Source organism: Alexandromys fortis, unplaced genomic scaffold (assembly GCF_014885135.2).
Source record: "Alexandromys fortis isolate MF-2015 unplaced genomic scaffold, M_Fortis_MF-2015_v1.1 scaffold_165, whole genome shotgun sequence".
NCBI classification, from domain to species: domain Eukaryota; kingdom Metazoa; phylum Chordata; class Mammalia; order Rodentia; family Cricetidae; genus Alexandromys; species Alexandromys fortis.
Genome location: NW_026068038.1, coordinates 1,481,957 through 1,547,573, shown reverse-complemented (window position 1 = coordinate 1,547,573; position 65,617 = coordinate 1,481,957). Strand labels below are relative to the sequence as shown.

The following is a 65,617-nucleotide window of genomic DNA, read 5'->3' as shown; positions in this document are numbered from 1 at the left end:
GGGAGGGAGGGAGGGAGGGAAAAGAAGAAGGAGGAGGATCGAAAGAAAGAAAGAAAGAAAGAAAGAAAGAAAGAAAGAAAGAAAGAGGGGGCTGGAGAGATGGCTCAGTGGGTTAAGAGCACTGTCAGTTCTTCCAGAGGACCTGGGTTCAATTCCCAGCACCTACATGGCAGCTCACAACTGTCTGTAACTCCAGTTCCAGGGGATATGATACCTTTATACCAATACACATAAAATAAAGTTAAATAAGTTAAAAAACAAAGAAAGAAAGGAAGGAAGGAAGGAAAGAAAGAAAGAAAGAAAGAAAGAAAGAAAGAAAGAAAGAAAGAAAGAAAGAAAGCAAACCACGATACACACGCAGCTATATATAGAAAAGAACAGCAAGGTACATTGGGAGCACTAAGCACATTCCTGGACCATCCAGGTGACAGAGTAGAGGTTTCTTTCTTCAGTGCCTTTTGAAGGTCACATAATCACCAGAGACAGCAAAGGCCAAAAAAAGGACAGTCAATTCACAGATCCTCAGAGCCTACTGGAGCCAAATGTAAATAAACTATATACAAATGGTAGATCAGCCGTAAGGGACAGACAAGTGATAGCATAGAAAAACAAGAAGCCATCTGTGGTTGGCAACTCTCTCACTCCTTGTCCCTAAAACCCAGCCTTGCCATCTGTCTGCCTCTGCAATGGCTCTCAGTGCTAGCTGCAGAAGCTGCTGGGTCACCCATCAGGGCTTACGGCTCAGCATTAAAAGATTCTAGCTGCTCTCCTGAGGTCCTGGGTTCAGTTCCCAAGACCTCACAATCATCTGTCAATCCAGTTCTGGAGACTCCAATGACCTCTTCTGGCTTCTGTGGGCAATCCACAGACACGATGCACAGACCATGCATGCAACCAAAACACCCATACACTTTAAATAAAAATACGTCTTTAAAAAATTAAAAACAAAAAAATCAGTCAACTGGTCTCACCACCAGCTGACTCTGGCCTCTGGGGACAGGACACAGGCACCAGGAAGCCACCTCTGGTCAGAGCGGACGGCCCATGGCTCGAAGCTGTGATCTCATCTCTATGAACGCCTCAGAGAAAACTAGCAGAGACAAGAAACAGAACTCCAGGATTAGGTTCCTTGCTGGTTAAGTGACCCTTACAGAGATGTGATGCTGCCCTCCCCCGAGAGTGTCTCACCAGCCCCCCCCCCCCCGTCCCACCACCTGGGTCCTTGTGAAGTGTCTGTGTCCTCAGGCACCAGCACGGACCCTGGGCAGTGCCCACATGCGTAATCATCACTGCCTCCATCCTGTGCACAGTGCCAACGCCAAGTCCAAAAATGTGGGAAAGTTTATTTCTCCCAAACATTCCTGATTTGTAATGTGCTTTCTAAAAGCGTTCTCGCTGATCAAGCCCTTGCTATATTTAGCCGCAGCACTGAAAAGCCACGTTCTTTTTAAGGCGGGCCACAAGATGGACGGGTTTAGCAAAAGTCCTCTTCAGGTCCCTGTCATCACAGGAGAGGGGTCTGGGCTCTCCCTTGCCCCACGGAGAGCCTCAGTGCTAGAGCAGAAACAGAGGACTTTTGTTAACCAGAGAACTCATGTACCTGGACCTCAGGTCCCAGGAAGAGTCCTTGGAGTCCTCAAGCTGCCTAGACACAGCAAGGAAGTGCACAGGGCTTTCTTTCTGCTGTCCCTGGGAACCGTTCCCTCTGCCCCCACGCTCTTCCTGATGTCCCCTGCTGTCCTTCCCCACTGAGCCAGCAATTTCTTTTGCTTTGTATCTTGAGTTCACATGCTCAGGCCATCCCCAAGAGATAAACTAAATGCAGCAAAAGATGCCAAGGGGCTAGCCTGGGTCTGCTCAGGCTGGGGAGAGGATGGGCAGCCTGCAGAATTGCAGCTCCTTGACACAGTTGTCCCAGAGAGTGTTCCAAGACTCAGAGGTCTCCAGGAGAGGGTGAACTAGAGACCCTCACACATACCAGCCAACTTAACTGTGACTAACACAGGCACAGTGGACTTATGCCTATCTGGTGGGTCACTCCTTGTGACAGCTCTGTGGGGCAGAAGCAGTGGCAAATGTTTCCTGCATTGGGTGTGTGACAAAAGGCAAGAGCTAGAGAGTTTGGTGGCCTTGCCAAAGTCAAGGTGGAGCTGGGTCACTGACCTCCCTAGACACAGTCAATGCCTCCTTCCCATCCTGCCCAAACATCAAGTCCCAACGGATGAGAAGCTGGTGGGAAGCTGGTGGCAGGAGGGTGCAGAGGTGGGAACATGCCCGAAGAATGCGGTGGTGGGTGGTGGACGGTGGGCAGCTGCAGAGCAAGGATATGGGGGCCAGGCACCATTGGACATCATGAGGATATGAGTCACCACTGAAAGCCAGCCCAGTCCACCTGACCCATGAGCAACAGGGTGTGGTCTTGTCCCCTCCAAGAGGACTTGTGGGAGACACTGCCCTGCAGCCAAGACACTGGTAGATGACACCGCAATCTGTGGACACACATTCTGGAAGGACAGTGTCGAGTCTGTCTCATCCAGAGAGCCACTGACAAAGAGTGACCTTGTGCTTCGTGACAAACTAAGACAAGGCGAGCACAGTCAGACACAACCTTCCCAACTCAGCAGCCCCCTCTTGGGCTCTGAGGTGTAAGGGTGGAGACCGAAGGACCCAAGGTGTGACCCTGGGACCCGTGTCCAGTTCCAGATCTTGTACACCTAAGGAGCTCTGGATTAGAGCCTAAAGATGCTGTGTCTTCTCGGAGGCTTGCCCAGAAGGGACCTGGTCTCCAGGAAGTCAAGGTTCAACTGAGCATCATCTATCTCGAATGCCATAGCTGTGGTCAGGACAACGGCCACTAACTGGTCCAAGAAGGACCTTCCAGTTCATCATTCATGCTTCATTTGCCTCCCCACGCCCTTGCCTTCACCCCGCTCTGCCCAAGTGTGCAGCAAGTATATAGCTTATCTTCTATAAGCCATGTTACCTGGTCTTCCTTGCGGCTGGAACTGGGGCAGGTTATAGCCAATCAGAGGTATTGGTGGCATAAGGCAGGCAGGTCAAGGGGAATGGGGGAGGGGTGGGGTTGCTGGGGTGGTGCTGGAGGCTGGAGGGGAGGGGAAAGTGGATCATGTCCTCACCCTACTGATGCCTCTAGTGTCCTCACCGGACCCTCAGTCCCCACAAAATGATCCTAGACATTGATCTGAGTGCCTTTTAACTTCCTATAGGACCCTGATTCTCAAACTTGCTAGAAAAAGAGGCTTGAGACCAACGTTTACCCCTACAGCCTCCCCTTCCTCCTTCTCACCCAGTATTAACAAGGACACCCAACGATCAAAGACCCCAGTCCCCATAGTACACATAGCCAGCTCACCCCCAATCTGGCCTATGAGCCACATATCCATCTTGCCCAGGGTCACTGGCACTTGGATGCCATTTGAAGGGACAGGATTTTCCCCCTCCAGGTCTCAGCCCTTTCTGCAGCCCTTCCCAAGTCACTGTAAGCACCCTGGCATCTCCCTCGTCCTGAAGAACCTAGCCCTGGGACCTTGAGGCAGGAGTGGCATGGCAGACCACTTTTCGTTGCGCTATTTTTAAGCTACTTTGAGTGCATAGCAAATTAATTCTACTTTCCCCACAAGTTCCTGTTCTTTCTCTTTAGTAACAGGTGATTTTTATCATTGATCTTTTATACTCCGTGAAGCAATCATTATTTCCATTGATTCCCACGCGTAGGTTTCTGTGGTGGGAACCTGAGGCTGCTGGCACAGGGGCAGGCCAGCCCTGGCTCTAGCTATAATAGTCACCATCTGTGGCCCCTTCTTTAACTCACACATCAACAGTAACTAAACACTCCTTGGAATGGTGAGGACAACACACGGACCCAGGGTCCTTCTGAGAAGGGCTGGAGTTAGTAGCCACCCCCTGAATGCCCTGGTCAGGTCTAGTTCATGTCCTTGAATATGTGTCAGCTCCCTGGTATCCAAAACATCTGGTCTACAAAACTCTCTACTGATAAAAGTAGCAAAGGCGTCAGCGTTAGGGTGTCTTCTAAGACACAAAGTCTGGGTTAGCCTCATCGTGGTAATGCAGAAACATGGATAATCTGTCCTAGTCAGAACTATACAGAAAACGAAACTGTGGAAAGCTGCATACAGGCCTAGGGAGGTGGCTCAATGGGTAAATGCTTGTTGTAAAAATTTGAGGACCTGAGTTCGGATCCTCAGAACCCATAAAAAGCCAGGTGCTATAGAGTAGGAAACTCTGATCTCCTGGCTTCTGCAGAAAGATTTGAGGTGGTGTCAGGGGACTCCAGAAGCTGGTGGGTCAGCTAACCCTACACATACAAAAGCAAACAACAGACATGCTACTTCAAACAAGATGGAGACTGACACTGGAGCGTGTCCTTTGACCTCCACATGCATGTCATAGCACACATACAACCACACTCCCATAGATGAACATCACACACGCGCGCGAGTTTAAAAAAGGAAGTCCTGTGGAAAACCTCAGAATTCAGTACTCAATCCAAATACCACCTACATGCAAAAGTCTCTGAGTGCCCATGCACACTGCACAGATATGTAGAATTTACATGTGCACACACACACAGGCATGCGTGTTGGCATAAGTACACACGTTCATCATTAACGTAGCTGTCACTCGCCTCCATGTGTGAAAGAGAGGCAGGCTGGCAGGCAGGGACAGAGAGAGACAAAGACAGAGATCCAGTAAGAAACAGAGACAGGCGCACAAAGAGAGAGGAAGTGCCCGGCTATCAGAAGAGACGCAGGCTGCCTCCATCCCTTTGTTCTGTGAAGAGAGACAACCTTCTGATTGCGTGAGAGTGGAGCCATAGTCTCGCTCCTGCTTCCCACTAAACATAACCGGAGTGCTGTCTTAATTACTAACAGAGATCTACTTTTCCTTTGTTTTGTTTTGTTTTTTTGGGCAGGATCTCACTGTGTAACCCTAGGTGGCCTGGAACTCCTTTGTAGATCAGTAGACCAGGCTGGCCTTGAACTCAGAGATCACTCTGACTGCCTCTGCTTCCTGAGTGCTCGGATTACTGGTGTGCTCCACCATGCCTAGCCTGAAACCATTTCTTGGTCTAGCTGATCTATAACAACAGCAGCAGCAGCAACAACAACAACAATAATAATGTAGTAATAGTAATAATTATCATCCAACCGTATAGCCAGTTATACACATGGGACATTAGAGCAGAGGTTTGGCTAGTGAGGATCCAGCGCCCTTCCTTTTCCTCAGAAAAAGAAACCCACAGAGACTAACACAGACTGGATAGAAAACATCTTCGCAGCCCAATTCTCCAGCGATTTTGTGCCTGGTGAAAGCTGAAACTGGATGGAATCTTTCTGTGTAAACACACAAAGTAGATACATGCCCTTGCATCAGTCTGTCCCTGAACAACGATGTCCTTACAAATGCCTTTTGAATTATAACCCTAAAATACCACCTTCTAAGAACAGCAGTATTAAATCAGTTGTTTCTCCAAAAGTCGGTTGTCACAAATCAACAAACACACATGAGACAGCATGTCAAACACAAGAACGAAAAGAAAAACTAAAAGCACCCAGCACAGCAGAACTGCCCACTCTTTCTGCTATTCAACCCCCTCCAGGGCTCAGAGGAGTTTCTGGTCCCTCTCCTGCAGCTTGTCTTCACCCTCTGAAGTCAAGGCTGCCAAAGAGGCTGACCGGGTTCCCGGATATAATCCCGCTCTCTTGTTCCTACTCCACTGTTTGTTTATGTCCCCATAATCCACTGAACCAGCCAGTGAGAGGTTAATGAAAAAACAACCTTTATTCAGAGGCTGAGCACATGGGAAACATCCAATGGCAGCCTGCCTGCTGCGTTCTGTTCAGTCCCAGCCACCTGGATCCACGGTGAGGTCCCAGCAAAGGCCTTCAGCTAGAGCCGCTGAACATCCCTCCCCATCTCCGCACAGACCTGGTGGGACCCAGATTGGACTGTAAGACTGAATTGTTGTAAGAGATCCGACTCTCTTGACAACCAGACAGTATCCCTTCTGCCCAAAATGCTTTTCCCGCCACTGACCAGCAGGGGACTTGAGAGTTCTTAGGCATTTTTGCACAAGTCCTGAGACTTGTCTGTGGTTGTCTGTTTGGTTTCTGTTAGTAACAGGCTAGCCTGAAACTCACAGCAATCCTCTTGCCCCAGCCTCCCGAGTACTGAGATTACAGATGTGACGTGGCACACCTTGGTGGTTGTGAGACTTCGCTCTGGGCCTATGCCCCAAGAATCCTTCATTTTTGTACCTTTCTTACCCCCAGATAAAAGATAGTTCTTTAGTTCCTCAGGAAGTCAAACTTCAAGGACCCATCAGAGAGCTAAAACACAGGCACCATGAAGGTCTACCAGTTTCCCCCCAAGCTGGAAGCTGAACTGAACTGTAACCAGCTCAGTTGTCTTAGTCAGATCATTGTTGGTACCCTCCCAACATCTGGTCACCCCTATGTGTTTATTTAATGTCAGGATCTAGAGTCTCCTGGAGGGAACACTGACTTGGGGTGCCTCAGGCTGAGTCACCTGGAGGCTGTGCCATGGAGAGGCACTTCTGGCCCAGATCAGACAGGAGTGTGCTTGCTCCCCCAGCCTTTCTGATTACATGGTGTCTTCTACTATGTGAGTCTGGAAAACGGAGAGAGAAAGAGAGGGAAAAAAAGGAAGTTAGATCTTGAAAAACTACAGAAATAAAAATTCTGACCTTGAGGCATATTAACTCCACACATGCCCTCCTGTGTCCCCTGAAATCGTTTGGTCCCTTAAAAAGAAAAAGCACAAACTAACAGAGGGCCATGCTGCTGCGGAAGGCACTGGTGTGCCATGCTAAGCCATGAGTGCCGGCCAAATATGGGTGCTTTGAAAGAAGCCACTAGCCAAGTGAGAGGAGCCTGGTTCATAAGCCAAGAACAAAAGTTCTTTTAGTGTAGAGGAAGGTTGGTCTCTTCATATTGAGCGTTGCTGCTCTGCCTGCTTCTCTTAGCCTTAGTTGTAAATGGTAACCAGGCCTACATCTCTCCCACACCCTGGGAACCACGGATCATCCCCTGCATCCTGGATGCAAGCTCCCATCATCCAAAGAGGTCATAGCCAAGGCCTGGGTCACAAGGAATCCACTGAGCTGTCCACGGTCCAGTGGAATTTCCGTGTAGAAATGTATGCTATGCCTGTAAGTCCTGCCCTCGGGTTCAGCAGGAGACTCGGGTCCTAATGAGGACCTGTGGTGGGCAAAGAGGGTCAGGCTATTTTAAAAACACCAACGACCCAACGGGCCAACGGGCTTCTGCTGGTGATTGTTAGTGTTGAGTGGGCCGTGATCACATCCTCTTTTAAGTCTGCAAAGCTTCCCACCTCTGGTTAAGTCATCTTCAGAGAAGGCAGACCAACACGACCCCGCAGTGCACCGAGTTTGGCCGGAGTGGGTACGCTGTTCTAAACACACAGTCGCCAGGGCAGAGACCTAGGTTACTTCTTCACCCGTTCACCCGCAGGCAAGCGGTAGCCCGGTAGCCGCGGCCTTTGCTCGCTGGAGGTGGGGGTTCGCGGGGCGGGGAAGCAGCTGCTGATTCGCCTTACTGGAAGCGAAGCACGGCGGCCTCGGGGACCTGCAGAGGGAAATAGGAAAGGAAGGGGATTCCCAGCTGGGAAAAGCCACCCTGGACGTGTGGGTCGAACACTAGCGAAGCGTTGAAGGGAGGTGGTAGGCTGGAGGAGGAGGCCAGCAGCGAGGCGCCCAGCAAGCCCGGCACGGACTTTGGGACCCCCGAGGCCTCTGCCCCTGAGGCCGGCTTTGGCCTCCCGGCCAAGATGCTGTCGATGCTGAAGCTCTTAGACTTGGAACCCTTGGGGGAGCCGCTGGGGGCGGGGCGCAGAGGGGATCCCGGGCGGTGCCCAGTGCGCTCACGCTGGCCACCCGCCGCTGCCCCCGCGCCCTGGGCTGTGCGGTCCGCGTCGGGGTCCCAGGGCTCGGGGCGGGACCAGGGAAGGAGCGCGGGCCGCGCGGTGCCTCCCGTCGGGGACTGAGCACGATCCGGTGCGCGCGGAGGGCGTGCAGTAACCAGGCCCGGACACCCTGAATTGCAGCCCACTTCGGCCTCCGGCTGCTCCGCCCGGGTGCGCTTGGCCTCCGGGGAACCCGCAGCGGGTTTGGGCTTCCTTTTCCTGCGCCGGTAGTTGCCGTTCTCGAACATGTCCAGACAGCGAGGGTCCAGTGTCCAGTAGCTACCCTTGCCAGGCCGCCCCTTCTCACGCGGCACCTTCACGAAGCACTCGTTGAGCGACAGGTTGTGGCGGATGCTGTTCTGCCAACCCTGGCGGTTGTCGTGGTAGAAGGGGAAACGGTCCATGATGAACTGGTAGATGCCATTCAGTGTGACCCTCTGCTCGGGCGCGTCCTGGATCGCCATGGCGATGAGCGCGATGTAGCTGTAGGGCGGCTTCTGCGGGGGCTCGGCGCGGCCAGGGCCGGCCAGCGCAGCGGCTGGGGTGAAGGCCAGGGGCAGCCCGGGCCTCTCGGGGCTGTACACGTACAGCAACGGCGAGGCAGCAAGAGCGGCCAGCGGGGGACTGAAGAGGTGGCTCATGGTGACAGCAGCCTCTGCGCTCCGCCACCGGGGCAGCCTAGGGACTTCGCCCCGTTCCAGGGCCCTCCTGGGGAGCCTTCTGTGTGTCTGCCCTGCGATCTGCCGTTCTCTCCAGCTCTCTGCGCGCTCTGTCCCTTCTTCATGGCTTTAAAAATGTTAAATAATTGTTGTAAGTTTGCTATTATGTGTTGACTTAGCGCTGGAAAATAAATTGTCTATGATAAACAGTCCTTGTGTTCTCAGCCCACCCACATTAATTAAAATTTCATTGCTGAAAATCTCCCAGCTCTTCCCTCCACGTGTCTTTTTGATACCAGCCAATCGGTTTCGGGGCTATTCCTCATTTGTTTATAGAATTAGTCTGTTGATAAGTCCGCCCACCCAAGTTGAATCAAGCTGTGTTTATTTGGAAAAATTTCCGGGCACCCAATATATAAACGCACTGATCTGATGTTTGAAATACCACGTCCACCCCTTGACGCTGTAAGCACACAGTCAGCGAGGCAGGATGTGGAGGGACGGGTGGCTCTCCCGGAGCTGGGTCTGCTAGGCCAGGAAGGAGGGATGGGGATGGGGGTGGGGGAGCAAACGGGTACATTTTAAAGCTGGGCTGGGGGACCCTCCCACAAAAAGAACTTTTATTTCCTTCCCCTAAGCTCAATAGACAATTTAAAGATAGAGCTCTTCCCTGCATTTAGGGGAGATGGGAAGACACTAGACACACCTTTTGGAGGTGAGCACTCTTTAGGGGACTACTGTCCCAGAGACCCCAACTAACAGGGTGGGGAGACTTAGGGAAAAAGGAGTGGGCCCCAGGAGCCAGCCTTTTTTGCAGAGGAACAGCTCTGGGAAGCTATAGGTGGACAGAGTACCTGGTCCCTAGCTCCATTAAAGACTGCAAAACAACCCCCACCCTGGAAAGTGGGGGTAAGGGAAAAAGGTCTTTCTGGTCTGGTTAAGTTTGCTAGCAAGGCACACCATAAAGGGGGGTGGTGGCAGCTGGCGGGGAGCTGGTGTTCGTGAATGTGGGTCTTTAGCTCCATACTCTGTGCCTTCCTGTTTATAACAAGGAGGGGGGTTACAACAGCTTTACAAGTGTGCACAGCTGGCTGGTGATTACATTAAGCATTTGTGAAGCCTGCGTGCTGGTCCCCCCCACCCCACCCAGGGGTGTAAGCACGCCCCCGCCCCGTCTCATTTTACATTTAGCCACGTCAAACTTTGAATCCAAACTCCTGAATGATGCTCATTCCAAAGGGGGCATCTCCCCAATTGGCTCCCCTCCAGTGGGGTAGGGATGCAGGTTAGCCTGGCATGGCCCTCTCTATTCACGATGTTTTGCCTTCCAGGGTTTTTTGAAAGGAAGTGGAAACAGTGTGAAGAACTGGGCTGGTAGCTGCCCCCTGGGTAATTTTCTGAAGAATTACTGGGGAAATGTTTGGAGGTGCAACTTGGTAAAGAATGCTACCCATGGAGGATGAGACACACTGAGCCTCCAGGGAGGGTGCCTGGTTTAGAGCAGTGGCTGGTACTCAGATGCTCTCTGAACGTGGAGAAGCGGGGTGATGATCGTTCCACTCGGAATATAGCCTTCGGGTTTAAGATGTCCTAGCATCCTACCACCACAGATGAGCGAGGAAGAAAATTGAAAATGGAAGTTTTACCACAGGTTGGAAAAAACAACAACAAACAAACAAACAAACAAAACTGATTTTGATGAAAATGGGCCTGAGGGAGTGTCCAGCTAGCCTTTGCCCACTCAATCTCCCTCTGTGACAGCAGCGCTTCTAACGTGAGTCCTGAAAGCAGCCCTGGCTATCCGCCTTAGTGAGAGGGTGGGGGGTGGAGGGTCGGAGTGTGTTTCTCTCGGAACCCTGGCTTTCACCAGAATACCCTTTTAAATTCTGGGGTGAAAGGTGAGTGAGCAGCCTCAATTGTGCCACCCCCGTCTCTCGATTCTGAATTCCCTTAATAGACTCAAACCCAGAACTAAGTCAGTGTCACCGTGCCCTCACCTCCACAGCCCGCGCCAATCCCAGAGCTCTCCAGGACCCCGAGTCCAGCACGCACCCTCGACCCTCCCGATAGGCGCGCCCCGCTGTGCTGTCCGGGCGAGTCTTCTGAACCCTAAGGCAAATCTGAGCTTGAATTCCAACAATAATAAACACCGCCCACTTTAGGCGTGGGCTGGTCGCTGGAGGAGACACGCCCGGTAGGTGGGCGGGGCACGGCTAGGAAAGGGGGAAAAGTTTAGAAACCTCCCGCAATATTGCACCAGCAGTTTTGAGGCTCAGGGCTGGCGTTTGGCAGCGTCTGCAGGAGGCTGGAGCCGGAGCACCCGGTCCGGTACGGGTGCGGTCTGCGTCCTGGGCTCCCAGGTGACACTCGCAGCCTTAGCACGGGAGGGCCAGCTGTGGGAGGATCCTCGCTCAGGGGCACCTTCCCGCCTTTCCGGGGATTGCGGCGCAAAGGCCAGGAGTCTACAAGCCTAGGAGCGGATGCGCCCTCGTGCGGAAGCTCAGTCCTCTGAAGATCGACCTGGCCTGGTGGGGGAGCCTGGGAGAAGTGGGTGCCCCAGAGAAAGAGGGGTTCTAACCAGGTTCCTTGAGTGTTCAAATCCAGAAAAACAAAAACAACAACAATAACGAAAACAACCTTGTAAGTACCGGGCAGGCAGTTGGAGACAAGTTACCTTCCTCCCAGGAGAGCCCCATGCTCCTCCAGACGCCTGGGAGCAGAATGGGCAGTGGTTTCTGCGTGGGATGAGGACTGACAGCCACAATCCCAGTACTGGGACAAAGCGGATGTGAGCTCCTCCGGGAGGTTGTGGGGAGGAGACAGGCCTCCCAAAAAGCCAGCACCGCGAAGAATGAGAGCCAGGATTCTCTCCCAGGCACACCCAGAACAAAGTAGGCCTCCAAATGAAGGGCTATCTGCGTTGTTCTCCCAGTATCTGCAATTCTTTTCCTATTCAGGCGACAGTATCATAAGTAGCACTGGGCCTCTGATCTCACCTAATAGTATGTTTGGGTGGGGACTCGGGCTGGTCACTTAAAACCGCTGTGGATACAGAGTGGTGCTAGGGCCCACTTTTAATCCCAGCACTCTGGAGGCAAAAGCAAGCGGATCTCTGCGAGTTCGAGGTCAGCCTGGTATACAGAGCAAGTTGCAGGACAGCCAGGCCTACACAAAGAAAACCTCTCTCAAAACACCACTGTGGACAAATCCTCTTTACTAAAGTGAATTGAGCACGACGTGCACTGCAAGTGCTCACAGAGGCAACTCTAAGCTTAAAGTAGCCTCAGGCATCTTATCAGAGCTGCTGGGGGAGGCTGAGGCAGGAGGAACCCAAGTTCAAGGTCAATCTGGGCTGCACAGCAGGTTCAAAGCACAATTGGGCAATTTAGTGAGACCCTGTCTCAAAGCATAAAATATGAAATACAAAAAAAAAAAAAGCAAATAAGGGATGGTTGCATTCTTCAGTTGGTAGAAAGCTTGCCTGGCAATCAGGAAGCCCACATAAATCAGGCATGGTGGCCTGTGCCATTAATCCCCGCACCGAGGAGTAGAAGTAGGAGGCTCAAGTTCAAAGTCGTCTTCAGCTACGTGGTGAGTTTGAGGTCAGCCTGGGCTACGTGAAATCCTGTCTGAAAAAGGAGAAGCTGAGAGCTGGTTAACTACTGGTAGTTAAGAACACTATTGCCAGGTGGTGGAGGCACTCGCCTTTAATCCCAGCACTTGAGAGGCAGAGGCAGGTGGATCGCTGAGAGTTCGAGATCAGCCTGGTCTACAAGAGCTAGATCAGGACAGCTAGGGCTGTTACACAAAGAAATCCTGTCTTGAAAAAACTAAAAACAAATAAACATAATAAATAAATGAATAAAAGAGCACTTTTCTTCTGGGAGAAGAATGTATGGTTCTCGTGAACCATGTTTGGTTCTCGGCACCCACACAGGTTAACTAACAACCACCTTGTAATTCCAGCTCCAGGGGCAGAATACTTAAAAATAAAATAGTTTTTAAATAAAGGGTTTTGTAGGGACAGTGATGTGACACTTGCCCAGCATGTGTGAAATGCAGGATTCAGTTCCCAGTAATATCACACACACACACACACACACACACACACACACACACACTTGCGCTTGCGTGCGCACACACATTAAAGGAAGAAGAAATCTTTGTGTTATTCTCATAAGAAGCTGAGGCTCAGGAAGTTAACTGTCTCAGTTCTCATTTAGAGACCTGTCCAAAGATAGGGACACAATTGTATTACAGCCACCGCCCTGTATGAGGCACCCAGGACCCTTGCGGGAAGAACTTCCTTCTCAAGCCCTTGCTGCAGCAGTGAAAGGCAAGCTTGAAGGATCCACCCATTCTACAAAGCATGAAACTGAGGCCAAGTCACAGAGTATTCCCCAGTTACTGCCACTTGGGTAACCAGCAGAGTGGGAATCCCAAGTCACAGGTTGTCCTCAAAAGTGGATTCAGTGGGGCCCCGAATGCTCAGGTGTCCTCAGGAGAAAGATGAAAGATTGGAAAGTGTGCAGCCCCAGGGTTGGGAGTCTCAGGGTACCCCGAATCCTCATAAACTCAGAAGGCTTTATTTCTTCTCCCCTCCCTCTTTGAAAAGAGCCTAGCAGAGTCTTGCCCTGTTTCCCCTAGGGGGTGCAGATGGGGGTAGTGTCTGAAGAGAAGGGAGGCTGGGCCTGGTCAGCTGATGCTAAGTGGGGCCCAAAGAGCAGAGCAGGGTTTTCCAAATGACATACTTATTTATAGAGCACCTTGTTCCCAGAAAGGATGGGAAGGCTCCCAAGGAGGCCCTGGGGGCACGTCCACTACCCCACTCGCAGCCATCCAGATAGGCAAGATAGACACAGAAATGCCTTCTGAGAAAGTTCTCCCTAACAGTGAGGGTAGAGCTGGAACTGCCCCAAACATACACAATTAAAACTCTATTTCACAATCCTAAGAAATATCACCTAAGAACTGGCCTCAAAGTTTACAGGAATGGGATGAAGTTAGACCAATTATGGGGCCAGAATGATGTGGGGGGGGAGCTTTGACTGTAGATAGACTCCCTGGGAGGCAGGGTGTCTAGGGAATAGCAGAGTCAGGGCTGGAAGGCCACAGCTGTCTAATAGCCATCCAGTCTTATCACCTCAGTGGCAGACACTGAGATCCAAAAACACAAGGCCATACTCCATGGCAGAGCAGAGCAAGTCCAAGTCTCCCATTACCCAGCTCTGAGTCACCTAGGATGTCACTGCCCCTCCCTCCCTCCACCCCAGCTCTGCGTACTTAGGGCCCCAGGATGAATTCCCACATTTGGATGCTTAGAAAGCCAACAGCACCCAAAGAGACAGGCTCCACCGTCCAACAGTACCCATGGCACAGCTGTGCACATCTGTCTGCTGTCCTCCCTGCAGAGCGGGGATGTTGGCGAGTAAGAAGGCTGACGCAAGTTAAAAGTGCATGACACCTTCCCAGGCACTGTCCCCAATGAGGCTGGTGGGTGCCAGCCCCCTAGATACCCTGGAAGCATGCTACCCCTTCCTCGCGTGCCTGTGTCTGAAAGCAAACATTTCAAACGCCTTGGCAGTGGAGGGCAAGCAAGAAAGGCGGGCAGGGAATGCTTCCCGAAGTTTGGGAAAGCATTCCAAATATTCTGAGCTGGATGGCTGGGGGGTGGGGAGTGGCACTCTGAGGCTCGGACCCAGCAAGCTGTCTCCACCTGAACTGGAAATTGGCTGGACGTGCGGTGTCTCCTTCCCTAGCTGAGTCACCCGCTGACCCATCTTCAGGCTGCTGCTGGGGATCAGGAATGTAGAATGACAGATGACCCTGAAGGACGAGGCAGTTTTGGGGGAGCTCGAAGGCTGGGTGAGGCAATTTCCCACATTTTTATTCATACCTACCTGTTTTGGTTTACAACAAAGTCAGAGATTCCTGCCTCCACCTTTGGATTTGGGAGTGGAGATGAGTTGAAGAAGACACCGGTCACCAGACTTCATTTGCATAGTGCTGAGAACTTTCTTCTGTAACATGAAGTTCACCTGCCTTCCCCAGAGCCCAGACAGCGGGGCTGGAGGGCAGAGGACCCTGAAGGGTACGAGGCCAAGTGCTGGTATTCCCTGGATCCTTCGTTTATCAGCTCCTTCTAACATTTGATCTTCATTTAGTTCAGTACGAAGGAAGTAAGACCGGTCTATCTCCCAGGCGACAGTGTGTGGAGATGGGGGACACACTCTGGACCAAAGTCACTGTCAGTTTTTCATCTGCTGTGACAGGCCACCTGAGCCAGGCAGTGAGGCCTCTAGCTGCGGATCCAAGCTGGTTTGGAGAGAGGTGTGAACAGGGACCAAGCTGGGGGGCACTTCCCGAAAAACAGCAGGCGTGCCAGTGGCGGTGTAACTTCAGACTCAGAAGGCAGTGGCTGTACAGTGCTCCCTCCCGGCCACGGGGTCTGAGCTGGGAGTGTGAGGCATGGAGGGCTCTCTGCAGACCCCGATCTGTCAAAATTGAGCGCTGTTGATCAGTGCACCTGGTTAAGGCCGGCTGGTTCTTGGGAGCAAACCCACAGGAACGTCTCAGCCAGTGTTGAAGGGGCCTGCTTTCGTCTTTATCCGCCCTATCTGTGTGATCTGCCAAGCCGCACCGTTTTCTTGAGGCATGGTTAACAAACAAGGTTGTGTTTGGATGGACAGCAGAATCACCCTGGCAGAGAGCTGGACTACCTGGGGTAGGCACTCCAGGCCTTCCACCTCAGAACTCTTTGCCCCCTTTTCCTGGAATGTCCTGGACTTGCCAGGGACAGAGAGGAGGCCTAAGGAAGAGCAGAGTTAGGGGAAGTGAGCTAAAGACAATCTGCGTTCCCATAGAACGTTCTAGTGCAAGGAGTATCCAGCTCTCAGAGTGGCTGGTACGACCCCAATATTGGGGCCCGACCTTGCCTCCTTGTTGCTAGCAACATTGGGGAGCTTCCTGATCGATCTGGACTGATAAGTCCCTGGTAGTAAGGAGACTGCAGCGAAGGCTAGGCCAAACAGCTGTGAGCCTGAGAATTAGAAACCCAACCTTCCTAGCCTATCCTTCTCCACTGCCCAGAGGAAGTGACACCCCAGACCAACATTTCCCAGGGCCCTATTTTTCACTCTTGCTGCTCCAGGCCGCCTGGAAAAAGCCGGCAACACAAGCCAGCTACCTGTGTTCCAAGGAAAAATTTGGTATAGGGCCTGCTCTGGGGGCTTTCCCCAGGCTACCTACCCCAGAAGGGTTCTCTTTAAGAGCTCCCCCATTCCCAACCACCTCCTTTCTTTCCCTCTGGGTCAGTCACCAGGCTCCAGAAAGTTCCAGATCTTAAGAGGAGGGCACACTTTCTGAGAGGCCCCTGAAACATCTGGGAAAGGAGAGAGCCAGCTGGCTGGGCAGCAGTTCGCTTCTCCTGGGGCAAGTGGTTTGAAGAGTACGCTGCAAAATGAAACCAGCATCGGGAGGGACCAGCGTCTCCAGAACTCCTCCTAAGCTACCTGCCCCAGCCCAGGTAAGCCCTCCATGACCCCACTTTATGAAAGGTTGTGAAGCATGGGCCACCTTCTGGTGCTGCAGGTTGAAAGACTGTCTTACGCATATGGGAGGAATCAGCAGGATTCAAACATTCCCTAATTCTAGCTCAAAATAGCATAAATAGCAGTTTTAACAATAAGATAATACACGTGCTTCAGTGGCTACCACTGAACCAAGCAGATGACCTCCTGCAAAGTCCTCCTTGGTCAACGTGTTCTATGCAGGAGGAAAATCCCTGGGCACAATACAGGTTACCAACTGGGGCGGGACTCCATGATGCTGAGCGCCTAAGGACCAACACACAGGCCTGCAATGAAGTCAGCCAGCAGAAAGGTAAGAAAGACATCCACCCCACAGGGTAATTCCAAGGTTCGTCCCTATCAAAAAAAAATTTTAAGAAAAATAATCTCCCTGTTCTTTAGCGAGCTGAAAACCAGATCGATTTCAGCCAGCGCTAAAATACGGAGTTTTTAAGGGGCACCGTGGCTTCCCTTTTCACCTCAGGGGGTAAATATTTGAAGCCCAAATTGAGAAATAAATCAGATCGAAAGTCACTTCTAATCTGATCCCCAGCCATTAAATACATCGATCCTCTTTCGCTCTTGCAGGCAGGGTTCAAACAGTAACAGGACAACAAGTCCGCATTTAAGGAAACGCAGGGGACACCGGACTCACCCAGGCTCTGGCTGAGCTGAGAGTGGTGAGCTGTGACCGTTTGTCCATTCTCTGTTTCTCCCCTTAAACAGGGGACAGCTGGACACCGAGAAGGAGCAACACCATCTTGTTTTGACAATTGGCAAGCGTTTTCTGCATCCCGAAAAGCATTTTGTTCGGAGGCCAGCTAGCTGCCCTCAGGCAACCCTGTCCGTGTGTTGCGGGTTAGGACAGTTTCTGAGACTGTCTTGAGAAAAATCCCAGGGCGGGATACGTCAACAAATCAAGAGCCCTCTCTTTACTAAAGGAGAGCTCCATTGTCCCATGGTGCGTATGTGCACCTATGTACCAGGCCACCTGCACCATAAAATAGTCACAAGTGGGTTTACTACAACTTATTTCTTTTTAATTCAAGAACACAAAGACACTGTCCGAACTTTGGGCAGGAAAACAACATGGGTTTATTTTAAGGTAAATACAACATTGAGACCACATAAGACAAACACAGATGAAGTTAAATTTTTAAGTCTTTTGGTGTCTGTTAGGAATACTCCAGATGGCGTCTAGAGTACAAAGCCACCACATTTCCTTAATTAAAAGTATCAGATACTTGACTTCGTTATCCACCACCAACAAAAAAATAAATAAATTATTTTCTTGTTTTGTAAAAGATCTACAGTTGAGAGGAGAATTCTATTTTATCATGGTACTGTGGGGAGAAAAACCCACATTGGTTTCTTAATTCAATTTGGCAGAAACGGTTGGGCAAGATGAAGCCTTATCCAGTGGACACAACTTTAAATATTATATTAAAGGCTCTGGGCAACAACAAGATAGCCTGGTTACAAATCCGCACTCGTTTACAGAAGGCACCCTATCCAAAGAGACCTCATGCGCCCCTGGGGAGTCTCCACAGAAAGTCATTAGGGGTCCCTGTGGGATTTGGTCCACAAACTAATCTGTGAAGCCCAAGGGGAGCAAGCGCAGTATCCGGGTAGGGGAAGGAAATTTTTAAAAATCGGTATTTCGTTTCGGTGGGCTGTGTCCCCGTTAGAGGGACTCGCTGGGATCTCGGAAACCGAGTTGCGGATAAGTTACCTGCGAGTTGCGCGGAGCTCTCTGCTCCCGGGTCTGAGAGAGAGGCGCGTTCCGTCGCTTTCTGCGGCTCCGTCGAAGAGGGTCCATCGGGGAGGCGAAGCCGGTGTGGGCCTGAGGCAAGGACGGGCTGGGAGCGTCAGTATTTGGTGCAGTCGTAGGAGTAGGGGGCCGCGTGGCGGTAGAGGGACGGCGCGGCTCGGTAGGGCAGCTGACAGCTCGCATTGCTCACCTGGGACTCCCCGAGGGTTGAGTTTTCCAGTCCCAGCCGGTGCGAGTTGAACATCTCCCGGACGTTGGGGAAAGTTTGCTGTTGGGTGGCGAACGTGTGGCCGGGGAGGTGGCTCAGGTCCCCGCTGTGGTTCAGATACCAGGAGGTGGCCTGGGTGGCAGGCTGCGGCGCAGGAGGGGGCTGCGGGGCGGGCGGCGGCGCCTGTGGATGGAGGTGGCCGTGATGCTGGTGGTGGTGACCCGCGGCCCCCAGCGCGCCCTCCTGGCCCGCCGCGAGGTTGAGGGCTCCGAGTGGGGAGCCGGGGCCGCTCGGGTGGTCCGACAGAGCCTCGTCCAGAGCGGGCGGGACGCACACGTGCGCGGGTCGCTCGGCCCCGGTGTACAGACTCATTGCCCGCATGCTGCACTGGTAGCCCGCCGAGCTCGCAGCCTCCAGGCCCTGCGCGCAAGGCTGCGCATAAGCGGCGGGTGGCGCGGCGGCGTAAGGCAGAGCCAGCGGCGGCACCACCAGGCCGGCGCGCGCGGCCGCCGGGCTCAGATCGCCGCCCGGAGGCGACGTGCGCAGCGTCATGATGGTCTCCACGCTGAAGCCTGGCAGCCCGTTGGGCGCCGCGGCGTGGTGCTCAGGCAGCGAGCCGTCTGGGGAGCCAGCGGGAGTGGAGGCTGCGCTGCGGGGACTAGCCTGCAACGCGCCCTCGGGACTCAGCGTCTCCACCTTAGTGATGACGGGCAGTGCGGGTGACGCCGCCTCGCTCTTGACCACCACTTTCTTCTCGGCCTCCTTGGGCGCGTCTGCTACCGGGGTCCCCGTCGGGGCGCCCTTGGCTGCAGCCGGGGGCGGCTCCTTGAGGTGGGCCCGTTCCTCCTTGTCCTTGGGCACGTCCTTCTTCTTGAATCGCCGGCGTCGCCGTAGAAAGCTGCCATTCTCGAACATGTTGTAGGAGTCTGGGTCGAGCGTCCAGTAGCTGCCCTTGCCGGGCTTCTTGTCGTCGCGCGGCACCTTCACGAAGCACTCGTTGAGCGACAGGTTGTGGCGGATGCTGTTCTGCCAGCCCTGCTTGTTCTCGCGGTAGAAGGGGAAGCGGTCCATGATGAACTGGTAGATACCGTTCAGGGTGATCTTCTTCTCGGGGGCGTTCTGGATCGCCATGGTGATGAGCGCGATGTAGCTGTAGGGCGGCTTCACCAGGTCCTTGGGCGCCGCGGGCTGGTGGTGGTAGGGCGCGTAGGAGCGGCCCATGCCGGCGCCGTACTGCTCCGGGTGACCCGAGTAGACGCCCATGGGGCTGGCCATGCCGCCGTAGCTGCCCGCTGCCCGGTAGTAGTTTTGCTCGCTCAAGTAGGGCACCACTCCCAAGGCGTTGGGGTCCGACACCGAGTAGCGCGCCTGCATGCTGCGTCCCAGGCGCTCGGCCGCCGCTTGTGCGCACCGACTGCGGCCCGCGGCGCGCGAGGCCTGGAGCAGGAGAGCAGGAGGGGACCGGGCGGCGCGGGCAGCCCCTGCTCGGGGCAGCCTCGCGAGCCACGCGCGGAAGGCGCCGGCGCTCGGGCCGACCGGGAGCGCTCGGGTTCAGCCGACCGGGCGGGTCAGCATCCTGGAGGGCGCGCCCGGGGCGGCCCCGCTGGCCGCGCGCTCTCGGCCCAGCGGGTGGCAGCCCTGAATTGGTGGCAGGGACGCCACGGAGCGAGACCGACCCTTCTGAACGCTAGGAAAGGAGATCGCGGCTCTCGGGGCCCCGCCAGTAGAACGGCAGCCCGCAGCCTCAGCGAGCTAGGGTCCGGAGAAGCAGCCTGGCCGAGCCCGGAAAAAGAAGCAAAATCCCTTTTAGGGATTGGGAAAAGTTTCAAAAGTCTTCAGGCGCAAAGCGAGTTTTTACTTTCCTCAGGCCGCGCCCCCTCCAGGAAGTTTGAACCAATCATCTGGCAGCTGTGAGGAGGATGGACCCAATCAGGGCGAGAAGCGGTGGAACCCGTCGGCTCTAAGACCCAGCTGCTCTTAGCCAGAATTTTCTCCCCTCCACCCCCTGTAGCTCAAGTTAACTTGAGGACTTTTAAAAATAAGTTACATCTTATTAAATTTTATTTTATTATCACATTTTGTTTAACGAGACCACGTGTCCACAGCAAAAATTAAAACCCGTTCCTTTACAAAATTGAAAAAAAGAGGTTTAGTTTGGAATTTAAAATCGAATTGATGAAGTTGGGCAAAGGTCTGCCCCATCAAGACCTTGTAAGTAGCAAAGATTCTAAAGATTTTTCTTATTAATGAGTGAAGAGGCGAATAATTAGATTTCTTAATTATCGGGGCCTAGTCGTAATGGGTTCAGAGCAAACCAATTGAGCTGGCTGGGCCTCCTGAACACAATGGTGAATAAATCCACTGGGCGCTTCGAGGTCGGAGTGTTGAAGAAGAGCCCACAAAGGAGGCCGGGTTGTAGAATTCGGTTCCTCTCGCTCCCACGCCTGGGGGTCGGGCTGGGGAGGAAAGCTCGGTGGGAAAGCCAAGCCGGGAGGGAACACCTCTGGAGCAATTGATCCTAAGTCTTAGCTGTGACAGATCTGCGTCCTCAAGCCCATTTTGTGGGGCTCAGGGAGCGCGTGAGTCGGCCACTTGTTCTCTCCCTCTCCTCTCCCGCATAGACGCGGGCTAGCCTCCAGTGTCATCCATCTGGTTGCTTTCCCTTCTCCAGCTATAGAGTTGCTTTGGCGATTTTTTAATTTCTGTGCTGCCCCGAAGGTGTCCCCAATGCAGTCCGGGCCATGGTACCCCACCCCGCGTGGGGAGTTCCAGGCCTGCTTTCCACCCGGGGCTTCGCCACCGGAGACTTACTGGAGTGCTTGCACTGCATGGCCTCCGAGCCTGGCCCGCGCCAGATCACACTCTGCGGCCAGCATCTTTGGGATTTGTAAATTGACTATATTTCAGTTTGTTTGTTTTGCTGAGTTTTGATAAGGTGAGCTGGGGACCAAGGGCTCCTCAGAGGGCCTGGCAACTGAAGGCTATTTTATCGCTGCCAGCCTTGCTGCATAGCCATGCGAGGTCTCCAACATTCAGGCTTTTGCCTTCCCTCTAGGAATCCCAGGGACGGTTTGTTTATTTGTGGAGTGCTTATTTATTCCTTCAACACCTCAGGTCGTCAATGGATCCCTGCTCGCCCGCTTCCCCAGAAGCACTGGCTCATCATCCCTTCCGAAAGGCTCTATGCCCCGCCGAACCTTCTGGAAGTTGTTGGTCCGGTTGGGTAGGGAAGAAGGCGACAGATAAAACATTTGTTTCAGCTTTCCGTGCCCCCCCACTCCCCCCCCCGCATTAGATTTTCAGCAAAAGGCGGTGAGACATTAGAGACTTCTTTTTCAGCGTTGACGCTTGAGTAGATGACAATAGTGGCATCGTGTGAATTACCATCAAAACAATCAAATAAATATTTGTGTGTGCTATCTTTGACTCAGGATTTAAAGGGAAGGGAGGTACAAGACCCTCTGACCTGAAGTATCTTGGGAAACACATTTTTTTTTTTTTTGGCTGTTCTGGATTCTTCTTTGACACATTTCACCTTCCCCTCTTTAAGCAGGAAGATAATGCTTCCCGGGTCCGAGTTCCGGTTTAAGCTTTTCCCCTACTCTCAGGCTCCCACTAAGACCTTATTGTTCCAATGCCCCTAGTGTATTTGCGCTCATGTGTTTTGGGGGAGGTTTTTTTTTTTATGACTATGACAGAAAGTGCCTTTTCACCCCTGAAGCTCGTGGCAGGCAGTGTTGAATTTTTCTCACGATTTTACTGGAAATTCCACTCACTGATCAAGAAACACTCCCCCCATCTGTGGGCTTCCTGCAGGGACACTGTTTACTTTGTTCTTATGAGGGATGTGTGTGTGTGTGCGCGCGCGCGTGTCCGTATGTGTCCACGCCCGTGTGTGCCCATATGTGTCTCTGTGTGTTCTTATATGCCTGTGTCCGTGTGTGTCTGTCTGTCTGTGTGTCCGCTTAAGTAGCTTTATCAAAGCACAGGGCAGAAACCAAACAACTCCGACTATGAAATCTAAATTCCCAAAGGCCACTTTCTGCCTGCGTATGCCCAGGATTGAACTAGTGTCTGCTAGGAAGAACATTGGTTTAACCGTCACATACAGTTACTACCCGGTCTCAGAGAGGTGGTAGGGACGTTCCCCCTCTCTGAACCTGGACTCCTCCAACTTCTATAGAGCAAAGAGAGATCTGTTTGTTCCGGTTTCTAAAACAGCACCGCACACACCTGGACTTGGCAGGCACCACATCACGCGGCTCCAGCAGCCTGCAGAGGCCTCAGGGGTCTAAGAGTTGCTACATTCTTGCTTATTGCCTGTTCCTTCTCTTCCTTGTCTTGTTGTCAGCGAGACGAAAGCAAATCAGACCCCAGAGGGCCCTGTGTGTTAGTCAAATAATAAGCGATGAAAAGGGCAGAGAGTTGCCTCCCTGGCCCTTCTTCCTCCGCAGACGCCACGACTCCAGCACCTGGAGACACGCACTCCGTGGGTGATGGTGCCATCGTGAGGCCAACTGGGGAACTACATCGAAAAAAGGGGGGGGCAAAGAATGCCAGACAGGTTTGGTTCTAATGAAGGTGCTGACACCTTGTGGACGCCAGCGTGCTTTGCACTGCAAGAATAAAGCGTGCAAAAACTCAGAAAGAAGGTCAAGTCAACTGGGCCTGGCGGTTAGCTTACAAAAAGTCGTTTTCCATAGCTTTGCCATGTGTCAAGGCTGCTGAGTGACAGAAACATCTTTTGAGACTATTGGAAGTTTCCAGAGCAGCAAGGAGGTTCTGCACATCCTCGCTAGCTAGAATTGCCTGACACCTGCGGGGGGGGGGGGTGTTGTGGGAGGGTTGGGAAGTTAAGCAGAGAGCTATTAGGATGTGAAATGACAGACCGTTTCTGGAGGGTCCCGAGACTTCTGTCTTTCAGGCCCAGCATGGACCAATGCAAGAAAGCTGGAAGCCGATTTTGTTCTCAGCTCTTTGACTAGCATCCTTTGGGCTCAGGAGATGCCTCCAGTTTTAGGAATGAGATAGCAGAAAAGTCTTAGATTCCCAGGCTACTTAAGAACTGACCTGTGCTGGGCGGTGATGGCACATGCCTTTAATCCCAGCACTAGGGAGGCTGAGGCAGGCAGATCTCTGTGAGTTCGAGGCCAGTCTGGTCTACAAGAGCTAGTTCCAGGACAGGCGCCAAAGCTACAAAGAAACCCTGTCTCAAAAAAACAAAACCAAAAATAAATAAATAAATAAACTGACCTGTGAGTTAGACATGGGCAGGGAGACATCCCCCCTTTTCGAGATAGGGTCTTGCTATGTGGATACCATACCCCATCAGAACCGCAATCTATCTATCTATCTATCTATCTATCTATCTATCTATCTATCTATCTATCTATCTAATCTATCTGTCCATCCATCCATTTATTTGGGTTTTTCCAGGCAGGGTTTCTCTGTGTAGCCTTAGTCATCCTGGAACTCACTCTGTAGACCAGTCTAGCCGTGAACTCCGAGATCTGCTTGCCTCTGCCTCCAAAGTGCTGGGATTAAAGGTATGAACACCACTGTCCAGCCTCAGAGCTACTTTTTAAACAACCCTCATGAGTCAGCTTCTAGAGATTACCTTTTTCAGGACAGACGTTTCAGCCCTTGATGGATCCAAACTCATTTTTACTGAGAATGACTTTTTTTTTTTCTGGAGTTGAGATGGTGAAGATAGGGGTGAGGGTGGGAGGGTCAAAGGGCATTAAGGAGACCCAGTGGCTACATGCAGTGTTTGATGCTAGGTGGTATAAAGTTCAGAACAAATAAAGGGCAGGCAGGTCTGAAGGAATCAGAATCCAGAGTGTGCGTGGTTATAACTATCTCTCCCAGATCAAGAGCCCTGAGTGAGATGGGACTGTGCTCAGGTAAGAACACGCTCTGTCTGGAGCAGACATGTGTCATAATATTTAGGGCTAATGTCACAGTCTGTGCAAATCCGAAAAGATTTGAAAGGTGCTGCAGAGCAGAGTGATTGCCTGGCACACAAGGCCCTGAGTTCCATCCCAGCACTGGAAAGAAGGGAGGGATAGAGGAAGCGGGGAGGAAGAACAGGAAGGCGGGGAGAGGGGAGGAAGGGAAGAGGAAGGAGGAAGGAGCAGAGGGAGGGGGAGCAAATACTCACCAATGATGGCACCTTAGCCAGCTTTCTGCACCGCTGCCCATGATAAACCACTCTGACAAAGGTGATTTCAGCTCACAGCTCCTCATCTTTGGGGTGGAGGGGGGTCTCGTCACAGGGCAGGAGCTTGAGGCAGCTGCCCACATGACAGCTGGCACGCTAGTGTTCCACTCTGTTCCGTTTCAGACAGTGCAGGACTCCAGCCAGGGGGTGGGCATGTCTGCAGCGTTGGCTCCTCTCATCTCCAGTAAGGCCATCAAGGTAATCCCCACAGTCATGCGCAGAGTCCCCTCTCCCAAGTGAGTATAGGTTCTGTCAAGTTGACGATCAGCACTAACGCAGGTGACAGGAACAGGAAGAGGGTCCTACAAATGGCTTTTAAATTAGGGCCTCCGCTGCGCTATTCTTGCAAGTTTTCTGTTAAATTTGGAAATTTTCAAAACTCAAAATATCATCATAACTCTGGAAACAGAAAAAATGACAGAAAGCCAAGGTCTTTCCACAATAGTGGATGTAGATGTTTGCCAAGAATCACCAAGGGTCCCCTCTACCACTGTTCCGGGATTTTCTCAAACTCCAGCCCCAAATGGATGCTGTGAACACTGTGACTCACCTTCCTCCCTGTGAGAACCTGTACTAGGAGGTCAGAAAGGAACTGAACTGTCTCCAGGGACGAGGGGAGAAAGAGGTAAGGAGGTAGACACTTGGCCTTTGTGGGATTTGCAGCCTGCTGGGTTGACATTCCCAGCTCTGAGCACGAGCTGACTCAGATCCCCCAATCTGGACTGGTGACTCATAGAGGCCATTAAGACTGACACTGGGACCTCACAGGAACAACAGGACCCCTGTCCTGTACCATGGGATCCCCTTTACCTTTAGGGGTGACAAAGCTAGGGTTGCCCTCACCCTGATTCCACCCTCTTCAGGCCCATTGTACCTGCTGAGCCTTCGGCTGTCCCTCAAGTTCAGGTACCTGCTCCCCAGCCTCCTCCTCTGATGCCTCACCTATGTCCCCCTACACACACACACACACACACACACACACACACACACACACTCCTGACCCTGTTCTATTTCTCAGCCACACCAATCAGTCTGATGCGATCTGCTTCCATTTGTTGCCAGGCCACACATACAGCAGAAGGAAGTAGGGGCAGGGCATCCTAGAACCCTGCTGCTAAGATCTCTTCCTTTTTAAATTAAAAATGTTTTGCATTTATTTATGTGGGGCAAGGGAATGTGGGCCAAGGTGACTGTGGAGGTCAAAGAGCAACTTTCAGGCATCAGAAATCCGTTCTGTGCTTCCACCATGTAGGTCCTGGGCTCTGAGGTCCTGCCTCCCAATCCAAAATAAATAAATGAATGACTGTTAAAATCTACTGGAGAGGCATTCTCCCCCACTTCCAGGGAAATGTGTTCTATCTAAGAGGGCTTCAGGAGAGTGAGCCAAGTCCTGGAAGGCCGGTAACCAAGTGTCTGCACAGAGAGGTGCTGGTCTCCAGTCCAGGTCCCAGTCCTTTCTCAGAGCTCAGTCTGACCGTGTTGTCTCCTACCATAGTAATGACAATCCTAGAAACCAGAGGTCACTAAACAGGACACCACCATTTCCTCCTTCATGCCACATGTCCAAGTTAGAAGGCATAAGAAATGGCTCAGTCAGTAAAGTGTTAGCCTTGTAAGCAGCACCCATGTTAAAGAATAAAAATAAATATCTGGGTGTGGTAGTGGGCCCTTGGAAATCCAGCAGATTTTGAAATACAGGCAGATTCCTCTGGATGATCAAAAAACAAGGTGGATGACTTATGAGGGTGACAACAGCGTCCTTATGTGTGCTTACATAGTAAACACCATCCCAACACACACACACACACACACACACACACACACACACAGAGGAAAAGAAAACACCAGCTGAGGTGTGGTAACACAGGCCTGTAACAATCCTAGCACTTGGGAGCATGGGAGGCTGAGGCAGGAACATTGTGAATTCAAAGCCAGAACAGAGAGTAAGACCCTGTCTTAAAACATCTAAAGGAGCAGGAAGAGGCAGAAGGAAAGGAGAAAAAGAGGGAGAAGAAGGAGGACAAAGAGGAAGACCAGAGGAGGAGGGGCAGAAAAGGAAACAGTAGCCAGGCATGATGGCACACACCTTCAATTCCAGCACTTGGGAGGCAGAATCAGATGAATTGTTACGGAATACTTAAAAGATGTGTTACATTTGTTTATGCTGTGGAATATTACCTTAACTGTATAAAGGTTTGTTACTTTTCTTTCTGCTGCATTCCATTAACAATGTAAGGTGTGTTACATTTGTTCCTGCTGCATTTGTTTAATTAAGTAAAGATGTATTGCATTTGTTTCACCTTCCCTGCCTAAGGCACCTAATTGGCCTAATAAAAAGCTGACCAGCCAACAGCTAGGTAGGAGAGGAATAGGTCGGGCTGGCAGGCAGAAGGAATAGATAGGAATCTAGGTTCCAGAGAGGAGAGGGAGACTCCTGGGGGTAGCCAGACAGCCATTATTAGCCAGACTGGAGAAGCAGTGAAAGTCAGATACAGAAGTAAAGGAAGGTAAAAGTCCCCAAGGCAAGACGTAGATGAAGAGAAACAGGTTAAGTTATAAGAGTCAGCAAGAAGTAAGTCTAAGCTAAAGTCAGGCATTCATAACTCATATGTCTCCATATCAGGATTTGGGAGCTGATTGGTGGCCCAAAAGAAAACCTGGTACAATGGATCTGAGTTTAAGTCCAGCCTAGTCTACTTAGTGAGTTCCAGAATAGCAAGGACTATGTAGAGAGGTCTTGTCTCAAAGGAAGAAAAGGAAGAAGAGGAGGAAGGAGGAGGAGGAGAGAAAGCACTAAGTCTTGCCAAGCTCCTGAGACACTAGGATGTTCTCTTGGGCTCTCCATCCCCCTGTTCTGCTCTTCATGGTTTTCTTCTTCTGGACTCTTCAGCAGCCATCATGGGAGACTGTACATTTTGGCAAGACCAGGAATCCGGAGACACCATGGAGATTCCTGGACGTTTTCGCTGCCATCAGTCAAGCTGCATAGTGACACCCCTTAGTCTATCAGCCTCCTAACTCCACTACTCTCTTCCTCCTTTCTCCCGACTTTCTGCTTCCCTGCCCCCCCACCTGCCTGAACACTGCTGTACACCCTCTAGCTGTGACTTGGCAGCTTCCCTATTGGTGATCTTCCGTGAGCAACAGTGACCCTGATTCATGCCACAGTCCAGGCATACTCTCAGCTCTCAGCCACAACACTTCTCTGCTGGAGCCAAATTTGTTCCCATTTCCCATCCCTGAAATACTGTCCCCTCCCCTACTCCCATCTTTCACAGGAAACTGTATTACCCCACCAGGAATGCTGTGTACCAGGGTGACAACTGACAGAGAGTTGACTGTGCTGATCTTGTGACAGCTTTCCCACTCAGGCAGAGGTGTGACCTTGGGGAAGGCTCTGCTACCAGGAGAGAAGGAGAGTATGGGACTCTCTGTGACTTCTTCTGTGAACCTAAAACTTCAGAAACAATAACCAGTAAAAATTGAATCCTGCCAGGTGAAGCGGTGCACACCTTTGATCCTGGCACTCACACTCAGGAGGCAGCGACAAGTGGATCTGTGATTTCAAGGCCAGCTTCCGGGGCTGGAGAGATGGCTCAGAGGTTAAGAGCACTGGCTGCTCTTCCAGAGGTCCTCAGTTCAATTCCCAGCAACCATATGGTGGCTCACAACCATCTGTAATTTGATCTGGTTCCCTCTTCTGGCATGCAGACCGAACACTGTATAATGATAAATAAATAATTTTTTTAAAAAAAAAAGGCTAGCTTCCTGGGATGCACAGTACGTACCTGTCTCCAAAATTAAAAAACAAAAAACAAAAAAACAAAAAAAAAAAACAGTGCACTGTTCTGTGTTCTGGTGATCCGTAGGCAGCAGGAGCAGAGTGCTAACAAATCAGTGGAGAGGGCAGCCTTGAGGTCACATGTCACAAAGAGGGTTCACGGGGGCCTAATTTCATCAAGGTGCAAATGAAGTTCAGCTACAAACAAACAAAAAACCACACCAGAACCCTCCATCAGAGGCTGGGGTGGAAGCTGGGCAGCTACCACAAACCTGACCTGACATCCCTAGCCACTCAGATGCTCCAAACACAGGGTACATGAGGACAGGCAAACCCAGAGCAGCTTTGGTCACCTCTTAAGGCCCCTCCACTCCTCCCTGCATTGGGAACCAGCCAATTTGGGGGATTTTTTTTTTGCCACCTTTAAACATGCAGCAAGAAGCCAGCATGTATAGCTATAGTAACTAAAGAAGAAAAAGTGCCAGGTAGTAGTGACACACGCCTTTAATCCCAGCACTCAGGGAGGCAGAGGCAGGCAGATCTCAGTGAGTTTGAAGGCAGCCTGGTCTACAGAGTGAGCCCCAGGACAGTCAGAACTGTTTTTTTTTGTTTGTTTGGTTTTTTTTTTTTTTTTTTTTTTTTTTTTTAGCAGAAAACTAGGAGTGTGGGAGTGATAATTTTTTTTTTTTTTGTTTTTTTTTTTTGTCAAGACAAGATTTCTCTGTAACTTTAGAGTCTGTCCTAGAACTAGCTCTTATAGACCAGGCTGGCCTTGAACTCACGGAGATCCTCGCGCCTCTGTCTCCAGAGTGATGGGATTAAAGGTGTTTGCCACTACTGTTCCGCCTCACTCTTGATTTTCACAGATGTGGGCTTGTAGTTTTACTATTTTATAAGTAAATGAAAAGCTTATATAGTAATTATGATACNAAAAAAAAAAAAAACAGAAAAGAGCCTGAGGCTGCCCCTGACTTCCACAAACACAGGTGTGCCCAAGGACACACAGACACACCCTATGAAAGAGGCCACCTGATTTGCCTCTAATCCCATCACTCTGTGAGTTCCAGGCCAACCTGGTCTACAGAGGGAGTTCCCGGACAGCCAGGGCTGTTACACAGAGAACCCCACACACACTCAAAAAAAGATTCCTGGACAAAGTCGGGAGTGGGTCTATGTAAGTGACTCATAGTCAGGAGCCTTCAGGCCCAACACTTTTGAGCTTCTGGCTGTCTCCACCTTATCACCCTCTCCATTTCAGGAGTTTTCTTTCCTTTCTTCAATAAACAGCCTTTATTTCTATGCCTAACCTCATGTCCATAGGACAGTTCTTTGTCCTGAGACACAGGGAGCTGGAAATCCCAATGGGTGTCCTCAGTCTCAGATCCACTCCTGTACATAGGTTTCCTTCGACTTTCAAGTGATGTCTCTACAGATGTACACACAAGATGGTCTAAACACACTACATACTTGCATATACATGTATATGTATGTTCCACATATTTAGTATGTGCGCTAATGATATATGTGTATGGACTCATGATACAGCACAGTCTGTGGAGGTCAGAGGACAACTCTAGGGAGTCGGTTTTCTCCTTTAACTATGTGTGTGAAGGGACTCTAGCTAGCGAGGCAAACACGGCTCTGGCAGGCTTGCCCATCTCTCCAGTTCCCTCTGCCTTGCTAAAAACCGTGAGCTTACATTCCTAAAGCTAGCCGCCAAGGTCTATTTCCTCACTTGGATACTTCCTCCTCCTAAGGCTGACCACAGAGGTCTAGCCTTCAGTTCACCTAATTAACATGCCCAATTAAAATTAAACACCTCATCCTAACATGGAGTCCCCCTTGTACCTTACAAATCACCATTTTCCTGTGCCCCAGCTGTCTCCTTTTTATCCAGTGGCAATCCTTTGTTTCTCCTGCCCCTCCACAAATATCCCTACCCCCTCCCTTGTTTCCTTCCCCTTCTCCCTTTATCTCCAGTCTTTGCCTCTTAATCCCTGCGCCCCCCACCCCTCAGCATTCTTTCCTCCTGTAGCAAATAAACCTCCTGTGTGCTGAGAACTTGGTCTTGGGGGATCCTGAACCCAATACCCATCTCTTACAGTGGGTCCTGGGAATGAAATGTAAGTTGTTAGGCTTGGCAGCAAGCACCTTTCCCGGCTAGGTCATTTTGCCAGCCCTATATGTGTTATATATGTTCCACGTAATACAAAAGCATACATGTTGTGTGTGTGTGTGTGTGTGTGTGTGTGTGTGTGTGTCCCAGGCATCCTCATTCTAAGGCGGCTCCAGCGGCGGCCTCAAAATCACTGAGGCGGGTTGGAGAGATGGCTCAGCGGTTAAGAGCACATAACTGCTCTTCTAAAGGCCCTAAGTTCAATTCCAAGCACCCACATGGTGGCTCACAACCATCTGTAACGGGATCAGATTCCTTCTTCTAGCCTGCATGAAGACATAGCACTTATACAAATAAATAGTAAAATAAATAAATAAAGGTGTTGGGTGCATCTGCAGCGTTCATCAAGCCGAAAACATGGAAAAGAACTGGGACCCAAAGCAGGAACCCCGCCCGCTGCGTCGCCTGCGCATGCGTGTGCCCTGAGCCCATCTAACCTCAGTGCGCAGACGCAGTGTGACGCGCAGGCGTTTGACGTCACCGTGAGAGGCGTCGCGCTCTGACGTGGGTTGGCCATGGAGGCTCTGGCGGGTGAGGAGCACGGTGGGCAATGGGGGAAACCAAGGCTAGACCTGCCCAAAAGTCCTGATGATCCGAACGTGGCGTGTGGAGGGTGCGACCCGGCCTGTTACGCTATGATGCCCCGGCTGCCAGCGCGAGGGAAGAATCAGTCCGGCCCTCACCCAGCCGGGCTCGACGCGTTTAAAATAGCCTGAGCCAGGGTGGGTGGGTAGGGGGAGTGGAAGGGATCGTTCAGCCTCGAACACCGCGCAGCGCCTTCACAGCCCGCAATACAAAGCATTCTAAACGAGGAAGCGTACGCATCTAGCAGCGAAAGTTTGGAAAGCTTCCACTTGCCCGTCGGCGGGATCTGCCCTCGCAAACGTTGTAATGCCACGAAATTTACAAAGGACCAAAGCTGGGGCTGGAGAGATGTCTGTGGTGAAGGGCGCTTGTTGCTCTTACAGAGAACGGGAGATCAGTCCCAGCAAGCATATGAGATAGCTCACAACTCGCAGTTCCAAGAGAAAGGACCAATGCCCTCTGATCCCTGGCCTCCGTTGGCACCTGCGTGCTCCCCCACCCCACCCCGCAGTTGCTGGTGGTGCACATAAACACGTAAACAAATGCGGACACACGTATGTAATAAATCTTTTGAAAAAGAAAAAAAAAATACTACACACCAGGCAGGTTGGGGGTGTGACTCAGTGATGGAGTGCTTCTTTAGCACACTCAGAACCCTGAGTTTGACCCTCTGCACCCCTAAATAATCAAGACTGCATTCTAGCCAAAACTGGTGGTCCACACTCCCAACTTGCTACTTGGGAGGCTGAAGCAAGAGCGCTTGAGGTTCAAAGCCCATCTGTGCAACAACACAGTGTCACCTTGCCTCAAAAAAGGTGGCGTGTAGCTTATCAGTAGAGGATGGCTAAGTACGCTGGCGTCCCTGGCGCCACAGAGAAAACGCAAATGACTTCACAGCTAGGTTTCACGGTATGCTCCTGGTTCCTAGCACAAGTTTGGAGCTCTTCTCCCAACTGGTGAGGGAGCTTGAGGGGAAACTAATATTTCCATTGCCCTGAAGAAAGACTTGGCACCTTAAGCTGGTCTGGCGTGGACCCAAACTCCTGTGCAGATATTGTCACAAGAGCACAGTGGCCGCAGGCACTGTGGAATTGGTTTTTATCAGTAAGTCACAGTCCTTTGTCGCCGTAGGTGTCTCCAAGCAAGGCATCCGTGAACGCATTTGGGACTATATGGAATCACGTGATTTAGCTGACTTCCCCCGACCTGTGCATCACAGGATTCCGAACTTTAAGGTACGCAGGTGTTCCTGGGGTTGTTAGAAGGGGATGAAGTTATCCCTGGGAGAATCACATCAGCAACACGGCTCCTCTGCTTTCTGGTAGGATTGGTCCTTGAGGCGCAGTGAGCAGAGGCAGAATCCAAGAGGGCCTGGAGGGCTCTTTGTGTTTGGACACATTCTTTTCTGTTACCCAGTGGGGCCCAGCCTCTGTGGGGGTGGAGGGTTGCACTGTAGCTGCTACCAGGGCTTTTCACAGAGCTGGCCTCCCTCAGCCACTTATGGAGGAGCTTATGGAACCCCTAGAGGGAAGCCCAGCCTTTAGTGCCCAGAGAAGCGTCACGTGACAGAAGCCCTGGCCCTGTTTCCTAACCCAAGGTGACTATTGCCAATAGTTTGCATGGAAAATAGTTTGCCTGAAAGAGGCAGTGTGAGCCAGGAGCTGGTTCAAGCTGGCCATCCCAGCAGTGGAAAGGCAGAGGTAGGAGGGCACAGGAAGAGGACACAGGATGAGCTCATAGGGTCTGGGGAGCAGGCGAAGGAGAGGCCTCTCCAGGCATCCCGCTCCTTAAATGATGCTGCTTACAGTGAGCTCTGCTCTTCTGTGGAAACCCTTCAGCTTCTGTACTCTTTTTAGAATTTTCTTTCCTTAAAAACTGAGTTCTGGGGTTGGAGAGAGACTCAGTGGTTAAGAGCACTGGCTGCTCTTCCAGAGGTCCTGAGTTCAATTCCCAGCAACCTCATGGTGACTCACAGCCCTCTGTAATGAGATCTGGTGCCCTCTTCTGGCATAAAGTCAGTAGAACATAAAGTAAATCTCTTTAAAAAACAAAAAACAAACCAAAAAAACTTGAATTCTGGCTTAGTTCCTTTCTGTCCTGTGTTCTTTCTGAAGTGTCTCCTTTGGGAATGTGGGCTCCTCTATCTGGGTGGATGCAGGGCTGTGATGCCTAGGCCGTACTTGGCCCACGTCCCCAAGGTGACATGCAGCCACGTTTACACAGGGTGCCTCTCGTGCTGCGGAGCATTTCCCACACCTGCATGCTTTCAGGGTGGCGAGAACCATTAAAGTCAACCCCGATGCTCCTCAGAGAAACGCCCGCTTCCTCGTGCTGGAGGTGAGTGCAGCACTGTTTTTGCCTACCTAGGGGTCTTACCTGGCTTGCCAAAGCATCAAAGACCTGGACGTCTTTGCTGGGACACAGGAAGTGAAAGTGGACCCTGATAAGCCCCTGGAAGGTGTCCGGTTGCTGGCACTGCAGGTAACTCCATGTTCCCAAGGTGCCCTCAGTCAGGAGCGCCCTCTAGGTGACAGCTGAGCGCATGCTGCATGCCATGTCTCTAGGTGACTGCTGAGCGCATGCCACATGCCCTGTCTCTAGGTGACTGCAGCTCACAGCAGCCGTCTGTCACTTGTCTTTAATGTTCTAATTCTTTGAAGCAAAAACTCCTCAGTTAGAAATCTGAGTCTGTATTAGGTGGTGATGGTGCACACCTTTAATCCCAGCATAAGAAAGAAGGGCAAGCGGATCTCTGTGAGTCCAAGGCCAGCCGGCCCACTGAGCAGAGTGAGTTCCAGACCAGCCAGAGCAACACAGAGAAACCCTGAATCAAAAAACATAAACAAACAAATGTGTAGACCACTTCTCAAAGAAAAGAGAGCACCCCCATCATTCATTCAAACTACTTTATATCATCTCATGTAGTATGAGGCCAGAGCTAGGTGTGTATTTTAATGCTCATAGCTCTAAGCAGCTATAAAACCAGTGCAGACGAAGTGAACAGGCCGAGCCACAGCGTGCACTGAGTGGCACAAGCAATGTGATGACTGACCTAGCTCTGCTGAACCAAGGCTGCTGCTGCTTTGGCACTGAATGTCAGGCACGGAGCTTTGGAAATCAGCCTGGGACTGCCAGAGGCCATGGAGTGACTTGCTGGTCCCCCATTGCTGTCCCATTACACGGCAGAAGCCTCAGCTGCGCAGGACATTGTGTGGTAAGGGAGGCTTAAGGCCTCTGTGCTGAGGAGAGCAGTGACTTGCAGCTCCTACTCTGGGCCCCTGAGACTCAAGGAGGCTTCCTGGAAGTGCAGGAGTGTTGACCTCCCCTCCCAGGCAGTGAGAGGGCAATTGAACTAGACTGACACCCCACACCACAGTGAGCACAGCAGGGAGCAGCGGGAGGGAGCTGTTGCTGGTGTGGGGGAGGACACTAGGGAATCTCAGTGGCCCTCAGGAAACAGGCATGAGAGGGGAAGCGGCCCAGCTATGCTCAGGTGTCCCTTCGTTGAGATTCCCTTTGTTCCTGGGGAAAACACGCACTCTCTGTGTAATTGTCTTTTCCTGCGAAGAGCAAAAAGACACTGCTGGTCCCAACTCCACGGCTGAGGACAGGACTGTTTAATAAGATCACACCACCTCCTGGAGCCACTAAAGACATACTGAGGAAATGTGCCACCTCCCAGGTGAGTGCTACAAGCGTCCACCCTGGGGGACTGTTCTCCTGAGTCATCGCACCGTGGAATAGAATTCATGGCGTTTACACAGAGCCACGAGAGCGCTGTTAAAGTATTCACCCGTTCTGCCTGTGCCCTAGATACCTGAACGGGGAGCTGCAGCACGGGGCACTCTGGTGCCCTCTTGTGGTAGATTTGGTCTGCGCCTGTGCTTGCTCCCGCCTGTTAGGTGAAGCAGTGGAGGGCTGGATGCACCCTCTTTGCAGAGCAGGCTGTAAACTCCTGACAGGAGTGTGATTGCATGTCATCAGACACTTTGCAGCTAAACTAGAGTCTGTAAATTCATTGATGTGTTAGAGAACCAGAATTTGCGTCTTACGTTAAATCACATTTGATAGCTTTTTAAAGAACCATAAATGCGGAGCTGGAGAGATGGCTCAGCAGTTAAAACACTGACTGTTCTTCCAGAGGTCCTGAGTTCAATTCCCAGCAACCACCTGGTCGCTCACTACCATCTATAATGAGATCTGGTGCCCTCTTTTGGGGTATAGGTACACATGCAGGCAGAAATAATAAATAATTATTTAAAAAAAAAAAGAACCATAAACACCATGTGATTTTACTTACCCTTTTAAAGGGATTTCACCTTGAGTCTAATATGTACATGTTGAATGACTTTTTATTTTCTGATAACTTATTGAAAAAATTGCCTACGGCTTACAAAAACATGTACAGTATGCTATAAAGATAAAATACATGTGTGTAGAGGAGCAAGTTGGGGAGGACACATCTGAAACCAGCTGCTGGGGAAGGTGGGAGAGGAGATTGCTGATCCGAACCTGCCTTGCATTATAGCAAGACTGCATTTCAGAAGAAATATTAGAAGGAATTGTGGTGGGGGTGGAATGTAGCTCATTAGAGCTCTCCCCAGCGTGTACAAAACCCCAGATTCTACCCAGCACTGAAGAAAATGGAAAAAGAATAAAAAGGATGAAAAGTAAGATAAAATCATAGTTTTGGCCAACCCCAAGCCCGCAGCTCAGGATTCTCAGCGACAGGGCAGTGGTCAGTTCTGGGCCCCAACTCAGGCAGTGAGGAGCCTATTTTCATGGCCACCGAGAGGGACAGCGTAAGGCTCCAACATGGTGGGTGCTTCGGGCATGCACTGTGACGTGCTCCAGGGAGACCCAGGCCGTACACTGATCCCAGAAGAGACTTGCCAGGTCTTTGACCTGCTCCGCAGGGGCAGTCCCCTCACACCTATCCAGGCCTCTGATCGTCAGGATGGGTGGGTCCACTGGGGGGAGATTTCCAGAATCGAGAGTGCCCTGCCTGAAGCGATGGCCATGCGGGTACTGACCATGTCCTGTGCCTCCATTTCTAACGTTCGTTTTGGTGTCCTGTGCCATGAGGAACCTGAAGCTCCTGAGACTCAACGGGGCCTGGCCCCCCTACCTGATTACCTATGGTGTTCTTTTGGCATTAGTGTTCTGTGACTTTGTGTGGTTCGTTCCCTCTGTCCCTCTTCCTGGGGTAAGAACTGTAGAAGACACTCTCTCAGATTGTTTCTGGACTGACTGTCCTGGGATACTGCCGCCTCTAGGGTAGCGTGGGAGTCATGTCCACTCTGACTGCACTAAGACCACAGCTCAGCCCCCGTTTCCCTTTATAGGGCGTGCGGAACTTCAGCGTCCCCGTGGGCTTGGACTCCAGTGTCCTCGTGGATTTAGTTGTGGTGGGATCTGTTGCTGTGTCTGAGAAAGGTAAGCTAGAGACAGGCTGTCCAGGTGTTCTGAAGGCTGCCCTGTCCACTTTCCCCTGCTAGTCATTCTGCCCTGCAGGCCTGACCCCAGCCACTCACTGGCCACTTGTATAGGCTTTGTCCTGTTTTAGTCAGACCAGAGTCTCCCGGGTACCACAGAAGAGTGCATGAGGCCTGCGCCTCAACTAATGCAGTCTGGATAGTCTGCACAGGCATTCACGGAGGCCTGTCTCCCTGGTGACCCTAGCTTCTGTCAAGTTGACAGGTGACACAGTCACAGGGGCTCACGGGAGCCCCAGCACCCCTCTTCCTGTCCTCTGCGCATGTTGGGATTATCCAGCTTGAACTTTGAGCAGGCCAGTAATGAGCCGTAATTTCTCCCATGCCTTTAAAGTCAGTGTTGTGTATCTCACGCTGACCTCAGATTAGTCTTCCTGTCTCAGGCCTGTGACCATGCAGCCCTGCTGAGCCTGGCCTCCCCTTTGCTTCTGGCTTCTCTTCCTAAGGCAGGAGATGAGACACCTGCCCTTCAAAGCAGAACTCTGTTGTTCTCTGTCCTCACCTGCCGACCTTTCATGGCTTTTGGGTTTTGATTTCAGAACTTGATGTTAGCTCTCCACCCTCCCACCTCAGCCTCTGCGTGCTGGTGCAGCTACGCCACCGCACCTGGCCACTGTCACTGCTTTTCACTGTGTCTTGGTGACATGGCCAGCACACAGGTGCAAGCTTGGTCACCCCATGCACTCACTGTGCACGTTCAGTGTTCGGGGCCACTTGTGGATCACTAGGGACAACAGGAACACTGAGACCCCATCCTTTCCACTTCTGCTGTGCCCTGCCTTGTCTCTTAGGCTGGAGAATTGGGAAGGGAGAAGGCTATGCCGATCTTGAGTATGCCATGATGGTGTCGATGGGAGCTGTCCACAAGGGGACTCCGGTCGTCACCATTGTCCATGACTGCCAGGTATGTCCTGCAGATCTATCATTGGTGCCCCTCAGCAGCTCCGGGAGAGGGAGGGGTGAGAGAGACACCTATTCATAGCAGGCACATGGAGACTTATTAGTTATGAATGCTCAGCCTTATCTTATGCTTGTCCCACTAGCTTTTATAATTTAATTTAACATCTTTCTCTTCATCTATGTTTTGCCTCAGGACTTTTTTTTTTTAAAGATTTATTTATTTATTAAGTATACAACATTCTGCCTCCATGTATGTCTGCATGCCAGAGGAGGGTGCCAGATCTCATTACAGATGGTTGTCAGCCACCATGTGGTTGCTGGGAATCGAACTCAGGACCTCTGGAAGAGCAGCCAGTGCTCTTAACCACTGAGCCATCTCTCCAGCCCCTTGCCTCAGGACTTTTATCTTTCATTCTTTATGTCCTATTTTTCCTGCTTCTTCCATGTCTGGCTAGTGGCTACCTGGTTGGTTGGCCCCAGCGTCTCTCTCTTTTTCTCCCTTGTTCTCTCTTTTCTCTCCTCTGTCCTCTTGAGCCTAGATTCCTCCTCCTACTTATTCTCTCCACCCACCAGCGCTGCCTGTTCCTGTACTGCCTGGCTGTTGGCCTGTTCAGCTTTGTATTAGACTAATCAGGTGCCTTAGGCAGATAAGGTAAAGCAGTAACACATATTTGCATGATTAAATAAATGTAGCATAAATAAATGTAACACATCTTTACATCATTAAACAAATGTAGCTTAAACAAATGTAACACATCTTTACATCATTAAACAAATGTAGCTTAAACAAATGTAACACATCTTTGCCCAGCTAAAGTAATATTCCACAAATAAACAAATGTAACACATTTCCGTAGTTAAAGCAGTATTCCACAGCACCTGTTCTTGGGTCATGCGATGAGCAGTGTTGATGGATGAGACCCTGGGTCTCACGCACTGGAGATCATCCGTCCAGTTGCTCAGTTCCTTCCGGGCCCTGCTGTCACCTGACTACTTAGCGCCTTACCTTGTTCAGGTCATGGACATTCCTGAGGCTCTTGTAGAGGACCATGATCTCACGGTTGACTACATCATCACTCCGACCAGGGTTGTTGCTACAGACTGTGCACGCCCAAAGCCAACAGGGATCATCTGGTCCAAGGTGAGTTATTAGTGTGGCTGACATGGCCTACTGTAGTGGCCATCAGTGTTCCTCACATGGCCTCGCCATTGTCTGCTGTCCTGTGTGGCTGGACATCAGTACTACCTGGAACTTTGAGTGGTGTAGCTCCAAGTAATGTCTTCAGGCTGAGGCCTAGAATTACCTAGGAAGCAGTCATGGTAGGGTCACTTCACTGTGGTGCCTTTGCTAGTTTTTTCGTGTGTGTGTGTGTGTGTGTGTGTGTGTGTGTGCGCGCGCGTGCATGCATTTGTGTTCATATATGTGCATGTGTGGAGGCCAGAGGTGAGCCTTGGGTGTCATTCCTCAGGGTGGCACACACCCTGAACATTTTTATAGTTTGTTGGTTTTACAGTTCTATGGGGTTGGACTTACAGCCTTGTGACTCGGGCAAGCACTGCTAATGAGCTGCCTCCCAGTCCTTTGCTAATTTTTATTTTGGAGGCAGGGTTCACTGCCTAGGCCTCTCGAGTAGCCAGGATTACAAGCTGCACTGCCACCCTCCACAAAAGATTGCAAACTTCTAGGTAATTGACACCTGAGTACCAAATCTGAGTTGGAATTTTTGGAGGATGGAATTTTTGGAGGCTGGAGCATAAAGATGTTGTTTTCTGTTTGATTAACAAGTAGAGCTCTCATTTCACATGGCACGTTGATAGAACGTAATGACCGTTCCTAATTGCCAGCTAGTAAAAACAGAATCCCCTCAGCATGGACAGCGACATCAACCCATTCTGCTAGCCCAATTGTAAGCTGTGGGGAAATGGCAGAGCCAATGTGGTTGGGACTTGTGGAGAAGTGAGCCAAGCCATGCTGGGTGGCATGACTCCTTACTCAAAACAGGCTGTTCCCAAGAGGAGTGGTGCCTGGCTCCATAGTAGCCTGAACACCAGGAGATGCCATCCTCACAGCTCAGCTCCTGTGCTGCTGGACTTCATAGGAAAGGAACCCAGAGCCTGAGTGCTGATCTGATGTGTGTACCGAGTGCTGATCTGATGTGTGCACTGTAGAAACCCTGCCTTGAGCTGGGCATAGTGGTGCAGGCCTTAAATCCCAGCACTCGGGAAGAAGAAGCAGGTGGATCTCTGTGAGTTCGAGGCCAGCCTGGACTACATAATGAGTTCCAGGATAGCCAGTGCTATATAGTGAGACTCTCAAAAAAAAAAAAAAAAAAAAAAAAACCAGCAGCATCAACTATAAAAACAAACAACACCTCCCCCCAACACACACACACATACACACAGGAAACCCTGTCTTGGAGCCATGGCTGTTCTCTCAGTAACTGCTTGTTTGCCAGTTTTCTGCCTCCAAAGTTAAAGAAAAACTTGCCTCTGATGGATGAGAAGTGTCAGAAAGGACTGAACAAGTCTGCTTCCTGGCCTCCTGCAGGCTCTGCTGTTCAGGCTGATCTGCCAGCTCAGTCCAGGCATCCCACTGGCACACTGGCTGCTGATGGTCCACAGCTTCCAGCCGTGTTTGTGCACACGGATCAGGCACCTGGCTTCTCCTCCAAGGCACACTGCTCACATGGTGATCTGCCTTCCACTGCCTCTGCAGGTTGTTGGGATGTTTGCAGGCAACTTTACCAACTTGGTAGGAACACAGGCGGCCTGTGCGAAAGCCCCACAGGCTGATGCTGAGCTCAGCAAGCTGTCATTTAACAACCTGGTGACCCACTGCTAGGGAACGCTACACAAGTCGTGCTTAGTGTCAGACCTGCCTGGCAGTGTGCAGGGCCAGGCCTCAGTGTGACCCAAGAGATGCTCCTGAGCTTGTAAAGGACCCCGTCCCGGCCACAGGCACTTCCCTGGAGGTAGGCAAGGATTTGCCCTCTGTGGCCATGTTAGCACCACTGACTGCAGGTGCTCTTCTGGGTGAATGGCCCACAGAGGAACCCCAGCTGCTTCCTCTGGAAAGATAGAGGCCCATTCTACCCTTGCTGTGGCACATGAAGGGACAGTCTGAAGGACGTCAGAGTGTCAGGATTTCATTTAGGCTGCCATGGGGTTGGAGCTGAGCTGCAGGCTGGTGATTTTCTATTAAGAAATGGAATCCAGGCCTGGCTTCGTGTTGCAGGCTTATCATCTGGGCACTCTGGATGCTGAGGCAGGAGGATGGCAAGTTTGATGTCCAGGCAAACCTGGGCAATATGATGAGGCCTTTTCTCCAAATAAAAAGAAATGGCTGGGCTGTAGCCCAGTGGTAGAAGACTTGTCTAGCCCATGTGAGGCCCTGTGCTTCACCCCCAGCATCAGAGAAATAAATAAAATTAAACATGCAATGGAGTCTTACTTATCTCCCCAGAGCTGGGGCCTTCAGCACCCTTTCAGTCATATGGTGTGGTATGTTACCAGAGTCCCTCCTGAGTGTGTGGGTGTGGCCTTGGTGTGACTACCCCCTGGTCACCTCAAGACTCCAACTGAGGTCACTGTCTTTTTCAGGTCAGTTGTGAGATGCTTACGAAAATCCCAGTGCTCAGGATCCTCCGTGAGCGAGAGAAGCGGGCCGGAAAGGACGTCGCTCTTCAAGCTGAGCCTGGCAGCCAGCACCCAGCTCCAAGCACCATGAGGAGACCCCGGGATATACCGCAGTCACAAGCAGCTTCCCTAGGAGGGTCCCATAGCCCCTTGCACGGGGTGGACACCCAACCAGCTGCCACTGTGTACGTGGGAAACCTGCCCTTCAATGCTCGCGTGCGTGAACTGAAGAGAGTCCTCCAGGAGCTGGGGGCAGTGCCCCTGAGGCTTACCTGGCAGGGGCCACAGCACAGGGCCATTCTACACTATGCTGACTCAGCTGCTGCCCAGCAGGCTGCCTCCCGCCTTCAGGGCGTACATCTAGGTGCCAACGCCTTGAGGGTGGCACTGGGGCAGCAGAGGGATACGTGACCTGGTGAGCAGCCCCCAACGGAAGAGTTGTGCCGTCTCTTGTTGGAATGTCTCTGACGTGTGGTAGTTTGCTATTGATGGGGGCCTGCTGCTGTGTGAGGCCTAGGCTCTGCTCCTCCTGGGAAGAGGCCACACTTTCCTAATGCATAGGGATGCGTGGTGAGCAACACATCACAACTCTCGGGATACCACAAACTCCGACTCATTCTGACCCATTCCAGTTCTGGCTCTGGTTGTGAGGTCCGTGTGATATGCCCTCTGGGTGCAGAAGGTCTAGGGACAAAAGGTAGAGAATGGAGACCTGATTTAGGATAGGAGAGAAAGTGAACACAGACCCACAGAGAAGAGACCAGGGCAGGGATCCAGGGCAGGCAGCAGAGCCACAGTCCAGCAGAACAGGGGTGGGTAAGGGGCTCTGCACCCAGAGAATGGGAACCCGACTTGTGCACGTGTGTGATAGTGTCTACCCAGGCAGCACAGCTTTAACTCCACAGGCTCAGGGCCTCACTGTCCCTCAGTGAGAATGAGAGGGGGTGGCAGCTGCCTGTGCTTGCCAAGATGCGGTACTTGTGCCATTGATCCTACGCAAAAAGTCAAAATAAGCATTTATCGAATGTGCATGCTTGAGAAGTTTCTCGTTTTTACCAGCGGGGCTTCCACAGTCCATTGTCCTTTGCCCCAGAAGGGCAGGCCTAGAAAAACAATCCTGTGACACACAACTCCTTGCAGGGACCTAGCCGTAGTCGCTCAGTGCTAGTTCAGTAATCACCCCTTCCAAGTTGTCCCAGGTGCTATGAAGAGTGGCCGTGGGAAGCAGGCCTCGAGCTGCACTGACCTTTTGATCATCAAAAGTAGTGAGGGTAGGAACTCAAGTAGGGCAGGAACCTGGAGGCAGGAGCTGGTGCAGAGGTCATGAGGGGTGCTGCTTACTTGCTTGCTCCTCACAGCTTGCTCAGCCTACTTGCCTACTTTCTTTTTTTTTTTTTTCGAGACAGGGTTTCTCTGTGGTTTTGGAGCCTGTCCTGGAACTAGCTCTTGTAGACCAGGCTGGTCTCGAACTCACAGAGACCCGCCTGCCTCTGCCTCCCAAGTGCTGGGATTAAAGGCGTGCGCCACCACCTCCCGGCTTCAGCCTACTTTCTTTATAGCATCTAGGACCTCCAGCCCAGGAATTACCCCACCTGTGATGGTCTGGGCCCTACCACATGAATCCCTAAGAAAATGCTCTACAAACTTGCCTGCAGCCCACTATTCTGGAGCCATTTTCTCAGTTGAGGTTCCCGCTCAGATAACGCTAGCCTGTGTCAAGTTGACATAAAACTAGCCAGCACACTGGCCTCTTCCTATGTGTGCTTGCCCTGTACCTGGCTGTTCTGATGAGAACCCTGTGGGGATCTGAGACCTCATCGGACCTCTGGGTATGAGCACACAGCAACAGCAGCAAAACTCAGAAGTAGTTGGGGCCATGACTGATGGGCAGCTCAGACTCCTGTAGGTGAAATGAGTTTTACAGAAAGTGGTTGCAGATTCCAGAGAGATTCCTCAGTTCCAGCATGTCCAACCAGATCCTAGCAGAAGCTCCTCAGGGAACTGAGCAGCAAGCAAATACTTGGGAACTGTCAGCAGCAAGAGCAGAGAACAGCAGAGGTTGACCTCTGGACTGCTCCACATGCACACTCATGGGAACGGGATGAAGGCTGGCAGAGGAGCCAAAAGGCAGTGGCAGACCTCTCAGTGCTGGTTTCTAGGTGATTCTAGGCCCTGCCTTGGAGATGAGGTTTGAGGTTACGAGGTCCGAATTTCCAGGTGATGCTGGTGGCATCTCCTCCTGTCCTGCAGGCATAGTGAAGCCACACTTAATACAGAAGTTAGGATGCCCCAAGAGGAGAGGCCAGAGCAGCCTCAGTCATCATCTCGAGGAGTGAGATGGTGGCTTGAAGGATAGAATACCAGAGAAGAGGTAGCTGAGCCTAGGGCTCATCTTAGTTCAGGGTTCTGTGCTGTAATAAGGCACCATAGCCAAAAGCAGCTTGGGGAAGAAAGGGGCCGTTTCACCTCACTTCCATGTCGTGGTCTGTCATCAAAGGAATTCAGGAGCTGGTGCAGAAACCATGGAGGAGGATTGCTCACTGGCTTACCCTCATGGTTGCTAAACCTGCTTGTAGAACCCAGAACGAGCAATCTAGGCTGGCACTGCCCAGAGTGCCCCCCCCCCCGCCCCATCAGTCATCAATCAAAATGCACCAGAAACTTGCCCACAGGCCAGTCTGGTGGGGACATTTCCCCAGTTTAGGCCTCAAACTCATGAGATGCATCTTCCTCTGCTTCCAGGATGCTGGGATTGAAGGCGTGTCACTGCCCCTGGCTCTGGTTTTGTTTTGTTTTGAGACAGGGTCTCTGCATAGCACTGACTGGCCTAGAACTGCTATATAGACCAGGCTAACCTCAAACTCAGAGATCTACCTGCCTCTCTCTGTCTCCCACCACACTCAGCTTCAAATTTCAAAATATCAGAGCCTTTCTGAAAAGCAGATCTTTGATAGGACCCATGTATAAGGGCTGACATGTAGGTGACACCCAGTGCGTGGTCCTCAGCACTCTTTAGTCTATCCCCTTGGCCTTTCTTAAATTCTGAACTCCCTTTTCCTGCAGTTGGGGAATAAAGGAGAGCTCTCTTCTATTCTCCCAAGGACTGGAAGTGCCCAGGGAGCTTGGTGCATCTTCCCAGGAAGTCCTTCAGCTCTCCCCACCAGAAACCTCCCAAAACTGGCTAAAGTCACGCTACGTTTGACTAGTCACCTGGGGACCAGCTCCACGCAGTGGTGATGCTGGGCTGCCCTGTGGAGAGGACCACACATTCCAGCACTGTTGGGATGGTGTGTCATTTTGGAAGGGATCCCGGGCTGGGGGAGGAGCCCTCACTGGTCCCACTGAAGCATCCCCGGAACTTCATGAGTGAGATGACTTTAATGTTTTGAGCCACTAAACTTGGGGCAGGCGTTTGCTTCCTCAGTAACCGATCACGCAGTTTCGCTTATTGTCACAGATAATGATAGACACATGTAAAACATGTGTTAAAGTATAGGCCAATACTTCCACTGAAGAGCAGCAATTAAGAGTAGATAGAGGGTTTACCATAACCGTCATGATCATCATTGCAGATATGGGTTCCTCGGCCAACTGAGGTCCCAGGAGCGCAGCCAAGTTGCTCTTTACCCCCTCAAGATGCCTCAAGTCGGGGCCATTTGTCAGGAGAGAAAATCAGCCCTCCCCTGTGAGGTGACTTCGCTCTTCCCACAGCAGAGGATAAATGGACTTGGGGTCTGTGGCATGGGTGTCAGGGTCACCCACCGTGCTGGGTCCATCCTGCATCCTTCAACCTTCTCACCTCTAGGTTGTGGCCCCTGCATCTCTGGTGCTCTGGTGCTCCTATGGGCAACAGTGCAGGTCCCAAGGATCCTGGATCCTTCCATCCATCTTCTGGGTCACCCAAGGCTTTTACTGGGAACCGCAGAGATGTGCAGACAAGCAGACTTAAGTGAGGAGCTGCGCTCTTTTCCTCAACAGGCAGGGCTGCCTCCTGTGAATGGAGCCCTTTATTTTCCAGGGCCATAAATCACGACGGTTGCAATGGGAGCCGACACGCGCCTGTGTGGTGTGGATGTGCCATACTTTGGTGGTTGGAAGCGCTAAGCGCTGGTCTTGAGGCGCTGAGCTGTGGGCAACTCCAACATCGCTCCCACCTGCAGGTTGGACAATCCCACCGGTAGGAGCAGTTTTCCGGATCAGGGTCTCGGGCCAGAATTGGCTGGAGCCCTGGATCCTGGCCCTGTGGAATGGAAAAAGGCTGTTCCCAGGGGAACCCTGACCTGCTCATCTCCTGACCACAAGCTGGGCCTGCAGGCCAACTGGAAGCCACAGCAACTTGTCAGAACACAGAGAACATTGAGTGGCTGAAGAATTCGGAGTCAGAGTCACACACCACCTTGTGTGTGGGGGGGGGATTGTGTGTGCAGTGTGTTGTTCTAGCTGTGTGACCTCAGGCAGGGCTTACCCTCTCTGCGCCTGGGTTCTTCAGAGTTAACTTTTTTTGTTTTTGTTTTTTGAGACAGGGTTTCTCTGTAGCTTTGGAGCCTGTCCTGGAATTAGCTCTTGTAGGCCAGGCTGGCCTCGAACTCACAAAGATCCGCCTGCCTCTACCTCCGGAGTGCTGGGATTAAAGGCGTGTGCCACCACCGCCCAGCCAGAGTTAACTCTTGAGACTTGCAGCGGATTTCGCCACACATCACAGGAGGGAAGCAAGCAAAGTTAGGACGAGGCAGAGGCAGGACTGGAACCACACCCTGGGGGCTGGGAGCTCCGAACCAGCACGTCCATTATCTGATTCTCTGGGGGCCACACAGTCTTGGTGTGCAGGGGATGCGTTCAGAGACCCCAAAGCTGCCTGGGATGGGGCTGGAAGTGACTTTACCCTTCACTTTTCTGAAGTCCATTTCCTAAAGCCCTATTGTTTGTGTAACTAGGAAAAGATAATTAGTTCAGCTCTCAACGAGAACAACCCATCTCCCCTAAACTGAGGTCTAAGGGTCTGGACTAGGGTCCACTCATCCGGACCTGGATGCTTGTTGCCTGGTGAAATGTTTTTCTGTAGTTCTAACATGAACTGTAAGAAATGAACAGCAGGTGGCGCCATCTCCTCATGAGAAATAAGCAGGGGCAAAATTCCAGGGCGGGTGCTTCTTGTGCCTTCCGGGATTCCCTCTTCTTTTCAAAGGGTCCCTAACCATGAGCTGTCTCCCTGTACTGGCATCACGGTGAAGTGCAGCCTGATGCCCCCCACCCCGCCCCTTGCTGCCCTGCCCTCTGGGGTTTACCCCTATGGTCCTCTTCCTTCTTCACACAGGCCTAGCTCTCTGACCCAGCCTGACGACGGGGGCTGATGCTGAGGGTCCGGTGAGAGCTCATTCCTGCCAGGCCCCTGTCACACAGAAACCCAGAGACATCGTGTGCCTATCTAGAACTTGCTTTCGGGACAAATTCCCAAAGACAGATAACTGGTCCTTTTTTCAGGGACATCTAAGAACCTGGCATTCTGCCACATGGCCATGACCGGGACAGTCGGGGAACATGGGGTTCCTACCTCCCTGGCGTGACGTCACTAGTTTTAATAAGATGCTCAGAGAGGCTTAGCACGTGATCCTTCCCCAGACCACTGCTGTGTCACCATGAGGACACTGAACACCAGAACTGTGCCGGAGTAATATGGACCACCGAAAGGATTGGTCAGGCACTATGGTTGGGCTCAGTGGGGCTAGCTTTCAGCTCTGTTCAGACTACCCTACCCAATTGTCCCTTGGGTGGGCCAGGCCCAGTGACATCCCTCCAGGGGAGTCAAATGAGCCTTCCTTATAGTAGAAAGAGCTGCAGGACCCAGCACACCTGTTCTGAACAGGTGTGCTACCCCACCTTGGTAACTCCATCTTCCCATCATGCTCTCTGCAAAGTGGCCTTCTTTCATACGGTCAGCCAGGTGACTGTGGACTATGATAATGGCTGTGCTGTGCTGACCTGTCTACTGGGAACAAGTCTAACGGCAAGTTTTCATGGCGGCTCAGTGTGGCCCTTGAGGGCACTCTGGGTGGTTGAACAGCTGGGCTCACTCTTTACCCAGCCTGCTGTTTCACGAGGACTGTATTCCTCTCCGGGCCATCAAAGCTCATCAGAAAATGTTAGAAGGGTGGAAGTAGAGATCTAGGGTAGATAGCATCCTAGCTGAAACACTGAGGGGGATACTCGGAGCGGGGGAGAAGGAAGGCGAAGTGAAGAAATGCAGGCGCAGGGGAGGGGGAAGCTCACGATTAAAGGTCCATGATCCATGTGTCCATCTTTACAATAGCCCAGACTCCATCCAGTGACTGGCAGGGCCCCACCTGGGCTTGCAGGAAAGAAGGCCCTTCCTCTCCTTACCCAGAGAAACAGAATCAGGCAGCCGCACCCGACTGCCGCCCACCAGTCTCTGGTCTTGTGTCAACTTTTGCTTGATGTTTATTTCCACTGTACCAAGAAAGGGGGGCAGGCAGGGAGCCATCGTGAAAGCTGGAAAGGCCGGGTCTGCAACTCCAGGAGGGACGTGAGAGTCTCCAGTCTGACAGGACACTGAGAGTCTGTGGCCTTCCTGGGCTCAGTGGAAACGCTGGACAGGGTCTGGTAGCCCATGTGTATAGCATGAAGGCCAGCCTGGGTCGGGTCAGGAACCCCCCTTCAACATCCCCCTCTCCACTGACGATGGGTTATCCAAGAAAAAAACAGGTCATCAGCTTTGGGGAGCAGAAAGTCCAGGGTCTGAGCCCCAATCCCACATCCTCCTATTTTACACCAGCACTGGTGTGGCCTCTCTTGAGTTGGGCTTCCATACCTGGGGGGGAGCAGGGGCGTGAAAGTCACTTAAAGGGTGTTGTGAGGGTGGACTGAGGAGAGGGCTGTCAGGATGTCAGAGTCTCCTGAATGTTGCCTGTTCCTCCAGGACACCTAGTTTTCCCAAACTGCCACTGGAGCCAGGGCGGGCAGGAGAGGGCAGCAGAGGCCAGACCAAACCACCTCACCAGGGCTGGCTGGGGCTGAGGGCTCTGAGGAGCACACACACTTCAGCCCTTACCAGGAACCCTGTCCTCCCTCTTCCAGAAAAGCCCGATGCGGTGGGTCGCTCAGAGCCACCAGAAGAAGTGATGCGACCCTTTCATCTCCCCACCTGAGACCCTCAGACTATTCTGGTAGTGTGTGGGGGAGTCTCAGGCCCAAACCTACGGCGGAGCTATAAGCACCCAAGAGACGGCTCCTGGAAAGTGTGGGCGGGTGCATACATGTTCTACACACACACACACACACACACACACACACACACACACACCATCCTTATGGTGAGAAACACCAGGGGTCTGAAGGCCACCACTCTTCCCTCTGGGTGCCAGGGCATTATGTCCCCTTCCACCTGAGCACATCACTGCCCCATCTTACTGGGACACTGTCAGAGAGGAGGAAAGCAAAAGAGACGTGGCTTGGTCTGCACACTTCCAGGTGGCCCCAGGACAAGTACTCCGGTTGGCCGGTATTTCTACTCCCTCCTAGGAATACAGTCACTGATGGCATCTGTCAGGCACGGAGTAAGGTTTTGGTGCAGCACCAACCCTTCCCTGTCCTGGACCCTTCACTCCCAAAGAGAAAGGACAATAGACAGCACCCGCACATCACAGCTCACACCCTGTTGTCCTCTAGCCTCTGGGTGCTGAGGTCATCCTGGGTCTGGGTTCAGGGTCAGTGGCCCCGGGAAGTTCCTCCTGACTAAGGTCTGTGGGACCTAGAGTCAAGGCCTAGGAGACTGTGCACCCAGGTCTGCAAGAGGAGGAGTTTCTGGAGGGGACCCTGTGATTCACCTACAGGGCCGAGCTTTGTGCCTCCCCGCTGTTTGTCCCTCTCCGCGCCTTCAATTCAACCTTAGGCCTTACACACACTCTGCCAGGGTGCTTGGAGAAAACTAACAACAGGGCTCAGACTGCGCTGACGATAGGTAAGTGAGCACGCACGCACAATTCCGTGCCACTCAGAGGCCCTGTGCTAATTTAAGACCGTGACTTGCACGTGTCCGAGTGCTTTCGTGGACACGGTGGTGGGCCCTTCCCACCCTGTGCGAACTTAAGCCAATGAGCCCGGGAAAAAGCCTGGCGCCATCAAAGCGGCGGCGGGAAACCTCGGGCCGAGGCTAGGCGTTCTTGCCGACCGAATCCCGCCCAGCTCAGCTTGCCTGGAGCCGCCCTCCTCTGGGGAAGGCCGGACTTTCCCTCTCACCCTCCGGCGGCAGATCAGGCGAAAGCAGGGCTCCAATTCCCCCGGCCCTGACCAGTTCTGCAGGAGCGACTCAGGGTGCCTTCCCAGCTGGGCCTGATATGTGGGAGCTGGGAAATCCCACGAAACCCACACAGGAGTCTGGTGATGAGCCGGAAGCTGGGGTTCACCGCCGCTGCCGGCACAGGGATCCTGGGCGCAGAAGTCACCGCACCAGGGGGCCGCCTCCGTGCTTCCCTTGTCCTCAGTTTTCTCAAGGGCGCAATCAGAGCTGGGAAGGTGCCCCGTCTCTAGGGTCCCGAGGGCTTTCCCTGGACCTGCTTTACCGCCCGAGAGAAGGTCAGATCCTCCCCGCCCCCCTAGCTTCGAACCTGCTCCAGGCCGCAGGGCCCTGAGAGCAGGGAGGCCGCAGCCCCCGCCTGATGCTGCAGACGCCGCTGCTCCGGCCTTTTCCTGTCCTCTTTATCTGGGTTTTATAGACAGCTGTTAGTTTGGGACATTAATTGCCCGGACGAGTTTATTGATAATTTTGATGTAACAGAGCACCGGAGAAATTACCCTCCCGTCCAGAATGTCAAGTCTGAGAAGAAGCAGGTTCTGAGGCGCGACCCCACGGTGCACAGACACTGCGGTGGGTCAGGACCGCAGTACCAACAATGCAGCTTATTGTGTTTGTTTTCCTAGGTGGGCGGTTGGTGATGGAGATGGTGGTCAGGGAAGCCCAGAGTTTAGCTGTTCGTTGTCTCCAGAAGAGGGGGTTAAAATACGATTTAGAAGGGAAATATGTTAGTGGCAGGAACATGGATGCAGTTGGGGTACCCACGGATGGAACCTTCCTGACTGGGTTTTACAGAGTCCACCGGGGAAGACCATCAGGCAATTGAAAAACAGACAAAATAAACAAACAAAACTTTGAAGTTACTTCATTATCTACAACAGAATGCAAGACAGGCCAAGCAAGGCTCATGCCCGGAGAAAACTGGGTTCAGGGTAGAAGGAAAAAAATATACAGAAATACATATAAAAACCGTGTGCTTCTGCACGCACCGACTTTCCCCCAGAGATGAAAATACTACAGTTTTTCTTTAAATGTTTGACTATTTCTTAAAACCAAGAAATGACATTTAGGGGGACAGAAAGCTCATATTCAAAAATTAGAGGCAGGAAAAAAAAGTTACCCCTACCCAGATTTTACTGAAATGAAGAGTGAAAAAGAGAGGGGGAAATGGGGGTAGGGGTGAGATTCAACTAGACTTAAAGTTTTGTTTCGTCCAGAGCCGCAGCTCCAGGGATAGGCAATGTCTATTACCCTCAACAAAGTAGCCATTCGAGTTTATTTCTAGCAACAAGAGTTTTAGAGGCCATGTACAAATGTTATACATTTTTATTTTTGTTCTTTTTGTAGGAAAAAAATACACAAAAGCATACCCTCGGATTATCCTTTTATACAGTGCGGAAGGAGGTTTAAAATATGTGTTGTAGACGGCGCACCTCTGCGGCCGAAACGCTAAAAAGGGGGACAGTCCTTCATTTTATATATATTTATATAAAACATATGGGGATTTGTTTTTACAGATTGGTCTTTGTTTCAAATTTACAATGGGTATCAAATAAAAAAAAAACAACAACTCTACACGGCAAATATTGCCAACCAAGTCACACCATTAATACCGGGAGGGCAGAGCTACGTGGTGTTTTGATTAGGAAAAGAAAGCAGAATAAATAACAGGCTAAGCCTGTCTCCGGTGTCAGGGAGCCTGAACTACACCACCTGATCGAGCCTCCGTATCCCTGCAGCTTTCCGAGTTCGTTTCCTTTCCGAGTTACAGTAGAGACTGGAAGACAGAAAAACACCTACTGAAGAAGTCACAATGCAACTCCAAATCAAAGTGAAAGACACACACTGGAGGAAGAAGAAAACGGAAAGGGCCAAAGGCTGGGGCAGCTCCTCAGCCGCTTTTCTTTTTTTAAAAGACAAACAGAGGCTCCAGGTATCCAAGTCGTATCCACGAAGATCCACCTGTGATTGCTGGAGGAGACCCCAGGTCGGGAGAGGGAGATGCCCGCCTGATCCTTTCCTCCTCCCCGGAAGGGGGAAAAAAGATGGCTGAAGGGGGCTGAAGAAACTGTGCATTTCAAGACATTCTTTCAAAAAGTTAAAAATTAAAAGATAAATACTCAATCAAAAATAAAAGTATTTGATAATGACCGGTCTCAAGTGTTCGTGCTTCTAAAAACTGTCCCTTGGTGTGGGAGGGGTGGAGAGACCTCGGCAGAATTCTTTCCTTCTACTAGCTGCTTCCCCCCCCCCCACACACACACACACAGCACCTTAGTGGCTGCTTTCAATGGGGTTGAAAACAAGTATCTATTTCACTGTCAGCTGCAGTCCGATCTGGCGTCCCACGGCCACGGTTTTTTTTTTTGTTGTTGTTGTTGTTTTTTGTTTTTATTTTTTTTTTAAAGAAATTAGTGAGGGAGCAGCGGGGGTGGCATCTCCGACCACAGTGCCAGGTTTGTGCTGGGGTTTCTTTCCAAATAATCCGTTAGGGAAGGGGACGGGTCCTTTTCTCTTGCTGCCGGTTATACCTCCAGAGTAAAGCAGTTTGTGGGGGTGGGCTCCTGGTCCCTGGGCCGGCCAGACTGGGCTGGGGGGGGCCCCCGCGGCCTGGGCTTCACATCACACACGGTTTGATATCTTGGTAGGTGACCTGCTGATGGTAATAGGATCCTCCACCAGTCGAGTGCATAGAGGAAGACGCCATGGCGTTGAAAGAGAAGACAAACTCCTTTCGGTCACACATGCTGGGTGACTGTGAGTGATACCGAGGGATGCCTGTCGGGTGAGGGCACAGCAAGAGTGGGAGCAAAATATTAGTTTCTGAGAAGCCCTGATGACCAGGCACCCCTCCAACCTGGCCCTAGCATTTTCTGGCACAACCGCACCCCCCACTCAAGTGTGGAAGGAACTGGGGAAGGGGACTGGCCCCTCCTAGTGCATCCCGTACCAGAACACTGGCTAGAAGTCCTGCTTGGGTAGCTCCAATACCTTGGGCCTCTCCAGCCTGGACACAGGGCCTGCCAGGGGGCTTCTTTAAGCCGAAGAGGAAGGTGCAGAGGAAGGCAGAGAAAGCAGCTATGGCTCCTCATGCCCCAGAACCTGGGAGACTGAGATTTCTGCAGCTGTCAACTTCCATTCTGGTGAAGTCAGAGGCCCAGAGTGGGGTCAACAAACTTCAGAGTTTCAACCCAGAACAGTCCCCCTGAAGGACAGGCAGGGTGCCCAGGATGGGTGGAAAGAGGATTTTAACTTGGCATAAGCTGGGGGTCAGAGGTGGCCCACTAGGTCTAGCCTAGTGTTCTGCTTCCCAGGAGTTCGGACCGCTAATTTCTGAATACCCCTCTACCCATTTCCCCTTCCAGAACAAGGCCCGGTAAGAAGAAAGCTACCCAGGAAGGGCTAAGAGTAAAGTGAGCTGTTGCCTCTTTTCTTTCTCAGTGGGGTGAGTTTGGGGTGGGCACTGAAGGACCTTGAAACCTGGATCCCGAAAGACAAAAAGCTTTGGGGTCTATAACTCAGACCCCCAACTCCAGGCCCCATCACCACACCGGCTAGCTTCTGTCAGTACAAAATGTCCCTGGAGCAGCAGGCCAGGTTTCCTCAAGAGCCTGGGCTGAGCCTCTCAGTGTTGGGCCCAGGCGGCTTTGGGCCTAACTCTTGCTTTGGGCCTAACTCAGCTCTTGCCTAAAACAGACTCCTTGCTTGGGGACTATCAGAAAGGTGGGCCTACTGGCCAAGTTAGGCCCCTGATTAGATACAGAGCCTTTGCTAGATATGAAGAAACCCGCATGCCCCAATGGACTCAGAATGCTCAGTTCTGAATCTTTTGGATGAGACTGGGGCCTACCTGATCTGGCATGGGGCAGCCAGCAAAGAGAAGCCAGAACAGAAACTGAACCAGCCTAAACCGGGAGGGCATCAAACCGCACACATTCCTCAGAGAGGAATGGTACTCAAAGGCACCCCGGTGGGTTGGTGGGTTGCTGCTTCCCCTCAGGGTTGGGGCTAACACCTCTGCAAGCAGGACTGGTTAACAGGCTGTCAGGGGTCTGGGACCCCTGCACTCACCTTGCAGTTCCGCTGGCCCGTTGTGACTGTTTTGGTGCAGGTATGGCTGGTCCAGGGAGTGCGTGGAGAGGCTGCCAGACAGGGGGTTGGCCGCTGAGTTACAAGGGGACAGAGGCTGTTGCTTGATGTAGGAGGCCCCGCTGTTGAGAGCTGCCGAGGCCGAAGGCGGCCAGGCTGCTGCGGAGCTGGAGTAGACGGCGTGCGGCTCCATGACCCCGCCAGCACCGGCCGGCAGCAGCGGGGAAGCAGGCACCGAGCTGTCGTGGTGCGGATATTCTCCGGCCGCAGAACCACCGCAGCCGCCCATGTACGAGTGGCCGCCGTTTGAAGGCAGGTGTGGCACCGAGTGGCTGGGCAAAGCCATGCCGTCCACGTTGCCCGCCAAGTGGCCATTCATCATGCCCAAGCCGCCCTCCAACGCCAGGCTGTTGGGAGCGCATGAGAGGCCTCCGGAGCCCTGGAAGCCGTAGGTATCGGGGAGGTGGTTGAAGCCCAGCCCGTTCACCATACTGTATACTGGCTTGAGCGCCTGGCATTTCCTTCGGAAGCCGCGCGGCCGCCGGCGGAACGAACCCTCCTCGAACATGAACTCGCTGGCTGGGTCGATGGTCCAGTAGTGGCCCTTGCCGGGCCGCCCGAGGCCCTTGGGCAGCTTGATGAAGCACTCGTTGAGCGACAGGTTGTGGCGCACGGAGTTCTTCCAGCCCTGGTAGGCGCCGCGGAAGAAGGGGAAGCGCGCCTGCAGGAACTGATAGATCTCGCTGAGCGTCAGGCGCTTGCTGGGCGAGCTCTGGATGGCCATGACGATGAGTGCGATGTACGAGTAGGGCGGCTTCTCCGGTCGCCGCACGCCGGCGTTAGTCTTCTTGGCCTTGGTGGGGCCCGCCGCCGCGGGGTCCATGGCCTGGCCGCCCGCACCGCCGCCTCCTCCTGTGCCCCCGCCGTGCGGCGGCTGCTGCTTGTCGGGCGCGGACATCGGGTGGCTGCTGCCGCCGCCGCTGCCGCCGCTGCTCTGCGCGGCCGAGCCGGGAGGAGGAGGAGGAGCAGGAGGGGAGGGAGGGGAGGGGGCTGCGCGGGGCGGCTGCACCTCTGCCGTCACTGCGGCTCCCGAGTGCGCCTCCCCCGCGCGCCCGCCCTCCCCAGGCGCGCGATTCTCCACCTCCTCCCTGCGGGAGGCCACGCGCGTTAGGGGACCCGGCACCGCCCCCCCTCCCGTTGCAAGTCTTTGCGCCCCCGCAGCCTGCAGCGTCCGATCTCCCGCTTCTACTCAGCGGGCGCGAGTCCCCAAGGTCCCTCCCCGCGCACCCCCTCGGCCCCCGCCCTGCCGGGGCTCAGCAGCCCGCCCCGCCTCTGCCGACCTGGACCCGGTGCGCCGGCCCCAGCCTCCTAGGCCCGGACGACTGGGCTGGACAGGCGCCCGGGGCCCCGGTCTTTCCAGCACTCTGGGCTGCGGCGGTGGCGGAGGCCTGGGTCGTGACCAGCGCGGGCAGAGCAAGCGACTGGGTTCCCGGCCCTCGAGGCAGGACGGCGTAAGTTCCCGAGAGGGACCGCCTCCCCTCACTCCCCGCCCCGGGAAGCGCTGCGCCGGCGCCCGGCGGTCCTCGGACTCGCCCAGCCGGGCTGCAGCCACTGCCCCGGCCGAGCGCGGGCGGAAAACGAAACCGCAGGCCGCTTCGCGGGCGCTTTGTCTCCGGCGCTGCTAGCGGGACCCGGCGAGTGGCTTTAGTTCCTGCAGAGCCACGAACTGCACAGGTTCCCTAGCGGGACGGCCGGTTCACTCATTCATAAAGCGCACACACGCGTGCATTAACGCGCGCCCGGAGCGCACACGGAGTGATGCCCCAAGCGAATCCTCAAATCACCAACTCAGACGTACACCCAGTGCGCGCCTCGCTCACGTACCCCAGGGTCCCACGGGAGCTGCTATTGTCACTGCCTTCATTCACACACACATGCCACTCTCAGATCAGAACGCACACAGCAAAGTCTCCTCGGACCCCCTCCCCCACGCTCAACTCTGAAATCCGCTCAGTTGGCCCCGCGGCCCCGAGTCCCCTTTTACAAGCTCAGGTTCTGATTTCCTGAGAGATGGCAAAGTCCGGGGCAGGAAGTTTACAAGGCTCAACGTAAACACGTTCCGGGGGATCCTTTAATAATAAGAGTAGAGAAGCCTGCGGGCGCGGGGGGAGTTGGCCTGATGCCCCTATGGGCTCGGCCTGCCGCCGCCGCGGGGCCTCCAACACTACGCGCCAGGCCGGGTTCCGGAAAGCGGGCGGCGCTGGCGGGGAGCACGGCAGGGAGCGGCACTGACTGCGGGGTCGCGGCCGTGGGAAGTTGGTGCGGGATTCAGCACGGCGCGCGCGAGACCCGGCTGGACTTTGCGCGCCCGAAACCAGGTGAGTGCGGGCCTCCCGCAGCACAGACGCGCACGCGGGTCCCGCTGGCAGGGAGGGTGATGAAGGAGGTTTTCGCGAGTCAGTGCAAGGCACGTAGGAGCCAGGCGGCTGCGTCCTGGCGCGAGCTGCAAGGAGAGGTGTGTGCGGGTATCCTTTAAAGCCCGCCGGCCTCAAGTTTCTTTGGATTCCTAGTTCCCCATCTTCTCCCCACCCCCACGCCTTCAACTTTGGTGGAAGGCGCCTTGTCGCCTTCTAGGCGCCTGGCGCGTCTGTGCGAGGGGCTGGGGGCTTGCTGATTTAGGTTGCCGCTCTGTCAGAGCCTCCTTTGGTTGGGCCGGGTTTGCAGGAGACTAAAGTCGCCTTCCCGGAACTTTCTCCAGGACGGGCTTGGGAACACTGGCCAAACCAAGGAAAAAGAGCGGAGGGGAACGTGAGCGCTTATATATGGTTATATGTTCGCCCTCATAGATGCCCTGTGAGAAAGGCTTCTGCTTCACTCAGACGGTCTAGCCAGCGCCAGCACCATCCACCGAGTGGCCTGAACTTTCCCAGGGAACTTCTGTACAGTTCAGGGGCCCCACCCTGGGGAGGACACACCACCGCATGTAGCCTGCATGCTACTGGACTGTGCCTTCGCCCACACATAACCACACTATCACAAGAATGGGCCCTATACGCCAGGGCACACCCCAACCCAAACCACTCTCTCCCACACTCCCAGTTTTTTTTCTTTTTTCCCCTCCCCCCTTTTCTTTTCCCTCTTTTCCTTTTCTTCCTATTTTGCTCTCCACTGGTAACACCAGTCGCGCAGTCTCTGAACTGTTTGGCAGGGAGGGAAGTTTCCAGAAGAGTGCTACATATCTGGCCTTTAGCTAGAGGTGAGCTGAGGGAGGTGGCCAACTTCCAAGCTAGCACAGGCTGCATTTTGCACTGGGAGTGGGGGGCAGGGGGTGCTCCAGGAAAATGGTAGCAGCCTTGCCTCAGTCGGCAGGCTGAGGGGGCCTCCAAAAACAGGCACAGACTCAATTGGTGACCTCCAACTCTGTCCCTTCCCTTCCTAAACTACTGCAGACGAGCCCCTCTTTGGGGGCACCTTAGGTTTTGTGGTGAGGTAGTTTCCTTTTTCAGGGAAGAAACTGAAGTCGGGTCCCACTTGCCCTTCAGTCCTCAGGCCTAGACCCTCAAGCTGCCTGTGAGGGTGGGGGCTGATAGCAGTCACCAGCCCCGTGGCAGGAAAGAAAGGGGTTCCAACATCCTGAGGCTCATGCCAATACTTACTTTCAGGCTGAGAGCCTGGTCCTGTAATGTAAAGGACCCCCTATACAGTTAACCAACATTTATAGCAATGGGGGGCTTGCCTATGAGTTCCAAGAAAAGTTAGTTAGTTAGTTCTCAGACACTCCTTGCTCTTCCTAAATCTCACGCTTTTGAAGAGGGAAATCAGAGGTTCAGCGGTAGGGTCTGTCAATGCCCCCCCCCCCCGCCCCCTTGCTGGAGTACTCAGGGTCCCAGTAAGCTACCGCCAAAGTGTGTCAACCACACAGGCAGTTCCTTTTTTTTTTTTTTTTTTAAATAAAGTGTCAACCGCACAAGCAGTTCCTTTTTGGACAGACCTGGGGAGAGGCCATGCCAAGCCCTTGGTCAATTTGTGTAACTGGGATTGAGTCTGACTGCAGGAGCAGACTTGCGACGCTTCCTGAGAGACTGTGGGAGCCTCCTCCCCATATTCCCAGTGTAGGACTTGAACTCCCAACTTTGGATGCACCTAACTTGGTCATTTTGTACTGTACCAAGTTTCCTCCTTACGCTGCCCCAACTGCAGCACCCATTTCTTAGGGTTGCGGCAACAATGAATTGGGACTACAGGAAAGGACGACGTCAAACAAAGTCCCCAGGGAGGCAGAGTTTGTAGGAAGATACTTGCACTTGGCTGAACATCCACAAGACGTCCTCCCCTTCGCAAATCAAATCCCTACTCGCTTGGCGCTGGCCCCCCGGAATGCCCCCGTTTCTGGGAGGACGCCCCCCACTCTCGGGGGCCCCAGGTATCTGCATTGGCTAATTGCTTAAGTGAAGACGCCGGCCGACAGCGCGCCCGGCGAAACCCGAGCGCGGAACCAGATCCTGCTTCGGCCGTGGGGCCGCGGGCGCCGCCGACCACCCACAGCGAGGCCGGCCGCCCTGCTGCGCATTAGCGTGGCCAGGACCCCACGAGAGATTGCGCATCCCGGGGCATCAGGAGGGAGCACGAGGGACGCGGGCTGAAGTGCAGGGGTGGCGACGGGAGGGAACGTGGGTGGAAAATCGCCAGTGGGCACCAGGATCCAAAGTGCTGCCTGCCTACAGAGGCTGACCCGTGGGCAAAGTGCGCGCGTGGAGCAGGCACCAAGGATGGCCCTGAAAACTTGAGAGTGGGAGGTGGATGTAGAGGGGCAAAAGGCGAACAAACAAATTCCATCCGTTCCGCCCTGCGCACGACTGGAGAAGGACTTCGATCTGGTGTGATGGTTTTACATGTAATGAGTATTTGAAGATTCTAACTGGGCAGGGCTCCGTTTTAATCTATCCACCGGCTTACTTGGTAGAGTGACCAGCGAAAGTGTGTACAGAAACACTCAATTCCATTCCCGGCACTGGTAAACCAGGACAGCAGTGTCTGTAATTCCAACACTCAGGTTGTGGAGGCAGGAGAAGTTCAAGGTCATCCTTGAATTTAGCAAGTTGGGGATCAGTCTGGGATAGCCGAGACGCTGCCCCAAATAAATAACTATGTGGACATCACACCCGGATGTGTGTGCAGAATGCTAGAGTGTGAGATGAGGGGCTGTAAAGAACTCGCAAGACATAACTGCATCGTGCACAGTGGTGAGATGTGATCAGGACTGCATGTTACAGGTGGAGTGTTCTGGAGTGTGTTCTAAACGTGTGCCCAGGAGACAGAGTATTGTAACTCTGCAGACCACAGAAATGGGGCTCTGGGATGTACAGAGTACTGTGTGTGGTTTCTGTCAGATGGTACCATGTGCTGCTTTTGAAACAAGGCTTACTGCTGCTGCTGGTATTGGGGTACACCTCATACTTACTATTCTGTTGGGTGTTCTGGTAGCCAAGCATGAAGGAACTTGCTCTTGGTGGAAGGAGGTGAGGAAAAGGAGCTCAAGGCTCTTCGTGTCTGAGGCCTGTCAAGTGCCACCACCGGTGGCTTCTAGAACCTATAGCTTCCCTGTGCATTCTACCTTGAAAACGGGTTAATAATTTTTTTTTTAAAATAAGGCTGTGGATATAGTTCAATTGGATATATATATATATATATATATATATATATATATATCACTTGCCTTGCCCAGGATTCAATACCCAGAACCAGATAAACCAGGCTTGGTACGTGCCATCACTTGGGAAGTAGAGGCGAGGATCATAAGTTCAATGTCATCCTGAGCTACACAATGAGTTAAAGGTAGCCTGGGCTACAAAAACTCTGTCTAAACAAGTAAATAAGGTTAGTGCTAAGGTCTGAGCTTTCTTCCTCCACTGGCACTTTACCCCAAAGCGACATTTTCCATGACATCCTTCGGTGAAATATTTGATGGCATCGCAGCTCCGGAATTCACAGCTTTTCCCTGGGTAATGGTCAGGAGCTTTCCTGAGTGATCAAATAATATCATTCCAAGAAAGAGAAGGTTCCAGGGATACTCAACCTCTTGCAGGCTGACTTCTGATGATGCCTGGTTCCTAGACAGCGTTTTGCTTCCACAGAGGCACCCCAAGTGTCTCCAACGTTTTTATCCCGGCTGCTTGAGCATCTGGACTTAGAAAGATAGAATGTTGCTGCCTCTGTGTGTGTGTGTGTGTGTGTGAGAGAGAGAGAGAGAGAGAGAGAGAGAGAGAGAGAGAGAGAGAGAGAGACAGACCACCACACCAGAGCGGGGTTTCAGGACAGGTCTGAGCAGAGAATCAGGGCTCATAGAGGTGAGGATGGAGTGGGGATTGATGTTCCCTAGGGAAACATAGGACTGAGGTGGAGGGCAAAGGGGGAGGAAAATGAGAATAAGCTTCCAAAACAAGTCAACAATAAAACACACATTGAATGTCAAGGACCAGATATCTTTATTTTTATGTTGTTCAGGTTTGAGAGAGAGGCTGTAAGACCAAGCACACCCGAGCACACACACAGTCCGCGTGAACACCCCAAGCAGAGAGTGTTCAGCAGCAGGGCTGTACTCTTGCTGAAATAGTCGGGACCGGGAAACAGGCTCAGATTTGTTTCTTAAACTGTTTGCTGCCAGGAACCTACTGGTATGCAGGTCTCACTCCCAAGCTGCCTTCAGCCAGTGGCCTCCGCACATTCGTGCACACTTACCAGCCTGCCCCATTGGAGGGCACTGAAAAGGGTGGGGGACTGCCCCAGGCTTGACTGAGAAAGTGGGGGTGACACCCTTTTCTCATATCCCCTGCCAGCTACGGTATGGATTTTATTTTCTTTTTATTTTCCTTCCTTTCCTTTTTTGTCCCAGCCGGGTTAGAATTGTTTCTATTTGGCCTTGTGGTCATGCCTGCTTTGGGCACTCAGGTAAAAGAGTGAATTAGTGGCCTGGGGGAGGTGGCAGTTTCAAGGAAATCAGAGAAGAAATGAGGTTTTAAGCGGGGTATGTGTGTGTGTGGGGGGGGGTGATGCCTGGAACCTGCAACCCCAGAAGGCTGAGGCAGAAGGATCTCCATGAATGTGACGAACAAAATAAATTAGGAGTGTTAAGTCAGTGGAGTCACCTGGAGAGAATGGGGGTGTTTGCTCTAGACAGGGATGGGGGCGGTGAGGCTTTCAGGAGGACTAAGGTTCACCTCGAGCAGTAGCAAAGAGTAAAGTGTCCGTAGAGATGCTTGAAGCCCAGGCTGACTGAGAACCTCAGGAAGATAGGATAGGATCCTAGGAGGAAGAAGAAATGTGCCTCTGTGTGTGTGTGCACGCGCGGGTGTACACGCACATATGTGTGTGTGTGGGAAAACTCCTGTGCATGTGTGTACATTCCTGTGTGTGTGTACACGTCTCTGTGTGTGTGTATGTGTGTGTTGGTGAAAATGCTGTGCTGTGAGCATCCACTGTTGTGCACAGAGGCAGACGTTCTGTTCCAGGCCCGTCAAGGCGCTTCCTTCTGCCTCCCGTGGCTTCAGTTTCCTCATCTTGCCGTCAGAATAATGTCAGTGCGCATCCCTGAGCTGACCCATGGATAAGAAGAGAAACATCAGAACTGTGGTGTTCACGGAGTCTGGTGGGTCAGGGAGGAAAGACAGCATAAACTCAAACCATGTCAGATTGTTAGACGAACAAATAAACAACCACTTGGGCCCCGTAGTAACGATTTAAGGTTACGATTCGGTTCCACTGCTCTGTGGCCCAGAGCCAGTGGCCTTGCCTCTCTGTGCAAGCAAGAATAAGGCTACCACCTCTCTTCTGTGTGGTCAAGGAGAGCAGGTCGGCTGGTCATTGTTGGGTGGGGTGGTTCTTCCCAAGGTGCAGAGAACCCTGGAGCCTTGCTGTTCACAGGGCAAGGGTGAGATCTAACTCCCCCCCCCCCCAAGCAACTCTTCAGAGTCTGTGGAGTCTTAGCCTGGGCACAGGGCTAGTAGGAAAGAGAATTGGAGGTGGGGAGACAGGTGAGGGGTTCTCAGGGGCAAGGATCCCTGCCTGGGAAGGGAGCGAGATGCGGGGAGGGGGGGTTAGGCCACATGGGAGCCCTCTTCTACAGAACTAGTCCTGGTCTCAGTCTGTTGTCCTCAGAACCCCTGAAGGAGCTTCCCACCTGGTCAGGGCTGTTCTCTTGGGGCAGGCTCCTTCCCCATTCTGAGGCTGTGATTTTCAGGTAGTTGATAGCAACTAGCTTGGCTTCCCCTTAGGACTTTCCTGAAGGACAGCCTGGACCCTGGAGAAGCTCTGAGCACCTGCCAGCTCTGAGCCCCGTTCCCTGGCAGGATAGCACAGCTCACCCAGGGGTAAACAGGAGGGCCCCAGTACTCAGAGCTGTTTGAAGGAGCTTGCCTTCTGAATGGAACCCACAACTGTACAGATATCTTCATTGCTGCCAGACACAAGGTCTCCAACTCTACCAGAGTGTAGGGCAAGCTTGATGCGAGTGTTCTAGCTTTCCACCACTTTCTTAACAAAAGTGCACCTCCAGCACCCCCCCTCCCCGCCCCAGCCCCATCCACTGGTTCCCCTCCTCCTCATTTGGCAAGAGAGCAGAACCAGCAAGCTGGGGAGCAAACGTTTCATTTCCGGCACCACGCTCTCCTGCCCCGTTTCTGAGAAGTGCCAGGGAGGGGGTGGAGTGGGACTGGCTGGCCACCTCTGGGGAGCAGTGCTGCATCCCCAGAATTGTTCTAGGGTGGTCTTGCTGAGTAGGGGGGACTCATCCTCTGACCTGCCTTTCTGAAGAGTTAAGAGAGTCCTTATGAGGCCGCTCTCGAGGTTTGAGCTTGGAAGACAAGGATTTTTGAGCCGAAACTCAGGCTTGCTTCTTAGAGGCCAGAGCTCCCACTCCCTTCATAAACAGACCCGGGAGGGGTTGCTCATGAACCAGATTCTTCTTCTAGGGCCTTTGCAGGAACCCACCAGTGCCCAGAGAACCCCTTAGACCCTTGCAATTTACGATTCTCTCCCTCCCTTCTGCCGGTCTCTGTCTCTCCCCTCCTCCTCCTCCTGCGCCTCCTCTCTCTTTCTCTTCGTTTAGGGCTATTATTTTTTATTTTTTTTGCTACCCATTCAACTTTCACCCTGTTCCCAGCCAGCAATATTTAACCACCACCACATCCCCAGCCTAGCCAGCCACTTTCTACCCTGCAAAATGACAAACCAAACAAAAGGAGTAAAAAGGAGGACAGAGCGCCCAAGCCTTCTCATCCTCTCATGTTTAAATGTAATTTCCCAAAGCTCAGGAGTACCCCAGCCCTTCCCAGTAGGTTCCTGACCTACTGAGCCGAGTGAGTGTCTGTTCTTTTGGAAAGGAGCATCCCGCCTCGCTCGTACTTCAGTCTCTACCCCAGCACCAGGGAGCTCCCACACCGCGCTCTCGATTAATTGCCTGTAAAAAGAAAATCTGTCCCTGGCATGGGAGGATGTTCACAATTAGCTGTTTTGGGAAAATATAAACCCAAACATATTTCGAATACTTCGTTATATCCCTAGGTCAGCTTCATTTTTCATCTTCCCTCTCGCCTCCCTTCTCTCTGTGAAGAACTGAAGACAATCTTCCACCGCTGCCCTCCGACGAGGGGGTCATTATTTTTCCTGCAAATTGGGCCGAGACCTATTTAATTCACCATGAAAACCAACCCTAATTAGGAATCGAATTGGCTCTTTCGTGGGCTTGAACGAGCGCTCTCTCCTCCCTCCCTCCCTCTCAGCTTAGCGGGTTTTCGGGCTTTCGAAGTCTCTTCCTAGGAGGTGAGAGCCGAGCTGCCCTTGGCTGCCTCCTACCTGCTCCTAAGTTTTCTCTCTCCCTTTTAAGCAGCGGAGACTCCCTCGATTCTGTGAGTCTGTCTGGAACCTTTTCCCCCCCCCATCGTAGTCCCTGGGGGAATGGGGGGGGAGAAGAAAAAAACATCTCTGACTGGCCTTCGGCCGAGGCGGTACTTCGTTGATCTGGATGCTGGAGGAGGCAGAGAAAGTACCCTTAGTAGCTGACTGAGTCCGCTCCTTTCTGGCCTGGTGGCCCCAGCTGCAGCGGGGATCTGAGTCCCCTGGGGCAAGGCAGCAGGAGGGTCCCTGGCAGTCCGGGCTGGTTTCTGTTGCTCTGTGAAGAGCTCTTTTTCTGCGGTTGGGCTAATGACGGGTCCTGATTTTGTGAACTCGGTGTTTATTTTCCCTCCACCAGTCGGGGGAGGGAGGAGCGCAAGCTGGGGAAGGACCCTCGGGGGCCCCAAATCTGACCGTTCTGCTGGGAAACTGGCTTAGGCACTCTCCTAACGCATCCGTCTCTACACGTACCAGCAGGGCATTGCCCGGCTGACTTGGGATAGGTTTCAGTTCTTTCCTCCTGTCCTGGCAACAGGGGGACGAGGAAGTCAGGGGACAGGGACACACACCAGCTGCCTTCTGAGGAAGGGGGCGGTCCCAGTTCAGCATCTTCTGCCCCTTTGGCTGTGGTCTGAGTGCCCAACCCTGAGTACAGGCCAGGAGGTGAGAAAGGAGCCAGGGTGAAGACTTCCATGCTGGACTCTGCAGCCCAGGTTGCGTCCGAGGTGACTCTGTCTGTGAATTGGGGGTGCTTCCAACTGATTTTTTACCTATGAAAAACTAAGAGGTGCCCTTAAACTGGGGGACAGTGGTTCCAGGGCGGTCAGGCTAATAAGGGGTGTTGTCACATAGAGGTTTAGTTAACTCCATATGGTGGTGGCAAGGTCAGCTTCAAACTCCACCTGCTTGGGCCTCTGGAGACCTGCCTTGGAAGCTGGTGGGGGTCTGACTTATTTTCTAGTACCCAGTTTTCAGGTTCCGTGATCACAGGGCCCAAGTGAAGCCAGGGGACCCCTGAATGGCCACAGTGCTCAGTTACTGAGGATTACAGATACCATCTTCATCCCTTCACACATCTGATCTGATGCCACCAAAAGGTCCAGGGGGCCATGCCTAGCTGAGGTCAAGGCCTGGCCTTATCCCCACCCCTTCCCCCTGCGGCCTCCAGCTGAAGGAAGACCCGGTGGCTCCAACTCAAACAGCTCCTTGCAAGGTGGTGGTGGGCAACAGGGCCTGTGCAGCAGGGCAGGGAGCATCATGGCGGTGGGCAGGTAGAGAGGAACCGGCTTGCCCAGCTTTATCAGCAAGTGGCTTAATCAGGAATTTGAGCTGACAACTCCGGATTCCCCCAGACCAGCCGGTGTTTGACGTGGGGGTGAGACTGGAGAGGCTGGAGTCCTAGGCTTCAAAGCCACCTGAGGTGCGTGACTTGGGTGGGGGGCGGGGAAGACCTGGCGTCGCTGAGCGCCTCCTGGACAGAAGCCGGTCGGTGGGCGCTGGACCATCTTCCCGGCGAAGTAGGTGGCCCTGTATATTTTTGTTCAAGTGGTGTTTACGTGAATGGAAAAAGGATGGGGTTACAAACAGTACACGATCCGAGTCAGGGGCCGCTGGGGACTCTATGCTGAAAAGGCTCTCGCTTGGCGTTGGGAGATTTAGCAGGAACTCCATCCCAGCCTAGGATGCTGCTGCAGGAACCCCCACTCCAACTCGCGCACCCTCCACCCTCCAATCCTCCCGACTGGAAAACCGTGCTGTCCGAGGCTGCATTACAACTGGATTTTCAGAGGAGAAAGGGCTCTTTAAAACGGCCCTGGGAGGGGCGCTAATTCTTCCCTGCCCGACTTTCCCTTTCCTTTTGTAATAGAATTTGCCAGGGATTTGACTCCTGTTCCGCACCCAGGCGCCTTCCTCCCCAAGAGCAGTTGGTCTTTCTGACCGCGTACCCTGGTCCGCCTTCCTGAGACAATCTTTCCCCACTTTTCCTCCGGACAGCTGTACCCCTGCCCACCTCTGCGCTGCCTATGGAAAAGCCCGGTGGCAGTGGAGCAGGCTACCCACCTTCTATCAAAGGAGAACTCAGGATAAAAAAAAATAAAAATAAAAACAGGAGCCTCAGGGTTCCTCTTGGCAGTGGGTGGTGGTGGTTTATTTAGCTAGGTAGGTAAGGGGTGTCTACCAGAACCAGAACAGAGGACTGACCGGCTTTTGGAAAAGTGTCCCCAGCCCCTTTCCAGATCAGCAGTTTGGCCACACCATGAAGCCAGACCCACTTGGACTGTCCACTCAGCTGCTCAGCTCAAGCCTTGTCTAATCTTTTCCTGGAAGACAGCGGACCGGGCCCGTT

General features: G+C 52.6%; 4 protein-coding genes across 6 annotated transcripts; 1 reads left to right on the top strand and 3 right to left on the bottom strand.

Annotated features, from left to right (window-relative positions):
* Positions 1–5,890: 5,890 nt before the first annotated feature.
* Foxl1 (forkhead box L1) lies at positions 5,891–10,712 on the bottom strand. Its single transcript, XM_050165282.1, has 2 exons — positions 10,643–10,712; positions 5,891–8,772 (listed from the first exon to the last, which is right to left on the bottom strand). Exon 2 carries the CDS (start codon positions 8,625–8,627, stop codon positions 7,617–7,619), a length of 1,011 nt encoding a protein of 336 aa, XP_050021239.1. The 5' UTR covers positions 8,628–8,772; positions 10,643–10,712; the 3' UTR covers positions 5,891–7,616.
* A 6,579-nt stretch (positions 10,713–17,291) lies between these two features.
* On the bottom strand, positions 17,292–20,047 carry Foxc2 (forkhead box C2). The gene has a single exon (XM_050165268.1). The coding sequence runs from the start codon at positions 19,564–19,566 to the stop codon at positions 18,082–18,084; it is 1,485 nt and encodes a 494-aa protein (XP_050021225.1). The 5' UTR covers positions 19,567–20,047; the 3' UTR covers positions 17,292–18,081.
* Positions 20,048–30,819: 10,772 nt separating this feature from the next.
* Positions 30,820–42,005, top strand: Mthfsd (methenyltetrahydrofolate synthetase domain containing). Of its 3 annotated transcripts, none has more exons than XM_050165296.1 (8): positions 30,820–30,900; positions 32,086–32,189; positions 33,322–33,435; positions 34,523–34,636; positions 36,300–36,390; positions 37,241–37,353; positions 38,365–38,490; positions 40,950–42,005. In XM_050165296.1, the coding sequence occupies exons 1-8, from the start codon at positions 30,885–30,887 to the stop codon at positions 41,394–41,396; spliced, it is 1,125 nt and encodes a 374-aa protein (XP_050021253.1). In that variant the 5' UTR covers positions 30,820–30,884; the 3' UTR covers positions 41,397–42,005. The 3 variants fall into 3 exon arrangements, with proteins under 3 accessions (XP_050021253.1, XP_050021254.1, XP_050021255.1); XM_050165297.1 differs by lacking the exon at positions 33,322–33,435 and adding an exon at positions 33,178–33,291; XM_050165298.1 differs by lacking the exon at positions 30,820–30,900 and adding an exon at positions 30,919–31,508.
* Positions 42,006–50,646: 8,641 nt separating this feature from the next.
* Positions 50,647–54,471, bottom strand: Foxf1 (forkhead box F1). Its single transcript, XM_050165294.1, has 2 exons — positions 53,365–54,471; positions 50,647–52,071 (listed from the first exon to the last, which is right to left on the bottom strand). Exons 1-2 carry the CDS (start codon positions 54,338–54,340, stop codon positions 51,911–51,913), a joined length of 1,137 nt encoding a protein of 378 aa, XP_050021251.1. The 5' UTR covers positions 54,341–54,471; the 3' UTR covers positions 50,647–51,910.
* Positions 54,472–65,617: the final 11,146 nt, after the last annotated feature.

Coding starts and splice junctions, on each gene's coding strand:
- Foxc2 (XM_050165268.1), bottom strand. CDS start 19,566: ATGCAGGCGCGCTACTCGGTGTCGGACCCCAACGCCTTGGGAGTGGTG.
- Foxf1 (XM_050165294.1), bottom strand. CDS start 54,340: ATGTCCGCGCCCGACAAGCAGCAGCCGCCGCACGGCGGGGGCACAGGA. Junction 52,072..53,364: donor CGGGCCAGCGGAACTGCAAG/GTGAGTGCAGGG, acceptor CTCACCCGACAG/GCATCCCTCGGTATCACTCA.
- Mthfsd (XM_050165296.1), top strand. Junction 37,354..38,364: donor CCATTGTCCATGACTGCCAG/GTATGTCCTGCA, acceptor TACCTTGTTCAG/GTCATGGACATTCCTGAGGC. Junction 38,491..40,949: donor CAGGGATCATCTGGTCCAAG/GTGAGTTATTAG, acceptor TGTCTTTTTCAG/GTCAGTTGTGAGATGCTTAC.
- Foxl1 (XM_050165282.1), bottom strand. CDS start 8,627: ATGAGCCACCTCTTCAGTCCCCCGCTGGCCGCTCTTGCTGCCTCGCCG.